Source organism: Labeo rohita, chromosome 4, assembly GCF_022985175.1.
Source record: "Labeo rohita strain BAU-BD-2019 chromosome 4, IGBB_LRoh.1.0, whole genome shotgun sequence".
Lineage (NCBI taxonomy): Eukaryota > Metazoa > Chordata > Actinopteri > Cypriniformes > Cyprinidae > Labeo > Labeo rohita.
The window spans coordinates 30,873,529-30,934,476 of NC_066872.1; the positions used below are offsets into that span (position 1 = coordinate 30,873,529).

The 60,948-nt window shown below is 36.7% G+C and overlaps 3 protein-coding genes across 4 annotated transcripts in view; 2 read left to right on the forward strand and 1 right to left on the reverse strand.

Moving 5' to 3' along the window:
* Positions 1-16,345, forward strand: part of def6c (DEF6 guanine nucleotide exchange factor c) — a 22,157-nt gene extending 5,812 nt beyond the window's left edge. Inside the window, exons 1-13 of one of the 2 annotated variants that reach the window (XM_051107547.1) lie at positions 951-1,132; positions 2,417-2,557; positions 3,742-3,924; positions 5,387-5,614; positions 7,568-7,714; positions 7,805-7,913; positions 7,998-8,215; positions 10,365-10,472; positions 12,776-12,942; positions 13,028-13,178; positions 14,788-14,871; positions 15,391-15,481; positions 15,626-16,345. In XM_051107547.1, coding sequence (XP_050963504.1) covers positions 1,037-1,132; positions 2,417-2,557; positions 3,742-3,924; positions 5,387-5,614; positions 7,568-7,714; positions 7,805-7,913; positions 7,998-8,215; positions 10,365-10,472; positions 12,776-12,942; positions 13,028-13,178; positions 14,788-14,871; positions 15,391-15,481; positions 15,626-15,786 — 1,884 coding nt within the window. In that variant the 5' untranslated portion in view covers positions 951-1,036 and the 3' untranslated portion in view covers positions 15,787-16,345. Of the gene's footprint in view, positions 1-950; positions 1,133-2,416; positions 2,558-3,741; positions 3,925-5,386; positions 5,615-7,567; positions 7,715-7,804; positions 7,914-7,997; positions 8,216-10,364; positions 10,473-12,775; positions 12,943-13,027; positions 13,179-14,787; positions 14,872-15,390; positions 15,482-15,625 lie in introns of those variants that run through there. The other variant, XM_051107548.1, reaches the window with a different exon arrangement.
* Positions 16,346-24,589: 8,244 nt separating this feature from the next.
* Positions 24,590-37,744, forward strand: atxn10 (ataxin 10). Its single transcript, XM_051107060.1, has 11 exons — positions 24,590-24,746; positions 25,020-25,217; positions 26,291-26,376; positions 26,451-26,547; positions 26,687-26,854; positions 26,947-27,027; positions 27,949-28,102; positions 29,364-29,472; positions 29,992-30,170; positions 33,538-33,601; positions 36,930-37,744. Exons 1-11 carry the CDS (start codon positions 24,601-24,603, stop codon positions 37,112-37,114), a joined length of 1,467 nt encoding a protein of 488 aa, XP_050963017.1. The 5' UTR covers positions 24,590-24,600; the 3' UTR covers positions 37,115-37,744.
* A 2,394-nt stretch (positions 37,745-40,138) lies between these two features.
* On the reverse strand, positions 40,139-53,166 carry wnt7ba (wingless-type MMTV integration site family, member 7Ba). Its single transcript, XM_051107053.1, has 4 exons — positions 52,955-53,166; positions 47,227-47,453; positions 42,968-43,239; positions 40,139-41,855 (listed from the first exon to the last, which is right to left on the reverse strand). Exons 1-4 carry the CDS (start codon positions 53,035-53,037, stop codon positions 41,376-41,378), a joined length of 1,062 nt encoding a protein of 353 aa, XP_050963010.1. The 5' UTR covers positions 53,038-53,166; the 3' UTR covers positions 40,139-41,375.
* Between the last annotated feature and the right edge of the window lie 7,782 nt (positions 53,167-60,948).

Genomic DNA, 60,948 nt, shown 5'->3' on the forward strand with positions numbered 1-60,948 from the left:
AAAGTTCAGAAGTGACTCTTCTGCAAGGTTTTGTATTCACCAAGAACATTTATCATTTTAACACGTGTGTGTGTTTGTCACACAAGCAGATCATTGAATCATTCACTCAGTCGATTCGTTAAACCCATAGTGAATCTTTAGCAAATATCACATTTTTAACACTTTCATGACGATATAGAAAAAAAAAAAAAAAAAAATGATAGCCTAAATAATTTAATAGTTTTAATTACATCGTTTTAATCATTCTTCGCCTTTTCTCTATTGGTTGTGAACCATACTGATTCACATGGTGCATTGAAGCGACAAGATGCTGTGATGGCTGATTTGTTCATTTCCTTTCAATACAATGTTCCAGTTCGTTCTTGCACTGAATTGTTCATTCAGGTACAGTAAATTATGTTTCTTTACAAGCCATTTGAATGATGTGCATTCGTATTATAGTTAGTCTTTGAAGGTAGAAAAACACTCAAGTCATTGAACAAAAAAATGAGTCATCTGAGAATGATTCACTTTCAAGATTCGTTCCAACTAAAGCAGTACTAAGCATCATTTTTTTCGTTTTAGTTTTGTATCCTGATCATGTAACCATTATCAATTAATAGAATCACATTAGGATTACTTAAGTTTCATTGCCTTCTAAACAAAAGCCTTTTAATAAGAATTCAGAAGTTGTGGCACTTTCAGTTTAAATGACACTGGCGTTATTAATTCTTTCACATTACTCGCGGTCCAAACTGAGGTTTTAAGTTCACCAGCAGTAACTGTCTCCTCCCAGCTTATGCATTTTAGTGCAGCTCAGGTTGTGTCTCAAAATCTAACGACCTGTCTGCCTAGACAGCATTTTGTGTCGCGTTTCTAGTCCTCGCGTCACAGGACGCGTTTACGACGCGCAGTATGTTGCAGACGCCCGTTGTTACTTATAGTGCTGCCTAGGTAGACAGCTCACAAGTTTTTTAGCCACAGCCAGCGTCTCAGTTCCGCAATGTAAAGCGGTATCTGTCTCAGAATGTGAGCAGGATGTGTCATTACTGGCGTTATGGATCTAAAAAGCGAGCTGCTGAAGTCTATCTGGTACGCGTTTACGTCTCTGGATGTAGAGCAGAGCGGAAAAGTGTCCAAGTCGCAACTAAAGGTCAGACCACCTGTGTACCTTTGCTTTGACGTCTTTCAATGCGTTCAAGAGTCGTTTTCTTTAACGCCACTAAATTAGTAACCTTTGTATTTTATATGTACAACGTAATACTTTTTTCTACTTGTGTGATACAGTAGGTAAATGTCACATTTTGTTATCAAGAGACTGATGTTGTTGGAAACAAAGAAACTAAAGTCCAAACCTTAACGCACACACATACAGTACACACACCTTTACTTAGTTATCTACATGGGGGCATTCCATAGAGAGAGATTGTTATTATACTGAACTAGTTATAAAATACTGCAACATAACCATGACCCACACCTTAACGCTAACAGAAACAAAATACAACATTTTTATCATTTATAAAAATACTTTATATTGTTTTTATCAGATTTAGCTCACTTTTGCTAGTTGTTTGTCAGGAAAATATGGTTTAAGTGAGTGCATACACACCCTAACAGAGTAATAAATGATCTCAGATAGTCTTAAAGCTTATTTCTTTGTGGCATTTGTTTTAATGGATATTGTTGGTGAGCTAAAAAATAAATACCAGAACACGCAGTCAGCGTGCAGACAGCTTTGACAGCCTTTCTCATGTTTAAACATGTCCCGGGTCAGGCCAAATTTCAGCATGAACATACATGCGTCCAGACTTGTTAGATGTTCCACAAAGCATTTTTGCAGTTGCCTGCATGTTTATGTATTTAAAACTATATTCAAAAGTCATTCTGCTGATTGTATGTTATATAATATCCGCACAGTGTCCTGTGATCATGTCAGTAAATTGGCTTTTAAACCCTATTTTATTTTTCACAGCTGAAGAGTGACTAAATGACATCAGGTTAGGTGTTTTCAAAGAGCTAACTTCACTTTTTTGGGTCGTTTTAGCACTTCTACCTAACTGGTTTCTAGGTGATTTTTAGTTGATGTATTGTATAAAGTCAGTTCCCCGGCAGTTCATGCAGATATCCTTGCGTAGTAACCACAAATTAACATTGAATATGGATGTTCTGTACTATAAATATTTAGCTTTAAATATGTGTTTATGCTGTCTTTAAAATAAATGCCATTTGGTCTGTTTTGTCAGTGCATTTTTGAGTGTGTAGATCATTTCAGGGTCGCTTTAGGTAACCAGTAGCACAATAGGCTGTAGTTACTCTTGCTTTTTTACCTCTTGTGCATGTGGTCTTGATTACAGTATCTGTCATTGTTGTTCCTGCGATATAAAATGTCACATGTGTGTGTGTGTGTGTGTGTGTGCGTGTGTTTTTCCATTAGGTTCTCTCACACAATCTTTATACGGCGCTGAATATTCCTCACGATCCTGTGGCGTTAGAGGAGCACTTTAAGGACAATAACAATGGGCCAGTGTCAAACCAGGGCTACATGCCCTACCTCAACCAATACATCCTGGCGAAGGTGTGATAACTCTTTAAAATTGCCAAAAATTGAAATTCTGTGATCATTTCACTTGTGAAAAAGAGGTATGCTTTTGCATACTTTTATACCGAGTGCTAATTGTATTACTGAAGCAATATACCTTATTATTATATACGAAATATTCTTTAATGTAATGAGTAAAATAAGTGTATATAAAAAACACTTTTGTTGAATTGAAGAGATTTTACATCATTTTTACAATTTTTACTTTTGTGTAATTTTATAATTGCCTATATTATCTTTAAAACATACATAAGCATTTATAGTGAACTAAAATATACTTTAATGTAATTTCTGTTAAACCGGTATGTGATGTATTTAAATAAATGCAATTGCACATTTGTAATGTTTTGGATATAGAACACATTCACTACTAGCTAAGTTTTCCCTCAATAAACCCTTAATTTGTCTGCTTATTAATAGTAAATTGATAAGATTAGGTATTGAGTTAAGTTATTGAATCTAAAATATGGTCATGCAGAATAAAACGTTCTTATGTGCCTAATAAGTACAAATAAATAGCCAATATGCTAATACGCAGCTAGTTTAACAGTGAGAATTGGTGCTAAAAAAAGTGTTACCATTAACTTTAAATTCAGTATTAAATAACACTAAAATTATAATCAAGTACTTTGCAAGTGCTTAGTAGATTAGTCAAAATCTCAAAATAATTGTATTTCCTTAAAGAAAGATTAAAAAAAAAACATGTAAAACCATTAATTTGACATTATTATTAAAGTGCACTATTTAAAAGTGTGCTAAGAATCTATTTTTATGTATTAAAGTCAATGGGATTTTATTTAATATTATATTCTCTGCAAGTGCAGTGATACACAAGTGGACATTCACTATAAATATCCACACTTTTTCTCATTTCTCATGCTTATTCATGTCATTCCAAATCCATATGACTTTCTTTCTGCCATGAAACACAAACTGAGAAACTTTGAAGAATGTTCTAGTTGTGCTTTTCCATGCATTTACTATGAACTGAGTTTTTGTGACGCAAACATTCCCTTAAAGTACAGTATTATCTTTAATATTTCTGCTTTTGTGTTCTGCACAAACCCATATATGTTTACTTGCCTGGTACCAAGTAAATAATGACTGAAACCGTTGGGTGATACTTTCTTGGCTGTTAATAGTGTTGTGTTAATTCACAGGCCACAGAAGGGACTTTCAATAAGGAAATCTTTGATGAGCTGTGCTGGACGATGACATCAAAGAAGAACTGCAAACCCAGCATTCAACAGGGCCTGTGTTCACAAAAGGACTGCTTCAAGCTCTTCTGTCTGTTCAACCTGCTTTCTGAAGACCGTTACCCATTAGTCATCATTCAGCCGGAGGTGAGTGAGAGAGAAAGAGGGGCTGATGCAGAGATAAGTCACAGTTGCAAAAAACATAGCTGAAGTGATACACATATAACCAGACTCTGGCTTAAATTAAAACATGTTGATATATAAATCTCCTGAAAATATGTATATAAAGGGTAAATAATATCAGACTAAAGCATTTAGAGACTGGACACCCCCTAATGCTGGTTAGACTTCCTCACTATTGGTTAGAGTCCACACTAATACGTTCAGGCTGTTCTTGCTTTTGTGAGCAAAGCGGTTTTATGGTGTTTAAGTGAGAGTTGAAACTTAAAGCAAGACTGTAAACTTAAGAATATAAAAGTTGGTTATTCAGACTAGGTTTTGAAGTGGTCTGAAGCCTACAGTATGCTGTTGCTTTCTTGTTTTAAGGAAGGAAGTGACAAGAGAAATGGAACTTCGTATAGATGGGGTGATTTCCTGATGATAACACTTGTAAAAGTAGATTTTAATCAAGTAACCAAATCCGAAGATGTTGTAACTTGCATTTCTTGCTGTTTTTTGTCATCTGTATTCTCTCATCTTGCCTCCATTCAGGTTTCCTTAACATATAACAAATGAAACCCCTTGTAAATAAGTTTTATGATCTCTTTGTTTAGGTGAATTTGTGATATGAATATGTCATATTTTATCTAAAATATGCTTTTTCTTAAAAAAAAATTAAACCTATTTTTGGTAATGAATAAAAAATTTTTTTTTTAAATGTAAAATGTATTTTATTTTACTCAAATGGTAAAATATTTTATTTCTTACTCCCACACTATATCCCTATTTTATTTTATTTTATTTTATTTGTGGAAGTAATGGTAATTTAATAATCATAATAATCATGTTTTTATAATAACAGTAATTCATAAGTTATCTTAGTATAGACTTTAGATTTTAAAAATCTTACATCATTGTTTTAACAGCTAATACGTTGCTAGCTCAGTGTTTGGGGTAATGCATTGTATCGCAAGTTGTGTAATCAGATTACTTTTTTTTAAGTAGCTAGTGAAGTAACACATTACTTTTAAATTTACAAGAAAATATCAAGTTACTTTTTCAAATTAGTAATGCATATTACTTTGTTTTCTCATTTATTTACTGATAGCTCTCCTGTCCCGTACTGAGACAAATCGTGAGTGAGATGCAGAGACAGAGGCGCTGCCTTTAGCGTGCATCTTATTAATTTCACTTTTGATGTGAAAGCGGAGGCCAGAAATAAACATTTTGCATTTTTTGTTATTAAAAAAACAATGAGAAAGGCCAGCTCAGGTGACAAAATGTAACTCAAAAGTAATGTAATGCATTACTTTCTATTATTCAAGTAACTTTTTTAATGGAGTAACGCAATATAGTAATGCATTGCTTTTAAAAGTAAATTTCCCCAACACTGCTGATGCTAATGTGCCAACCCAAAGTAATGAACGCTCTTTTGCCTCTGTTAATATAGTTAGAGTACCTGCTGAAGAAAATCTCCAGTGCAATGAGCCTGGATTGGGATGGGACAGTATTGGATGAACTTTTGTCCCAGGATGCTGCTCTTCAGGACGGCATGTCAGTGTGGGAGTTCCTGGAGCATTTGAGTGCTGGCCAGCTTTTGCGTGCCGAGAGCAAGGAGGCCTTCAGTCTCGCTTTGGATGATGTTTTCATGGAGATGTACCACAACATCATCAAGAAGGTGACTGATGTTTTTGCAGCACACTGTGCAGTATTACGTGTCAGCTCTCTATAGGAATCCTAATAAATGAATGACATAATTCTAACAAAAATAATGTGCAACGCAACCCAGCTATTTATACTTAAAGAATTACTTCACTTCCAGAATAAAAATAATTTCCTGATCATTTACTCACCCCCCCATGTCATCGAAATTCATATCTTTCTTTCTTCAGTCGCAAGGAAATGAAGATTTTTGAGGAAAACATTCCAGCGTTTTTCTCCATATAGTGGACTTATCCACGGGTTGAAGGTCCAAATTGCAGTTTTAATGCAGATTCGAAGGGCTCTACATAATCCCAGTTGAGAAATAAGGGTCTTATCTAGCAAAATGATTGGTTCTTTTCTAAAATAAAAAAATGTATATACTTTTTAATCACAAATGCTTATCATGCACTAGATTTACGATGTGTGCCTGTGACTTCATGCATTATGTAATCACGTTGGAAAGGTCACGCATGGTTAGTTCTCCGTCTGTGTATTTTGGTTCAAGAAGGCAGGGTGGGGTGAAAAACTCCATCTCATTTTCTCCTCCAACTTCAAAATCATCCAACATTGTTGTTTTACATTTTTTGGTAAAGGGTGTTGTACTTTCTTTTTGTGTTCGCTTTGTAAACACTGGGTCGGTACTTCTGCCTACGTCACGCGTGACCTTTCCAACGTGATTTTTATAGAAAATTACCAATTGTTTTGTTAGATAAGACTCTTATTCCTCATCTGGGACGATGTAGAGCCCATTTAATCTGCATTGAAACTGCAATTTGGACCTTCAACCCATTGTTTCCATTGGAAGTCCACTATATAGAGAAAAATTCTGGAATGTTTTCCACAAAAACCTTAATTTCTTTTTGACTGAAGAAAGAAAGACATAAACATCTTGGATGGCATGGGGGTGAATAAATTATCAGGATTTTTTTTATTTTAGAAGTAAACATCCTTTAACATCGGCCTACTGTATGATTCTTAGCAGCATTGTCCTTTACTTCCTGCATTGTTTAAAGGGGTCATCGGATGCTAAGTTCACTTTTCATGTTGTTTGAACATTAATGTGTGTTGGCAGTCTATGCACAAATATACCCTATAATGATAAAAATCCATGCAGTGGTTTTTAATTAATCTGTAAAAATAATATTCCCTTTTTTAAATCGAGCCATTCTCAGATGCCTGTCGGTGTGCTGTCACACTAACAGAGGGCGCTCCCACGGTAGTTGATTGACGTGAGCGTCTTACCTCAGATCAGCTATCTCAGTCCGACCTCCATTGTTTCAATGCCGGAGCACGGATGTAAGTTAGACAAGAATATCTCTGATTGAGGGATTGAAGTGTTGTGTTGCTGGATGTAATAATGAACATAGTAGTCGTCATTTACTCCCAACATCTGAGCCACTGAAGATGAAGTGGATTACGTTTGTTTGTGAATGAAATGCGCCTCCCGATCTACATATAGCCGTCTATGTTCGCACAAATCATTCGTGATCCAGCTTCACTTACAGCAGAAGTGAGTATAAGGTTTTTTTTAATTAATCTTTGCGATCGCCTTTCCTAATAATGAGCTAGTTAGCAAGTTTAGTGGCTAAACGCGCTAAATGCAGCTAAAGTAAACAGGCTCGTCACTCCTCAGAGAGAACAGAGGGGTGGGGCAAGCAGAGCTCATTTGCATTTAAAGGAGCAATCCCCTCAGAATGGGGTGATTTTTGCAGAGCTGATTTTGACAAGGTAAAAAGGGTGTTGTTTTACACAACCATTGAGAATTTTTAACCAAAGTATATTATAGACTTTTCATTGAGACCCTAAAGAATCATATCATCTTGTGGAAAATGGGCATCCGATGACCCCTTTAACAGATAACGTCATTGGCACAATCATATATAATGATTTCATCTATTCTATCTGTTTTTGTTGCTTTATTCATCAGGGCTACCTGTTAAAGAAAGGGCACGTTCGCAGGAACTGGCAGGAGCGCTGGTTTATTTTGAAGCCCAGTAGCCTGACATACTATGTCAACGAGGACCTAAAGGAAAAGAAAGGAGAGATCCTTCTGGAGGAGAGCAGTGTGGTGGAGGTTGATAAACATAACATTATTGCACTGTAAAATAAATATAAATGCATTAGCCCTCATATAACGTTCACATTTTTTCATCATCACACTCAGAATCTCCCTGATAAAGAAGGACGACGCTGCCTGTTCTGTGTGAAGACTGCCGTCAGGACCTACGAGATGAGTGCCTCAAATATGAAACAAAGAGTAGACTGGGTACAAGGTAAGGCCCGCACATACTACATAACACTGGTACTTTCTTATCAGAGCGCCTTGGTTTTCTAAACGATGATGTCTCGTTTTGTAGCCGTGCAGACAGCGTTGAGGTTAAGAGCAGAGGGGAAGAACTCCCTCCATCAGGAGCTGAAATTGAGCAGGCGCAAGCAGAGAGAAACCCTTCAGAGAAGCCAAAGCAACCAGAGCAGCCAGAATGAACCCAGTGCAGTTGAGGCGCTGCAGCAATCTTCTCCAGAGCAGCAGGGGGAGACGGAGAACTTGGAGCAACACATCGAAAGCATAATTCAAGTAAGTGATGGGGGAATAGTGGAAAAGGGAAATAGCATGCTACTATATTAATCTTGTTATGTTTACTGTGCACAATACGCAAATTTTGATCTATGTACATTTGAAGAGTTCAGATGCAAAACCAGCTAAGTCCATCTGACGTCTTTCTTTAAAAAATGCATTTTTATCAGCCTCAGATGTATAGGTTTCTATGTAAGTACCGGTACTTCTGATTGGGCTGAGGCTGGTATTTTAGCGAGTTTGAAGAAAAAGTATTTGATGGATGTATAATATGTGTCAAGAGCATTCACTCAGTATCATTATCTCATTTTTGACCGAGATGGCTTTTAGCTGGTTTTGCATCTGAACTCTTCATTTTCTAAAATGTAAATTTTGTATAATATAGCAGTGGTTCTCAACCAGGGTGCCTCAGCAAATATCTAAGGCTGAGGGTTGACTATTTCAATTAAAACATTAAGAAAAATGAAACCAGGCAGCCTTGTCAAAATTACAGCAGATTTTTTTTTAACCATCCTGTTTCATTAAAATGTGTTGTCACGCTATATCGCATTTTAACACATTCACTTTTAACACATGCAGTGACAAATTCATTGACTGAAAACAGTACTTGCACGTTGCATGACTTTGTGCTGTATTAATTCTGAATTTAGTATGTCATATCACAATGTAGTTAATTAACCATGTAAAATAAATCTGTATGTTAGTTTTAAAAAGTTTGAAAATACACAGGTTTGATCATTAAGGAGCCTTTGAATCAAAAAGGTATAAAACACTAAAATATAGCAGACAATTACACAATTATGCTTTGTAAGCTGAAAACGCACGTGGTCATGTTAACCCATTAACCCGTTTTCTTTATTGGCATATGGTCATAAACAGTAAACATAAACCAGTCAACACAGTTTTTTTTTTTTTGGCCTTTTAACCTGATGTAAACTGTTTTTGTCAGCTTTTTGAAATGCGCATATGTGACACATGACAGAACCGCATCCTTAGTGCAAATTTAAGCACTTCCAGACAGAGCAAACGTTTTGCAGTAAAGAAAAAAAACAAATATATCACAAACGCAGACTCTTTCATGACTCATGATGTATTATCATCTCATGCAGCAGAGGTACAAGTGGTTCAGTCAAAATGCTGCATCTGTAACTGCATGAGAGAATAATATAGTCAAACCAATATTCATTTAGACACCTTCAGCATTTCTCACATTATCAGTTTATTCGCTATCGTTTAGAAGATGGTAATAAAATAGGACAAGAACTCAGTTAAACTGTGTCAGAACAAATTCATCTTGATAAGATGTCAGATAACTTTGATAGAAAGGTATATAATGCATTACAATCAACCAAAAATTTAGGCAACTCTTAATATGACGGTATTTACACAGCTATCAATACTTTGTTGACCAATAACAAGCAATGTTTAATTTTGTACAGTCTGTGGTGTAAAAAGTTTACATTAGCAATTACAGAAAAAACACTTAAGCAAAACACGGTCGGGTCAAAGTGTCTGAATCGTTTTTAATCCCAAGTTTTTATAAATGTTACTGGTAGTCCGCTGTATGAAGGCTTTTTTGGGTATGTCACAGTTTAATTTGTTTTGCTATCCTCACTTAAATGAACAAATGAATAAATGAACTATAGTGTCCTGCACCCACTCGTAAAAAAATATCAAAAATTATATATGATGTCGGAATAATTTTGACAGTATGGGCTGTAAGTTTTATTTAATATCACATCTGACAACATATGGAATACTCAGTCAGATACATATGATTATGTTTTGACGTCAGTGCATGGAAATAACCTGATTTTTATAACATGCTCAGTAATGTGAGCTTGACTTTCCATTTCCAGTCAGATGAATAAACCTAAAGTAAACCCATGATCTTTTTCTTGGCTCAATACATGCTTACATTACACTTGGATTACTTGTACAAAACAGCCTTATTCTTAACTGAACAAAGGTTTCATAATAAACATGCCACATGGCAATCATAAACCAGGTCATGCTACTGTTTTATATTTGTGGTTACTTAATGTGTTCTGTTTCACGCACTATTTTTTAAAAGTATTATGTACTGTGCTGTATTTAGTAAATTTTTTCAATTAAAAATTCTGAGCATGTGTAATTGTTTGTTTTTCAGAAACAGAGAGAGGTGGAAGCAAAGCGTAAAGAAGAAGAGAAGCAGGAGCGAGAGAAACAGCAAGCAATACAGAGAGATCTGGAGAAACAGCTTGAAGAAGCTAAAGAGGTGAGACAGAGAGAAAACAGGTTTTTTTTTGTAAACCGTCCTATTCCGTTAAAATGTGTTGTCACACTATATTGGCTTGGGGTGCGTTCACACTTGTCATGTTTGTTTTGATTAAAACGAACTCTGGTTCGATTGCTCTGTTAGTGCGGTTCGTTAGAGTTAATGTTGAACGCTGCAATCTGAACCCTGGTGCGCACCATACAAGCGGATCGAGGCCGCTAAAAAGATGGGTCTCTGTCCGCTTCCAAACGAATTCTGGTGCGGTTCGAATTAAATATGAACACAACAAAATACTTCTAAAAGAAGCAAAAACAGTAAGTAATGACAAGATGCAACTATATGCGACATGATTTCACAAAGGGAAGAAGTGGTGTGTCCAAAACTAAATGAGCAGAGGGCAAACATCGAACCATGAGGAGGTAAAGTGCCTTTTATGAGCTCATTGTGAGTTCAGAGGTGGTGAAACCATAAACACGCAACAATGAGCATGCTTAGTCCAGCAAACGGCATTAGGTGTATTCGACTTAAAGGAGAACTCCACTTCCAGAACAACAATTTACAAATAATGTACTCACCTCCTTGTCATCCAAGATGTTCATGTCTTTCTGTCTTCAGTCGTAAAGAAATTATGGTTTTTGAGGAAAACATTTCAGGATTTTTCTGCATGTAATGGACTTCATTGGTGTCCCGAATTTGAACTTCCAAAATGCAGTTTAAATGCAGTTTCAAAGGGCTCTAAATGATCCCAGCTGAAGAAGAAGGGTCTCATCTAGTGAAACAATTGGTAATTGGTAATCGGAAATACTTTTTAAGCACAAAAGCTTATGTAGCACAGGCTCTGGGATGCGCGTTCTTGAACGATTCGTTCATTTTGAACGGATCATTAATGTGACTTGGGAAGAACGAGTCGTCTCGGGGAGTGTTTCGTTCAGGCGCGTATGCACAACATCCTATTAGGTTCTGTACAGGAATTAGTTCACCTGTTTCGAGTCGTTCGTTCATCTTTTGGGGCTGTCACGTGATGCTGATTTTGCTAAAATGAACGAAATGACTCGAAAAAAGATTTGTTTATTTTGCTGAACGAGACTCAAAGGTCTGAGTCGGTAAAATGATCCGAACTTCCCATCACTACTACGAATCACATCTTCAAATCACCACAAGTTCATCGTCTGTGTCCTCCAGCTCAAAAAGGTAGAGTATGTCGAAAAACTCCATGTTATTTTCTCCTACAACTCAGAATCGTCCGATATCGTTGTACCTTTTTGTTTGTAAACAGCAAAGTGGACTTCTGGAAGTGGACTTCTCCTTTAGGTCGCTTTAAGACAAACGCACCTTTTCCTTTTGTTTGGAGTGTTCTGTGAGTTCCGTCATCAAATATACGTCATTCGCAATGCCTGTAGTTTCGATATCTTTAGGTTCGCTGTCAAAAATCCCAGTGTAAACGCTAAGCGGACCAGGACCAAATGTATCATTTTCCTTTTTGGTCTGGACCACATGAACCAAACGAACCGAACTACAAGTGTGAACACATCCTTAAACACATTTTAACACTTTCATGCACTTGCATTACTATAACAAATCCATTTACTTAAAGGAGACTTCGGATGCAAAATTCTCTTTTACATGGTGTTTGCATATAAATGTGTCTTAGACGTGTGTGGACACAACCACCCTACAATGATAAAAGACCGTTCAGTCCTTTATTTAATCCCCAAAAAACTTAGTCTCAATTATCAAACCATTTTGATGATGATCATACTGCTCAGGCTCCGCCCACGTCCACTGACGGACTGTCCCGTATTAGCATATTTCCACCCTCAGCCAGTTGTATGCTGTTCGCCATTTTCTCCATGCTCGAGCAGCTGTAGTGACAACAATGTTTTGTAAGCAATGCAGGTGTTTTGTATTTGGATGTAAAAGTAAACTTAAGAGTCCTAATTTTTTTCTGACATCAGAGCCACTGTGGATGCAGTTAGTTTTGTTTTTCGTGGTATCGTGCTACCGAATACATTAAAAATGGAAGAGAGGGGGTGGAGTGAGCAGTGGCTCATTAGCATTTAAAGAGACACGCATCGCGTGAAATGCATCGCTGTGAACAGAGCTGTTTTTGACAAGGTAAAAAGGTGTTGTTATACACAACCATTGAGGAATTTTAACCAAAGTATGTTGCAGACATTTCATGAAGACCTTAAAAAAAATCATACCAACTTACGCTCAACATACACTAACGTTCAAAAGTTTGGAGTCAGTATGATTTTTTTAGAATTTAAGAAAAAATTGTGATTAAGTTGTTTATTATGTAGGCCAATGAGAAGTTGACAGCTACGTTGACTGAGATGGAGAAAGAGGTACAGCAGCAGAAGAAGAGGATCCATGAATTAGACCTCACACAAGTTAAACTAGAAGAGGCGCTCAATGCTCAGATTCACGCTCGTTTGGAAGAAGACCAAATCCGACACGAGCTGGAGAGGTACTGCAAATCTCATATTATTTCATTTTATTCACTGCTTTGCCAACACACAAGGACGATCCAGTTTCTTCATTTATACTTGCAGGCAACTTGCGGAAGAGCAGAAGAAGCTTGCAGAGCTTCTCCTCCATCAAAGTCAGCTGGAAACCCTTGTTTTGAGGAGTCAAGAGTACTCTACCACCGCAACACCTCCCATCAGTCACCAAACAGAAGAGAGCAGTCAACACATCACAGAGGTGAGAGACAAATGTAACGCCGGACCACAAAAGCAGTCTTAAGTAGCAATAGCCAAAAATACGTTGTATGGGTCAAAATTATAAATCTTTCTTTTATGCCAAAAATCATTAGGATATTAAGTAAGAATCATGTTCCATGAAGAAATATATCGAAACTTAATTTTTGATTAGTAATATGCATTGCCAAGAACTTCATTTGGACAACTTTAAAGGCGATTTTCTCAATATTTTGAATCTTTTGCATCCTCGGATTCCAGATTTCCAGTATCTAGGACAAATATTGTCCTTTCCTAACGAACCATACATCAACTGAAAGCTTATCTATGCAGCTTTCAGATGCAGCTTTCAAATTTACCATTATGACTGGTTTTGTGGTCCAGTGTCACACATGTGTGGAGTTGGTATGGAGAAATAAAGAAAGTAAAGAGACAGGATGTTTTGTAGGCATAGTTAAATCATAAAAAAAACATTTTGGTTTTTGTATCATTTAATATTTTATTTGGCAAGGTTATTACAGTACAGCAGTAAATCAAAGGATATTACTGTCAGTGAACTCCCCTGAGCTCGACAACTCTCTTAATCATGCTTATCGTCAAAACTGTCATCGCATAAAGTTTTATTCTTTCGTTTCTTTCATCTCTGTTTATTAACCATACCCTTGCACTATTTGAGGGCACAGCCATTTGTAGTGGTGTCTTAAACCAAAGTGGACATTATCAAGTGCACCTATTCGTTCCTGTGATACACAGTTGACTGTACAACCATTGTACACTCATGCATTGTGCATTAGTTTGCTCACTCATTTTTATTCACTTCTTCAAGTGGACTATATTAGTAAAGTAGGGAATAGTGAATCAGGGTATGGGGGTGATTGGGATACAGCCTTTGTATGAATGCTGTCAGGTTAGCATTGGTCACTGTTAATGCTAATGAAAATAATCAAGAAGGCTTCTGTTTGCTTTTTGTCCACATTAGTAGAATTAATGGTTCTGTTTGGACACAATGTTTATTTATCAAACTAAGTGGACTACTGATTTAAAAGAATATTGTTTTAGTACAAGTTAAAGGGATAGTTCACCCAAAAATGAAAATTCTGTCATTAATTACTCACCTTTGAGACCTTTGTTGATCTTTGGAACACAAATTAGGACATTTTTGATTAAATCCAAGAGCTTTTTGACCCTGTGTAGACAGCAACTGACACATTCAAGGCCCAGAAAGGTAGTAAGGACATTGTTAAAATAGTCCATGTGACGTCAGTGGTTCATCTGTAATGTTACGAAGCTACAAGAATACTTTTTGTGCACAAAGAAAACAAAAATAATGACTTTATTAAACAATGTCTTTTTTCTGTGTCAGTCTTCGTCGTGCATTCACGCCGAACGGAGAAGTGTAAATAAGATTTGGACCAAATTTTCCAGTTTTGCTACTGTATCTTTAAGATTTCTTTATGTAGATTCCTTTTTTATGATTGATTAAAGTCCATGTGCCTGTGTAGTTCACACAGTCATGAATTATGATTTAGCACACGCATTGCTTCCTTGGACAGCCCTTGTTCTAATTACAACCTGTTTAGTAGTACATTAACAAACACATTTTATTGTAAAAGGAGGTACCTGTCCATGAATCGACTTCTGCTGCAACACCGCCCAACATCCAGCAACCAGAGGAGAGCAGTCAATACATTACAGAGGTGAGAGACTAGAAAAAGGTCTTTTGTGCTACATTGACAAATGTAACCCTCGACCACAAAGCCAATCTTAAGTAGCATGGGTATGTTTGTAGCAATACCCAAAAATACACTGTGTGGGTCAAAATTATTGATTTTTCTGCCAAAAATCATTAGGATATTAAGTAAAGTTCATGCTCCATGAAGATATTTTGTAAATGTCCTACCGTAAATATATCAAAATGTAATGTTCGATTAGTAATATGCATTGCTCTCAATCTTTTGATTGTTTTGCACCCTCAGATTCCAGTTGTATTTCGGCCAAATATTGTCATATCCTAACAAACACCAATTGAAAGCTTATTTATTCAGCTTTCAGGTGTCTTTCAGATAAATCTCAATTTCAAAATTTGACCTTTATGACTGGTTTTGTGGTCCAGGGTCACAAATGACAGATTGGCAAATGACACCTCAAATCATGCCCTGTTACTTTAAACGATCAGACTTTTGACCCCATGTTGTATCCTACATATATCAATACAGAGAGAACTGGTGAATCAGTCTACTAACACTCAGATGCTGAAGCACTGGAAAATTCAGCTTAACCGCCTCATGAAGCCTATCACACCAGGAGGTAAGATGCACTCTTAATACCAGAATTTTTTCTGACCTGAGTACTTTGTGTCACATGAATATGAAATGAACAAGATATGTTCTGTTTGATCATTTCTAAACAATCATAAACAGCATTGTTCTTTATTTGTGTGTTCGTTTACAGACAAAGTTGAGCATTTGCCAGTAAAGCCCACCTGCCCCAGACAGGGCCAGGCCCTTACCAGCAGAGAGTTCATTACTAAGGTTCAAACAGGCATCTCTCCAGAAAAAGGAAATGGTTACAGTCCATCACCAACACCAGAAGAGGAAGAACAGAGTTCCTAAATCCATGCCCTAAATATACAATAGAGCAAACACATTTTGTACAGCTGGTTTGCCCTGTGTGTTTTAATGTGAAGCTGCAGGTCAAAGTCTTATATTATTATTTGTGTACATAGTAATCAGCTTTTTATTGTTTAATATTCACACAATGATTAGTATACATAGATTACAAGGCGTTGAACTTATTGTTGGCAGTAGTCAAGCAGATGCATTAACTCTTTAAAACAATGGTTCTCAATTTCAAGTTTCTCATTTGACAGAAAATATTGGAAGACTCCTCAAGATATTTCTGGTGCTTCTGCTTAAATGAAAAGTGTGTTTACAGAAACTAGGAGTGGCAATATATTAATATTATTAAGAGTTTTAATATCAGATTTACTATCTCAGTGTTCATCAGCATTTACATTACAAATAATGTTACGGGACTTTTGTGGTCATTTGTAATTACTTAATTGTAAATGTTTTGTTTGTTTTTTTTTTTTACATACTAATAGCATTATCTCTAGCAATTTTTACCCAATAAAATATTTTAAGCATGACATAACCAAGGGAACAGATTAAACTGAGAACTGCCTTGTCATCTTATTTGTTTACTATTAGTTGTTCTAGCTTATTTTACTGCTTTTTTGTCTCTGTTAAATGTTTGCTCCAGCCTCCCAGTTGAAAACCCACTGCTTTAGATAATGCACTTGATTCACAATTCATTTTGTTTTTATTACGGTGTGTAATTCTCTATGTGGTAGGTAGAGGGGGTGCTTGGTCTGGGCTGCAGTTTCACATTAACCAAGCCTAAAACCAACCGCACATACGTCTACTTTTTTCATCACTTTCCTGCCCCCCAGCCCTATAGATCAATTCATTTTGAGAATCCAGTCAACAAGCTTTTTATTTTGCTATTCACGTTTTTACCTTGGCTGACCAAGTCGAAACAATTGGGGCTCCCTCATTTTGTGCTAAAACGTGAAAGGAATCATGCAGTCTATTTATAGATTCAAAGAGGCCAGAAAGAAAGTACAGTTGAGTTTGTGGCTTTGAGGCTTCTGTTGAGAATGAATAATGGTTCTCTCTGTTAGTTTTGGGTGGTCATCAACAGACTGACTGTAAATGATCTTTGTGAAAAAAAAAAACGTTGTGGCCGTGATTTTTCCAGATACAGATCTTTTCCCCTTTTGGTTTGGAGGGTTTCTACCTGTGGGTCTGGAGATTTGAGGTTGTGACGAGACGAATTGTCAGGTCCAGAGATGAGGAAAGATAAAATGTGATACTTAAGTCTTGTTTTACTACTTCTGTAATAGCAAATTGTATCCGTATGCTTTTCACTAATTTAATCTGTACATTAACGTTATGTGTATTTCAATAGCAAGTTCACTGAAAAGTAAATAGCCTTTGCTTACGATTTAACAGAAGTTGCTACAGAGGAGCGGGCAAATGTGGCATCTACCTATGTAGATGTATGATATATGGGCCATTCTACAAAACGGGTTCCAAGTCAGTTGGAAACGTCTTGAAAAAAATGTCTTTTCCCACAAATTTTGTATGTATGCAAATTGTATAATATCCAAGGTACACCAAGGTATCCAAGGTATTTCTTGTACTTTCAGAAAGTCTCAAATTTGTCACTACCGAAACAGTAATATATATATATTTTCTATTTTATTAGAAAGTTATCAGAGGTAAATCAACATTTCAAGTGTAATTATTACTTTTGTTCTATTTTGAATCCAGTTTTTCTTCGAAAAGGTAAAAAGTTGATTTCAAAGTTAAGGATTCATTAGTTTGAATATTCTTTAAACCAAACATTATGATAACATCTTAGTTGATAATACAGTATACATTATTTTTGACAAAACATCCCATGTTTCGGCCATGACAACATTTTTGGTAGCGACCACATCACATTACAGAATTTTAACCCACATACTAAAATACTTCTAAAACATACTAAAATACAAAAAAAAAAAAATGTGCATAACTGTACTACAATTTTGTTTATTTCCCCCAAATAAAGGATTATGTGTTTCCTTTTGTCACTAGCAAAACAATGATGACATGTTTCGGTCGTGACTGTTATGGTAGTGACAATTTTATGGGATAACACCCTCCAAAAAAAATGAAGATGTCACTACCGAAACACCACCAAATGTTTTGGTCTTGACTGTTTCATAAGTGACAATTTTAGATACTTTTGAACCTAGCTCAAAGATGCTAATCTGCACATGGTTAGCTAGCACAGTTCTGAACAGTTATACACATAGAAGCTAAATGTTTTGGAATAACTCCCCCAAAAATATGTTTAATTATAGAAAAATGCTGTTCGGTAGTGACATTCTTTAAAGTTACATACAGATTTTTCATACTTTTGAACACATTTACCTCAAAATGATGAGAACTATCCACTTGCACTTTGTAGAGAGAGTGACGCATGAATATTTTCTGATCATAAATGTAGGGGTTTAGTTAAAATCAGTCTCAGCCAATGGATTAAACATACACTGTTTTGGTAGTGACATGAAAATGTGTGATATAGTTTTTTTCACGTAAAGTTTTATACTGTACAAAGAAAATATTTATATATATATTTTTTTAGCTTCATTTAAAAAAAAATAAAAAAATATATTTTTAAAAACAACAATATATTATAAAATGCAAAAATTATTTCTATATCATTTTCATTAGTTGAAATTTAGGGGTTAGGGTTCGGGACAGCCTCCTCCCAATTTCAAGTACCCACTTAATGATTTTATATATATTAAGCTTACTGATATTTTAAATATTATTGGGTGTATCAGTAGATAATAAAGGATCTTAGCATCTAAGATTTGTGTCACGAAACAGAAGGAGACCACAATGCGAGTAACGGGTAAGACATCTGGTGTTTGTTAGACAACAGGAATCGGGTGCAGAGGAATGGAGAGTCAGCAGGTAAGCATCAACTTTACTGGAGAACTAGTCAACTTAGCTTGGTAAGCTAACAAGCTCTTTTCTTCTTTTCAAAAGTGTCTTAGTATGAGGTTGGCAGCAGATGAAGGAGATCGGCATTGGCAGGTAAGTATCCAACAGAAGGTAAGTCAGGTACGTCTATGGTAGTGACTTGATGAGGAGTGAAATTGGCTTTATACTGGTCTTGATTACGTGGCGACAGGTGCTGGGAATCAGAACTCAGGTGACTGTGATCGTGCAAGATGCTGGGACCTGACGAGGCTGATGTTTCCCTGACAGTACCTCCCCTCCTCCACGACGGCTCCTTACGCCCGCTGCCAGCGACAAGGACGGCTGCGTCCTCTGGGTGGTGGCTTATCTGGATGGAGCTGATGGAAGTCAGACAGCAGAGAGAGGTCAAGTTTGGTGTAATACAGTAGGTGGGTGGTAGGTCCAGCTGGTATGTGACATCATTTATCTGCCTTCTGATGGTGAATGGACCAATGAAGCAGGGACTCAGCTTATGGCAGGGCAGCCGGAGATGGATGTCCCATGTTGACAGCCATACCTTATCACCAGAGTGGTAAGGCGGTGCAGGTAGGCAATGGGCATCAGCATGGATCTTATGTCTCCTGACTCCCTGCTGAAGATGGATGTGTGCTGAGTCCCAAACCCTCTCGCTCTCCCTGAACCAGTAGTCCACGACTGGAACTTCTGAGGGCTCTCCATCCCTTTAGCAGGTCAGTGATATAGTCGACTTCGATATGAGACCATGAGGTTGGTGAGGTAAGGATAGTGGAACCAGTTTACCATGAGGAAGATGACAGGGTGTTTTAGATGTGGAGAAGACTGAGCAACTCTTGATGAATTGGGAGACTTCTTGTGCCATGTTTGGCCACCAGTGCCTGTTTTGCTGCCTGGATGTCTAGAGCCCAGAGACAAATGGAGCGAGTACAGAAGGGTAAGGTGGAGAATAGATGGGACATATGTTTTCCCTTCTGGACCTCTGGAAAAAGAGTGCCCAACGGTCCTGTCGGGGATTCAGACGTTTCGCATCTCACAGGTACTCTAGGTTCTGATGGTCAGTAATGACCTGGGAAGGATGGATAACTCCCTCCAGCCAGCGTCTCCACTCTTCTAGAGCCAGCTTGATTACCAACAATTCACGGTTCCCGAGTAGATTGCTCCACTGGGGATAGCTTGCGGGAGAAATATGCACAGGGATGTACTTTAAGAGTCTCTCTGCTATATTGCGACAACACCGCTCCGACACCCAGGGTTGAGGTGCCAACCTCCACGATGAACGCCCTCTGAGGATTGGGATGTATCAAGCAGGTCAAAGCTTCTTGGGGCCTCCAGAAACCAGGACAGAGGCTTGGGTTTATTGCGGAGCAATGAGGTGAGTGGTGCTGTTATTATACTGCAGGACCGGATAAAACAGCAATAGAAGTTGGCAAAGCCTAGAAAAACGCTGTAATTCTTTCACTGATGAACATAAGGGCCAATCACAAATGGCTTGGAGCTTGTTGTCCATCTGTACTCCTTGAGGAGAGATGACGTACCCGAGGAACTGGATGGTAGTTTGGTATAGCTTGAGGTATAGGTGGTATTCTCTCAGCTGCTGAAGGCCAGGTTCCGGGAGTAGATGAGGATGTCATCGATATAAACAATGACGAATCGGTGGAGAAACTCCCGGAACACCTCATTCAGGAATCCCTGAAAGACAGATGGTGAGTTGGCTAGCCCATACGGCATCAGCCGACATTCATAGTGGCCAGTAGGTGTGATGAAGGCTGTCTTCCACTCGTCTCCAAGGCAGATTCAAATGAGGTTGTAGGTGCTTTGCAGGTCAGGTTTGGAGAACATGCAAGCTCCATGGAGTTCCTCAAGGGCAGCCAGAACCAGGGGTAACGGATAGGGATACTTGACGATTTGTGAATTCAGGGTCCGGTTATCGATGCATGGTCGTAAGCCACCATCTTTCTTGCTTGCAAAGAAAAAGCTTGACGCAGCTTGCGAAGTAGAAGGACGGATGAAGCCTTGTCAGAGAGTCTCCTTAATATATTCCTCCATAGCAGCTTGCTCCGGGATGGACAGTGGATAACACTCTACCTTTCGTGAGTTTCGCTCTAGGGAGCAGGTCGATAGCACAGTTCCAATGGACTATGCAGTGGTAACTTGGTGGCGGCCTGCTTACTGAAGACGTTCTGGAATGCCTGGTATTCTGGTGCAATAGAGGTTTTCTCTACTGGCTTGGGGCTCTCCACACTGGTAGAACAAATCGGGATCTGGGAACTGGTAGATGGAGAGATTCGGGGCAGGCAATGTTAAAGACAGTATTCACTCCACTGCAGGATCTCGTCGTTCTTCCAATCCAATTGAGGAGAATGTTGGGTGAGCCACGGACGTCCCAGGACTGCATCCATGGTGGATTGCTCCAGCACCAGGAATGAGAGGAGCTCCTTGTGTAGGCACCTAACACAGAGCGTGATGTTGGGGGAGTGGTACCTGACCTTGCCTTGGCCCAGCAGGGCTATTTTGGGTCAGAGTAGAACAAATTTTCCTTTAGGTATCAAAAATTAGAAGAAAAAATGATGTCAGAAGAAGTTCTCTTGATGTTTATTGTGCAATTAGAAACGGATTTCCTATGATTATTGCATTAAACCCAGCTAAGCTTCAAAGTGCTGTGCACTGTCATGTTGCGCTTTTGTTTTTTCCTCTTCCATGCAATAATGCGAGTGATATTTTCTATCCAACGCTCTCAATATTGCAACTATTGTAGAATGAGCCCCTTCCTGGAGTGAAAGTGTGTGTAGGACGTATTGTAATGTGTCTCCTGCTAGTCTGTCATTGTGAAAGCAATACTTCACTGCACCCAGCTGCTTCCCATGAGGAAGTGTTTTATGAGAACCATATTAGAGCAACACAGATCCCAACGTCTATAATATTTCTGCAAGCGTTTAGCTGCCGTGCAAAGTGATCATTGATTTAGCACATATTTATCTGCTCAATCTGCTCAAGGACACCAGATACATTTGGAGTGGTGGAGGGGAACATTTTCGGCTGGCCCTGTAAGCCATTAAGCACAGTAGATGTTTTCAGTTGGCTTCTGTCTCCATGATCGACGACTCTGTTTTAGGGTCTGGTAGCGGCGCTACCCCATTTATGTATTAGCTGTGGGTCCACCCTTAACCCTGAGGATATATGTCTGATACAAAACCACCTGTAATTATATTCTTCATGCAAGACCAACTTCCTTCAGTGCATTTCCCAAGCCAGAAAAAACACGAGATGAACCACAGAATGGAAAGCCAGTGACCCAAAATACTCTGGCACTTCTGAGGATTCAAAGGGGAACTCGGGCCTTTTGTTGTTTCAGCTGGAACACTTGTCCCCACATCTTGTTTATGAAAAAACTGGAGCGATTGATGTAGAAGTCCTTTGAACGCTTGATTCAGATGAATGGGTGTCAGATGGCCTGGCTTATAATGGTCTGGATGATTTCATGCTTGAATGAGGACATCAAGAAACTTGCATCATGTAATAATATTTAGGCATTGTCACAAGCATTCAGTCTGTCCTCTCAAAATCAGATTCAATCAGTGTAGCCTTCGCAGAGTGTTTCTCAGTAGAACATGAGTGATGGCATAAAATCAAAACTCTATGTTCTATAATGCAATGGTTGCTATTTGTTCTGTACCTTAGCAAAGTGATTATGTATTAATTAGAAGGTGATTTGTGCCTGTTCCACCTTATAGGCAGTGTCTGTGATTAACTAGTTACATTTAATGGAAATAATTTTAATTTAATTACAAAATAAATATAAATGCAATCTGTTAGTTACTGAGAAAAAATGTGTAATTAAATTATAGTTGCTTAAGAAAATGTTAATGATTACAAAGGGGGTTACATATGAATATTTTCACACAGATTTGATTGATTTCTTTCCCAAAATACATTGACTGCACTAAAATATGAGACAACAATTTTTCATTCTTTATATGCTTTATTCTTTAAGATTAACTGTTTCTTTTTCCAAAGCATTGTTAGATGCCAGTGATTTCACAAACTGTATCATTGCTATTAAACTATGTTTTTATGATTTAAAATCTGTATTTAACCGCAGAACTACGCTACCAGTCAAATGATTTTAAACAGTAAGATTTTTAATGTTTTTAAAGAAGTCTCTTCTGCTCACCAAGCTTGCATTAATTTGCTCCAAAGTACAGCAGAAACAGTAAAATTGTAAAATATTTTTTCAATTTAAGGAATCCTTGCTAAATAAAAGTATTAATTTCTATCATTTCTTTCAAAAAAAAAAAAAAAAAAAAAAAAAAACCCTCAAAACTACTGACTCCAAGCTTTTAAATGGTATAGTGTAAAATGTTACAAAAGCTTTTTATTTCACATAAATCTGATCTTTGGATCTTTCTTATCATTGAAGAATCCTGAAAAAAGTACTCAACTGTTTTAAATAGTGATAATAATAAAAAATGTGTCAGAATATTAGACTGATTTCTGAAGGATCATGTGACACCAACTATAATTTAGCTTTGATCACAGGAATAAATTACATTTTAAAATATATTCAAATAGAAAGCAGTTATTTTAAATAGTAAAAATATTTCACAACATTACTGCTTTTGCAGTATTTTGGATAAAAAAAATGCAGGCTTGGTGCGGAAAAGAGAATTCTTTAAAAAACATTAAAAATCTTATTGTTCAAAAACTTGATTGCTAACCTTTCTTGAAGTAAAAAGAGGTGCTAAAGTCTGCTTTTGTGGTGGCTGTGCTTAAAAAACATTTTTTTAATCATCTTAATAAGTCTGACAGTAATCAGTGTTGAGTACTACTGTAAGGTTAACCCTACCTGGGTTAAATGTTTCAAAATGATTTAGTCTAATAAAAAAAAAATAAAAATAAAGAATTTAGAAAAGTAATCAAGTTTAATCAGTTACATTAGTAACTTAAGGTACAAAAGCTTATAAATCATACAGAATGAGATTTTTTGAGAAAGTAAAAATGCAGAAAGTTTTCTGTAAGGGTTAGGTTTAGGGGTAGGGTTAGGGCAAGGGGATAGAAAATACAGTGTGGACAGTATACAAACCATTGCGCCTATGGAGAGCCCCCACAAAGATAATAAACCAGACGTGTGTGTGTGTGTGTGTGTGTGTGTGACCCTGGATCACAAAACCAGTCATAAGGGTAAATTTTTCAAAATTGAGATTTATACATCATCTGAAAACTGAATAAATAAGCTTTCCATTGATGTATGGTTTGTTAGGATAGAACAATATTTTTCTGAGATACAACTATTTGAAAATCTGGAATCTGAGGGTGCAAAAAAATCAAAATATTGAGAAAATCACCTTTAAAGTTGTCCAAATAAAGTTCTTTACAATGTATATTACTAATCAAAAAGTTGTCATATATTTACAGTAGGAATTTTCCAAAATATCTTCATGGAACATGATCTTTACTTAGTTTCCTAATGATTTTTGCCATAAAAGAAAAATCTATAATTTTGACCCATGCAATGTATTTTTGGCTATTGCTACAAATATACCCCAGCTACTTAAGACTGGTTTTGTGGTGCAGGGTTACATATATATATATATATATATATATATATATATATATATATATATACAGTAGTCAACATCTGAAGTGGATCAAAATAAAGTTCATCAAAGTTGTCCTAAGACAAGAACAGGTATTCTTTTTGGTTTTAGGACAAAATTAATGAAAGGTTTTGATCCACTTCAAATGTTGACTACTGTATATATATATATATATATATATATATATATATATATATATATGTAATGTTGTATATGACAGTTCACGGACTTTTATTTTGAAATGGTGTGGTAGGCGGAAGTAAAGGTCTATGTTTATATGCGGCATGTGTTGATGGCAGCCTCCAGTGACAGCATGGAGAACATGAACAGCGCTCTCTGTCAAATAGCCACAGAAAAACTTACAAACACGCATCTAACAACTTTGCAAACTGTGACGAAAGCTTTACGGGATGAGCAGTTCAGGTACTACTAATGCTGCACTTTACAAAATGAACGGAAATGTGTTTATGTGTCAGCAGAGTATGTTACAGATCTCTATACACATAAAAGAGCTGTTTAATACAAATGTTCAACGTTAATATAATAATTAGACATAATAACCTAGTCTCTGTATCATCACCAGTCACTTGCACATGCATTAATTGTTTATGAGAAAAATGACAGGATGCATGTACTCCCATAAACATTCATCTGACTGGAAATAAACTGACACAGTTTGATTCTGTTTTGTTTCAGAGCCAGTGTTGAGAGGGAGGTTCTTGGAAACCTCTTTGCAGTGCTGTCAAGACTTTCTGTGGATGTTGTGCATTTGATTGAGAAGATGGATTCACAAGAAGAAGCAGAACATTATCTGTGCCTTAAACTTACTGCAGAATGTTTCAGAGCGCACAGAAATGCCTGTGTGCAATGCACTCAAAACCAGTGCTGTCTAAGGTACAGGGTGAGATACAGTGTCTAAAAAGTCAGAGATGACTAAATACAAATGCCTGAAGTTTGCATTTTTAATTTGTTATAACATGTTTAATTTCAAAGTATATCCTTGGCATAAACGTGAGTAAAATGTTGAAAATGTAACAAATGTAATGCCTTTATATTTATATCATATCTATATCTATAATTATATATGACCCTTTATATGCAAAACCAGTCTTAAGTAGCACAGGTATATTTGTAGCTATAGCCAATACACTGTATGGGTCAAAATTATAGATTTTTCTTTAATGTCAAAAATCATTAGGAAATTAAACAAAGATCATGTTTCATTAAGATATTTTGTAAGTTTCCTGCCAATATATCAAAACTTCATTTTTGATTAGTAATATGCATTGCTAAAAACCTCAAAAGCCCTCAGATTTCATATTTGCAAATAGTTGTATCTCAGCCAAATATTGTCTTAACAAACCATACATCAATGGAAAGCTTATTTATTCAACTTTCAGGCAATGCATAATTCTCAGTTTTGAAAAACTGACACTTATGACTGATTTTGTGGTTCAGGGTCACATATTATTATATGATATTATATTATATAAACATTTAATCTGTTAGTATTTTAGTATGTTCCCCGTTTAATAGCAGCAGCACTCAAGCTGCATGAACTAAAGTTTGTGTAAAACCTGATGATTATGTTTTCCATCATAATTTGAGATGATCCTAGAAAAATAGTGGTTAGTGGCCTAGAAATAATGCGGAATCGTAACGAATTTCTGGTAGAACTTTATTATACAGTCTTGTTCTGCATGTGCTTATTATAGCAATTGCAATAACTCTGTAATTGCTGAGTACTAACCCTGAACCTGCCCCTAAACTTAACCTTAACCTCCCAGTTACCTTATACTACCCAGTACTTTTGTAAGTAAGTATAACGTAAATACAGTGCAACCAAATTTAAAGTGGTCTCAGACTTATGGACACTGTTTATAACATCATAATTATTATTAGTATATGAACATAACTGTGGACTGAGTTTTATATACCAGAAAATAAAAGGATTTATATCTTCACAGAGATCTAGGCTGTATCAAGCTATCCTTTGAGATTTTGGCCGGACTCCTCAAGATTTCATCAGGAGGTTCAAATGACATTTATGATGGTGAGTTTCAAGTCTTTCAGCTCTATGGAGGGTAACGGGTAGATAAATCAATATATGACTCTCTCCTTTGGCAGCACTTCGATGTGGGATTCAGTTTCTTGGTAACATTGCTGTTGGAAACCAGCTTTGCAAAGATGACATCTGGGAGCTTGGTTTCCCGCACATCTTTTGGTGAGTGAATTTATGGTTAGGCGCTGATGGTGTATTACTTACGTTGCCAGTCAAAAATGTGTTCACATTCTATAAAATGCCACTGATCTGTAAAGCCCTCTACTGGTGCGGTTTTGAAACCACTTCTGTCTCCTTCAAGGGATCTTTTGGTGCTCGCAGATGAGAAAGCCGTTTCATACACATGCATGGTGATCCACACTTGTCTGGATGAACACAAGACAGAGCGGCTGGCTAAAGACACACAGCAACTTAAATTGTCCCTGAAGATCATGGACTTGTGCAGGACGTTGCCTGATGTGGACTGGACGTAAGCTTTGTGATATCATTGAAACAAACACGAAACAAGCACATTTGTTACTTTAGGCCTGTTTTATACCCCATATATTACTCATCTTACAGGGTCTTTATTGTCACTCAACACTTCTTCAAGTCGTCAGAGCTCATTAGGAAGATGTACACTGAAATGACCAGTGAGGAAAGGTAAAAACTTACTAGAATCAATTATTGCACAAAGATGAGATGTACAGTTAAGGTCAAAATTTTACATACACCTTGCAGAATTTGCAAAATGTTAATTATTTTACCAAAATAAGAGGCATCATACAAAATGCATGATATTTTGTATTTACTACTGCCCTGAATAAGATACTTGACATAAAAGACATTTACATATAGTCCATAAGAAAAAATAATAGTTGAATTTATAAAAATGACCCCGTTCAAAAGTTTGCATACTCTTGATTCTTATTACTGTGTTGTTACCTGAATGATCCACAGCTGTGTTTTTTGTTTAATGATAGTTATTCATGAGTCCCTTGTTTGTCCAGAACAGTTAAACTGGCTGCAGTTAAATGCTTACTGATGGTCCAGAATGAAACAGAGTGCATTAAGTGCCGGGGTGTGAAAACTTTTGAACAGTATGAAGATGTGTACATTTTTCTTATTTTGCCTAAATATCATATTTTTTTCATTTAGCAGAAGCTTCAGAAGCTACAGAAGATACTTGCATGTTTCCTAGAAGACAAAATAAGTTAAATTTACCCTGATCTTCAAATTCAGAAATTTTTCATCCCCAGGCTCTTAATGCATTGTGTTTCCTTCTGAAGCATCAGTGAGCGTTTGAACCTTTTGTAATAGTTGCACACAAAAATGCTGAAAAACCAAATGATTTGTGGGACCTGAAGGATTTTTCTGAAGAACAGCGGCCAGTTTAACTGTTCAGGATAAACAAGGGACTCATGAACAACTATCACTAAACAAAAAAACACAGCTGTGGATCATTCAGGTAACACAGTATGTAAACTTTTGAAAAAAATGTTCGTAAGAATAAATGTGTCTTTCTAAAATACAATTTTATGTTTTAAAATAGATTATTGTGTGTATATAATTGTATACAAACAGGCTCACACTACTGGAGCTGATGTTAGCGCAGCTTGGTGTCGTTGAGGAGGAGAACTGTTTAATGCCCCTGAGTGTTGCTCAGTTCTTGGCTTCCTGTTTCACTGATCACTGCAAAGCTGTTCTCACTCTCAGCTCTGAATCATCAGACGACCAGGTCAGCAATGCTCATTCTACAACTCTTTATGTTAGTATGTAATAGGTATGTACTAAATATTGGGATCAAATTGAATAGTGGGCAATATTATGGATGCTTTTATCAGTGTCTGTTGATATTGGATATTAAGAAATTACTGGTAATACTTTTATTTAGCAAGGATGCATTAAGTTGATTGAAAGACATTTATAATATTAAAAAGCTATTTAAATAAATATAGTTTTTAAATAATTTATTCATTAAAGAATACTGAAAAAAATATGTATCATGGTTTCCATAAAAATATTTAGCAGCACAACTGTTTTCAACACTGATAATTCTAAGAAGTTTCTTGAGCACCAAATCACCATATTATAATGATTTCTGAAGGATCCTGTGACACTGAAGACTGGAGTAATGATGCTGAAAATTCAGCTTTGCCAGTACAGAAATAAATTACATTTTATAATATATTCAAATACAAAGCAGTAATTTGTAACTAATATTTCACAATATTACTGTTTTACTGTATTTTGGATCAAATAAATGGCAATGCCTTGGTGAGTACTGAAAAAAGAGACTTTCAAAAACAGTATAAAAAAAAACCCAAACCAAACCAAAACAAAAAAAACTTGAAAATGAAAATTCTGTCCTTACTCACCCTCATGTTGTTCCAAAAGACCTTTGTTTGTCTTTGGAACATAAATTAAGACATTTTTGATGAAATCCAAAAGCTTTCTGACCCTGCATAGACAGCAAAGTAACTGACACGTTCAAGGCCCAGAAAGGTAGTAAGGACGTTGTTGAAATAGTCCATGTGACATAAATTTTATAAAGCTACGAAAATACTTTTTTGCGCAAAGAAAACTAAAATAATGACTTTATTTAACCATTTCTTCTCTTCCGTGTCAGTCTTTGATGCATGTTCAAAAGAATAGTAGGACACATGCATGTATTACTTCTGTTTCTTTGCACATAAAAAGTATTCTTCATAAAATTACGGTTGAACCACTTATGTCACATGGACTATTTTAACAATATCCTTACTACCTTTCTGGGCCTTCAATGTGGTAGTTGTGTTGCTGTCTATGCAGGGTCAGAAAGCTTTTAGATTTCATTAAAATCTTAATATCTTAATTTGTGTTCTATAGATGAACGAAGACCTTACAGGTTTGGAATGACATGAGAGTGAGTAGTTAAATTTGAGGTGAAATATCCCTTCAAAGCTACTGTACATTTTATTGATGATGTGCTAAACCTGGAATTTTTCGTACATTTGTAGGAGGCTATGGTCGTCATCAGGCTCTTAGACATCCTTTGCGAGATGACGTCTGACTGCAAGGAGTTTATGGCCCTCCAGGATCACTCTGACCTTTTGAGCGCAACAGTCGGTAAATGTGGAGTACTGGCTTAATGCTTTTGCTTTTGTTGGAGATAAAAATCTTAATGCATTCTTAATGTGAACACACAAAAACATTAGGAAATGATCACGTCTTTGCCGTGAGTTAAAGATGCAAAATATTTGTTTTGGTCCAACTGCATAATAACACTGTAAAAAGCCTCTTGTTTTCAAAAAATGGCGGTGAGCTTGCTATCCCTCATTCTGTCCGTCTTGCGGATGTTAAAATTCCAACCACACACCCCTATGTGCCTTTTCTTACCTTTTCTATTTAAAACACAAGGCAGCTGTTTCAGTAGGGTGCTTTATGAAACCAACACCTCTGACAGGTCACAGCTCACTGCAGACAAACACAATCTTCACTCTTCCCAGACTTTCCTGTCATCTCCAGCTGTGATGTCACACATTAAACATCAGAGTTATGGCAGCATGCATTTCTTATTCTCAGTCTCTCACTCTCATCTTGTATGTAATGTGTAAATTCTCCATAGATATTCTTTGTCATCTCCAGATCTCTTGAAAGAGGTCCACTTACTGGGTAAAACTGGTGAAAATGTGTTCACCGCAGCACACGATTTCTCCTTGACAAGGCCAGGGGGCGCTGACACCCATCCTGCCCTCAGTTTCAAAGCTCATCTCATTCGACTCATTGGGAACCTGTGTCATGGCCACGTTGCCAATCAAGACAAGGTACTGCACAACATAGATCTTAGATGTTATTGCATGTGTGTGTGTAAACTTTTTTATGTGGATCAAAGATGAGATGTCCCATTTTGGTGTCTGCATTCAAATTAAATTTACAAAAGTGATTTTATATACATAGAAAGTATATTAAATGCAAGTGTCTGCTTTAATGTTGAACTTTTGTAAAAATAAAATGGTCATTCAGCGTAACACTCACTACCAGTCAGAGGTTTTTGAACATGTTTTTTTAATGTTTTTAAAGAAGCCTGCATTTATTTGATCCAAAGTACAGCAAAGCAGTAATATTTTGAAATATTATTACTATTTAAAATAACTGCTTTCTGTTGGAATATATTTTAAAATGTAATTTATTCCTGTGATTTCAAAGCTAAATTTTCAGCGTCATTACTCCAGTCTTCGGTGTCACATGATCTTTCAGAAATCATTCTAATATGCTGATTTTTCAGATCAGCATTTATCTGAAATAAAAAGCTTTTGTAACATTATACACTGTACCATTTAAAAGTTTGGAGTCAGTATATATTTATATTATATATATTTGGGAAAGAAGTTAATACTTTTATTTAGCAAGGATGCTTTAAATTGATCAAAAGTTATGATAAAGACATTTATAATGTTACAAAGGATTTCTATTTCAAATAAATTATGTTCTTCTGAAACATCAAAAAAAAAACCTGAAAAAAATTCTACTCTACTTCTACTCTAACATAATAATAATACAAATCAGAATATTAGACTGATTTCAGAAGGATCATGTATCTGGAGTGATGCTGCTAAATATTCAACTTTGAAATCACAGGAATAAATTACAATTTAAAATATATTCAAATTAAAAACAGTTTAAAAAAAATCTAAATTTTGCTATTTTTGCTGTACTCTGGATCCGATAAATCCAGGCTTGGTGAGCAGGAAGAGACTTTAAAAAACATTAAAAATATTACTATTCAAAAACTTTTGACTGGTAGTGTATATGTTCGTAAAAATCCTTAATACTTATTCTGATCTGTATTTATTAAAATATGTGAAATGAAAAGTGGTAATACTAAGTTGTACTATATTTTAAATGATTAAAAAATCTTGCTGACCAATGAGTAAAACCTTGTGTATTGAAGGATGGTGGCAAAGATTGGTAAAGTCATCTAATCTTTATTTTTCTAAATATGCCTGACAAAATATTTTGGTAAATCATTGTAAATCATTTTTAAAATGTTTCATAGTCGAGACCGGTTGAAAAATATGTCATTCTGCAGACTGCACCTTGCTTGAAATTCATCAATAAATTAGAACTGATTGATGGGTAAGAAGAACTGAAATAGTCAGTGCGATTGCCAAGGGAAGGAAGTAGTTAGCAAAATTCTTGGAAATCGTCTTTTAAACTTCCTCTCTTGCGATTTCTATGACTTGTTGGAATGCGAAGGAATGTGTTGGCAGTGAATGACGAAACTAACACCATAGAGTTTGCAGCCAACTCCAGTAATGTACTGATCAACGGACGGCACAACCCAGTCGTGGTAAACACATTATACACAATACTGTGGTTTAGAGCCTTTCTCTCTGTCCATCAACCCAGGCCTGGGCTTTTTGTTTGTGGAAGCTCCCTCCTTGAAAACTAATCAGGGGATTAACGCTGGTAGATAAAGGCTTGAGAACCATTCTGAATTTCATGCTTGTATCATCTCATTTCTTCCCCAGACCTTTTCCCACTTTGTTCCCTTTCTGCTTTTAATGAATTCTCTTGTAAGCAGCCTCCTGCGATGGAGGGATTTTCAGGCTTTCAGGTCTGTCCCCTTCAATCAGCACAGAGGAGAACCTAGTGCCGGCCTTCTTAAATAGGGTCAAGGCGCACAACTGAGAGGTCAAAGGTCAAAAAACAATAGCAAGTCTCCCCCAGCCCGCACCCTCACTTTTTGACCAAAACCCTGTTCCAAAAGCTGAGCGCACGGTTCCCGTTGCTGCTTTCTAGTGGGCCGCTCACTCAAAATGCATTTTTGCATTCCATTGCACTGCTTTTCTGTTACTTTTCCATTACTTTTCCATGTAAACCAGACAGGTGTTTGAATGTTGTGCTCGTGTCTCACGCATTAGTTAAAAAAGGTCAACTTTTTAAGTGATGTGCCTCTAGACCATAGTCTTTGTTAGAGGACCTAATTTACTCAGCTCTACATAAAAAGCAGCACCACACAATAGCACCTCAACAGTTTAGCATTGCATTGCCACTGCTAATTGCATACTCAAATAAGCATAACAATACATTAAACACAAATATATTACGAAATCATTCATGTTAATTAAACAAAACTTTTTATTGATACTCATGCTGTATTTAAAGAGGTATTCACTCAAAAATGAAAATTACCTTATGATTTACTCACCTTCAAGCCGTCCTAGGTGTTTATGACTTTATTCTTTCAGTCTAATATAATTGGAGTTCTATTAAAAACTGTCCTGGCTCTTCCAAGACAGGGTGTTGAAATTTTGAAATTCTATGAGGTGCATCCATCCATCATTAAAAGTACTCCACATGGCTCTGAGGGATTAACAAAGGCCTTCTGAAGTGAATCAATGCATTTGTGTAAGAAAAAACACATATTTAAAACCTAATATGCACTTTTTATGACTTTTTATTATGGATGGATGCACTTTATAGGACTTCAGAATCTCAACAGCCATTCACTGCCATTATAAAGCTTGGAAGAGGCAGGACATTTTTTAATAGAACTCCAATAGTATTTGTCTTAAAGAAGAAAGTCATATACGCCTGGGATGGCTTGAGGGTGAGTGAATTATTGGGTATTTATCATTTTTGATGTGAACTATCCCTTTAATGAAATATGTTTTTGAAGCACATTTCTCTTTTTTTCACAGTTAAGCCAGCTTTTGCGTCAGGAGTGCTGATGCCTTAAAATGCTGCCTTTGCAATAGTCTGCTACATGTGAGGATAGCCAAACAAAACTAATTTTGTGGCCGAAGCATATGGTTACATAAGATTCCCTTCGTTTTATTGCTAGCACTACTTTCTCAATCAAATGCCATGCTGGTCATTGGCAGGAGAAAATTGTGAGGACTCTATGGCTTTTGTCTCTTCTTTCTTATTCAGTTTTTTTAAAGGAACCAAGGTGGTTATAGGGCAACCGCTGTAGCTCTTGGGTTACGATACATACTCAGGGTAATGTACGGTATAGTTAGAGACTGCATGTGACGAAAACCAGCGCAAACTCGTATCACTGTGCCAAACCAGAGCTCAACCACATGGACTTTCCTTCATGGAAAGTAATTGTTTTCTGACCAGTCTGGCTCACGATGTTCCTGTTAAAGACCATTTTGCTTGTTTTTTTCCATTTGTCTCCTATAGGTAAGAGAACTGGACGGTATAGCTCTCATTTTGGACAACTGCAGCATCGACAGCAACAACCCTTGTATCCTTGGTCGTGACTCCATGCGCTCGTTTTTTGCTTTGTTCTTTTGTGGTGTATTTAATGAGGGTTTTCTGGATTAGTGAAAACTGGCCACAAAAAATGCAAAGATATTGGTATCTAAAGTGTGAGTAGCATTGTAATAACCGCTTAAATTCCATTACTAATGGAGGATTTACCACAATGTTTGATGTTTGAATAATTGGTGGCTTGTTCAGATTTGAAAACGCAGTTGAGATGTTATTAGAGCACAGCCAGCGTCTTGCCCAATGGTTTCATGTCCCTCCACCTAACAACGTCCCCTGTAGAGAGGTGGAACTTTTGGGCTGACTCACAATCATTTTGTAACCTTCACTCACCAGTCTCCTTGTGTGAAATGTCTAGTCATAATAGTCCATGAAGCTAAATGTAGGTATTGCATATATGAGTAATTTTGTGGTGTTGACAGAAGTCAGTTTTATAGATGTGCAACACTTTCTGGAAAACTTGATTGAAATTCTGTGTGGAAAATCACCACTTGAATAAAATGAAGTGACATTTTGTATTTTTATAGTGTTGACCTGCATCCTGCCAACTCTGTTTCATATGAAACGGTTCATTGATAACACGACAATCTGATGTATTGCAGCTGTGTTTCCAAAGGATCCTTGACTGATGCTGGCACTGTTGTTTAAAAAAAACGCTTTTATTCTCTAGCGACCACTGCCGGTCTGTATTAGAGAGAGCAGGGCACAGTGCCAGCTTCTCTTTCACTAGGGGATGAGCCGCTAAGCTGAGCTTGTGTCCTCCTGGACACTGCTTCCTGACCGCTTCAGGAAGCTGTCGTTGTTGCTTACCGTTTAGTGTGGTTGCTGGACCTGTGCATTTACTCTGTATTCCTATAAACTTGGATATTAATTCGGGAGTGATTACTTTTGAAAGTGATCAAATTTGCATCCTGGGCAAAATTATGTTGAAGGTAGTTCCTGAACCATATCTAGATAACAGAATATTATGGACACTTTTTGGTAAGCTTTAAGGGATAGTTCACCCAAAAATGAAAATTAGCCCATGATTTGCTCACACTCAAGCCATCCTAGGTGTATATGAGTTTCGTCTTTCAGACGAACACAGTTGGATTTATATTAAAAAATGTCCTGGCTCTTCCAAGCTTTATAATGTTAGTGAATGGGTGTTGAGATTTTGAAGTCCAATAAAGTGCATCCATCCATCATTAAAAGTGCTCCACACGGCTCTGGGACGTTAATAAAAGCCTTCTGAAGCGAACCGATGCGTTTGTGTAAGAAAAATAACTTACAACTTTTTTAACCATAGCATCTAGCATCTGCTAGCTGTCGTACCTGTGTTCACGAGAAAGTGGCATCCAGTGAATGAGGTTAGGACGTAGGCGTAGCGCAAGTTTTATCTACAGCAAAGAAAAACTTGTCTCCTCTTGTCTTATATGAAAACATTGTTTTGTACTTTGTCAACGTGTTTGCCCAAGTCATCCACTGGAATGCTACTCTCTCATGAATGTGTGTACGACAGTGGAAGCTACACTCTACAAAATGCTGGGTTAAAAACAACCCAACTTGGGTTATTTGGCAACCCAGCGCTGGGTTAAAATTGGACAGAACACATGCTGGGTTATTTTGACTCAGCTGGTTGGGTTAAATGTTTTTACCCAACATGGTGGGTTGTTTATTTAACTCAATTATTGTTTAAAATGATTATATTGCTGACCTAAATTGGGCTGAAAATTAAAAATCACACAGAATTATAGGGGCAACAGCAATAATTAAAAGATGAACATTTATTATTAAGCAAGAACACCCATGGACAGAAATATAAGACAAATTTATTTGAGTGAATACGGCATACACTGTAAAAAACAATTTGTTGAGTCAACTTAAAATAATTTGTAACCTGGCTGCCTTACAATTTTAAGTTCAGTCAACTCAAAAAAAGTTTATTTAACTTGAAATGTTAAATTATACTAAGTGACAACTTAGATATTTGAGTTGAATCAATCTAAAATTTTAAGGCAGCTGGGTTACTTACCCATCTGTTAAGTTTAACAAACACAAATATCTAAATTGTTACTTAGTACAACTTAACATTTCAAGTTGAATAAACTTATTTTAGTTGACTGAACTTAAAATTTTAAGGCAGCGGGGTAACACATTATTTTAAGCTGACTCAACAAATTGTGTTTTTTATTTTTTACAGTATAGTTTATACTCGTTTAAAAAGCATTTTGATATAAAAATTAGAACATTTAAAAAGTAGCATTTTAATTTGTATATTCAACCCTTCTCTGTAATCACTTTTCACCGAAATAGCACTAATTTCAGAGAAATCTAAGCCGGTGATGGGCTGCTGTTTTCCTGGGGGAATATGAACTGAAAGATGTTGTGACTGACTTCATAACCTGCCCATAAAATCAGTACTGAGATTAGTGAACATATTTTGATATCAAATTAAATTAAATTCTGTATTATGACGAATAAAATCAATTTGTTGTGCAAGGCAAAAGGCGTTTCCATCATGCGAAACCACTGCTGCTAACACAGCTGACATCTCGTCCTTGCGTGTTTTGTCGTGTAAAATAAAATAATTTACAGAACAGTAAAGACTTTATAAATGAAATAAAATCTACACAAATCTTTATTTTGCTGAAGAAGTGCACCAAATCGGTGGTGCTGAGAACCGCTCTCTCATGTAGAGGACTCAAAAAGGCCACGCTCTGACTGTAACTCAGCAGCTGGGTTGTTTCGTTGGAGACGGCTCAACTTAGCGGTTGGGTAGAAAAAAATAACCCAATATTTAATATCCCATTAAAAATGACCCAGCAGCTTAGATACAGAAAAACTACCCAGCACCTGGGTAAAAAATACTAAAAATAACCCAATAAAATTACCCAACAAGCTGAACCCAGCATTTTTAGAGTGCAGGAAAACTATTATTTAGATAGATTATGGTTTATAAAGTTTGAAATATGAATATTTTTAATGCACAAATGCATCGATTCACCTCCTGGAGCCATGTTGAGCACTTTTTATGATGGATGGATGCACTTTATTGGACTTCAAAATCTCAACAGCCATTCACTGCCATTATAAAGCTTGGAAGAGCCAGGGTGTTTTTTTTTTTTTTACAAATACAAAACTCTGATCGTATTCATCCGAAAGAAGAAAGTCATATACACCTAGGATGGCTTGAGGGTTGAGTATATTTATCCTTAACTATCCCTTTAAGCCTGCATGAAATCTATTTAAACACCCTGACAACCACAAAGCAATGCAAAGCAAGACCGCTGAAAACAGTAACTTTCCTTAATATTTTTTTCCAGTCATAAGCCAGTGGGCTGTGTTTGCCATCCGGAACATCCTGGAACACAACCTAGAGAATCAGAAGCTGATACAAGGTCTTCGGAGACAAGGTGTGGCAGACGACACAATGCTCAGAGAAATGGGCTTCAGAGTGGAAGAAAGGGATGGCAGTCTACTGCTCAGGCCCCTAAAGAAGGACCCTTAGTTGATTAAGTAGAGCTGGGAGACTGCTATCCCGGGACGCCCATCCCCATGCTATATTACACTCTGGAGATGACTTAAAACGCCCACAACACACTGGGGTCATTAAATATCCAATCAGTAGTTGGGAGCACAAGGGGGTGGTCTGGGCTTTGTGTTCTCCACACAAGAGGAAATCAATCAGAGGAGCTTATCTGAGAGGACTCATGCTGATGTCTGTGATGCATTTAGTGGTCTTTGATTCCAACCCCCCCAAAGTGGGATTCAAATCCTATGAAACAAGGAGAACCGTGTCTTCCTGGCTTTTCAGCTACTAAAGAGACTCTGCTGACCAACAGGGAGTAGAGGTTAATCCTTAATTCAGTGCATTTTATAGAGACCAGCCCGCCTCTTGATCTGTACACATAAAGTTCGTCTCTGAATAGCCGTGAGACTCGGAACCTTCTTTTTGTAAGCTGACTTAAGATTTTGTGCTTTAAAATCGTGTTTGTTTACAAAGCCATGCCATTTCAACAATTCCCCTATTATTTGAACAAGCTTCCAGTGTAGCTTGGTAGATGAAGATTACTGTATGGTAAGGCTGTCTATTTAACTGTAGTGCATTTATTATAATAAAATAACACAATGCAGTTACCTGTGTGTACATTGCATAATATCAGATTTTTATTGTAATTTTTATCCTCATATGTGTGTGAATGTGCAGTCAGCACAACGCTAGATCCTATTACAGGCAACAAGCTTTGACAAACAGCGCTTACCAAGAACACGGAAAAAAAAAGTGTTCAAAATTGCTAGATCGGTTTTGAAAATTAGAAAATGTATTTTAAAAGTATGCACAATTACTCAAACATTTGGGTTCAGTTTGACTGTTTTGATGTTTTTAAGGCTGCATTTAAAACTGTAATATGTTGAAATATGCAATTTAAAATAACTGTTCTATTTTAATATATTTTAAAATGCAATTTATCCTTTTAAAAGTGAAAATGAATTTTTCAGCATCATTACTCCAGTCTACAGTGTCACATGATCCTTCAGAAATCTTTTTAATATGCTGATTTGCTGCTCTAGAAACATTTCTTATTATAAACAGCTGTGCTGCTTAATATTTTTGCGGATACATATTTTTTCAGGATTCTTTGTTGAATAGGAAGTTCAAAAGAAATAACATTTATTATATTAATATATATTTTTTTTTTGTATCAGTGTCTTGTCTTTTTTGTTGTACTAAAAATAGTTTTTTTTTTTTTAAGAAATCTTACTGACCCAAAAGTTTGAATGGTGTGTGTGTGTGTTTGTATTTATGTAGATAGATGATACTGTATATATACATAGACAGACACTACCAGTCTAAAGTTTTTGAACAGTAAGATTTTTTTTAAGAAGTCTCTTCTGCTCACCAAGCCTGCATTTATTTGATCCAAAGTACAGCAAAAACAAAAAAACTTGAAATATTTTTACTATTTAAAATAACATTTTTTTATTTTAATATATTAAAAAAAATATTTAAAAAATGAATTTGAATTTGAATTTTTAACATGACTACAGTCACATGATTCTTCAGAAATCATCCTAATTTCTTCTATGAATAGGAAGTTCAGAAGAACAGCATTTATCTGAAGTAGAAATCTTTTGTGACATTATAAATGTCTTTATTATCACTTTTGATCAATTTAAGCATCCTTGCTAAATAAAAGTATTAATTTCTATGATTTCTTAATTAAAAAATACTAACTCTAAAGTTTTGAATAGTATAGTGTAAAAATTACAAAAGCTTTTTATTTCAGATAAATGCTGATATTTGGATCTTTCTAGTCATCAAAGAATTCTGAAAAAATGTACTCAACTGTTTTAAATATTAATAATAATAATAATATTAAATGTTTTTTGAACAGCAAATCTGCATATTGATTTCTGAAGGATCATGTGACACTAAAGACTGGAGTAATGATGCTAAAAATGTAGCTTTGATCACAGGAATAAATTACTTTTGTAAATATTTAAATAGAAAGCACTTGTTTTAAATAGTAAAAATATTTTACAGTATTACTGCTTTGGATCTGTATTTTATCAAATAAATGCAGGCTTGGTGAGCAGAAGAGAATTCTTTAAAAAAACATTAAAAATCTTGATTATATATCAAGTTTAATACATACATCAATAACTTGATACAAAGTAATATTTTCATAATAATTTAATTTAGTAAACAACCTGTTTTCTTTATAATAGATTGTGTACTCTGCAGACTTAAAAACAGTATAAATCTTTACACATAAAAATAGCTGCTTTTCTGTTTTTATTGATTGTTTTATTAATTGTGATGCTTGTTTACTGTCCAGGCCTGTCTAACCCACACCACTTCTTTGCTCTCGTGGTCATCTAGTTCTGCCCTTAGCTTGTCCTAAGTAAATCAGACCATAAGTATTAGCTTGCAGAATCACATCTCGCCCTGTCCCGTTCTGGAATGAGCTGAGTGGTCCACACACACACACATACACCCCCATAGCATTAATACCCCCTCTGTGGAGGCCTCTGCTCTCCCCACCACACCCTGTTTTTTCTGCCTCAAATTTTTTAATGACAAAATGTTTGTGCGAAACAATCGGGGTTGACTTTTCTCTCAATCCGGGGTATAGTGTTGGGAGCTTACGCGGTTCCGGTACCCAGCAGTTCAGACGGCTAACAAAACAGGCCAGATTTACTTCTGCTTCGGTGGCTGCCTGCAATGCTTTTCACCCACAGGAAAAAGACCAGAGGGGCAGAGAGCATACGGCGGGTGAATGAATGAGCCAGGTCGGACGCCTATTCAAACCCAGGCGGGAATGGGTCCGCGTCACTCCGAGATCAGCGTTTCGCAGTATCTACACCCACAATTGTAAGCCGCTCGGGGCTTCTGGGAAGAAACTTTCTGTTTGTTGACGTGCGTTTAACAACAAGGCGTCATTTTGCGCAGTTATGAGATGAATCTAAATGACCACAGTTTGATGCGTTCGATTCAAACCGTTCGATTCATTTATTTATCTAGCGATTTTACTGTAAATCTGTGCCAAAAAAAGTATAAATACATCTAGGCAACAAAAAGATGAGATGCTTATGGGAAAAGCTTACATAATTAAACCGGGACAAATATTGTAGAACTAATTAAACAATAAAAACATGACAAAGAAAACAGTTTCAATAATTACTCTGACATAAAGTGCCATATTCTCTACATAAAAAAATATATTTTAACAAATTTGCCAGCCGTATAACTCGTATAAACAATTTTAGAAACAAAAACTGCTACTCAAAATATTTCCAGTGACCTTTTAACCGTTTTCAGACCCATAGCTGTATGGTCCATTGGCTCAGGCGGAATATAACTAGACCTTGTGCACGCCGGAGCAGTGATGTGGAATCCCATGTCTCTGGCATTCGTGGGAATGGTTCGGTCACTCAAACGGTCACATGGGTCGCATTTCTGTGAAGTATCTCTTGCGTTCCCACACGTTTACACGCTCACGTTTAAAGCATTGCAGCATACATGGCCAAGTCTTCATATGACTAGCTTCTCTCTCAATAAAAAAAACACAAATGGTTTTTGTTTACATAAAGCCCACAGTGCACACCATAACCGCCAGTGCAGCAGTTGGCAACGTTTTCACCAAAATGATGGTTTCTTAAGTGTAGAAATGAGTTGACCACTTTTCTTGACCACTTTTCTTCATCGGTAAACTGCATAAGAATGCTGAAAAAAGAAGGTTTTTTTTTTTTACATAATGTCTTGTACTGTTTCGGGTTGGGTTTTGGAAGCAAAAGATCAGTAGCAATGATATTAGAAGTTCATACTTCTGTGAGACGTCTACAGTATGAACATCAGTCTTTTTTCAGTGTTCAAACAGATACAGTGTGACTGAAGCTTTCCAGCATTTCCAGAGTTGCAGCACGTCTTGAACTCCCATAGGGGCTCAGCTGGTGGGACATTGTACAAGTTCTTCCTGTCTTAATTTGATCACTTTTGTCCGCAGTTTACACTGTCCAATATGAGTTTTGAATCAATATCAGGTCCTCAGAGAATCTGAGATCTACAAAAGCCTTGCACTGCGTATGTAGCATCCATGTTTGCATGAAATCACAAAAAGTCTGAGCTCAGTGCAGTTCTGACATCTTCATTATTCATCCTGGTTTCCTTCAGCAAGGCCTTTCTTGCATAAAGACTGCCTCATGTGCAAAACGAAGCTGTCTAATTTGAGACTTCCTGCTTTTTTCCATTAAACTCTTACGCTCGCTCATTTACAGGTAAACACCTCTGTCTTTTCACTGCAGGTGTTGCATTTAACAAAGCAGCACCACTGGAACTTGCAGTTGCACTGCCATACGCGTGTATATTGATGGGTGTTGTGGCCCCGGCCGCAGCACATCAGATTGCAGCCGTCCGTGTGAGGGGACGTGTGGTTACACAGCCGCCCTCTCGTTCCCGCGCTCCCCGTCGCAGCATCCTCCTCGCAATAGTTAGGCGAGCGCTCCAAGTAAACCAAGTCTGTGTCGGTGGGCTTTATGTACCCACGGGACTGCTTGAGACGGAGGAAAGAGGGTTGGCGAAAACGCGTGGCTCTCACGGCCTCCACCTCGACCGCAGTGGAGTAACGCTCCTTAAGGACGTAGCCGATCTCTCGGAATTTCGGTAGAGTCGTCCAACAGGTTTTTGTGGTACATGAGCCGGAGACGCCATGACATTTACATTCCAGCTTCATCCTTTCTTCGAGAACCTGCAACAGTAGGGAAAAACCCAGTGTTACCAAATGTTTTTGTAAATGAGCTAATGTACAGTGGACATCAAAATTAGAGAACCTGCAATTTCCTAGATTTCAAGGTTACTGCTTAGTCCTTTTTGAAGTTATCCAAACAGTGAAAAGAATTAAAATTAGAGAACACCTTACAGATACCTCAAAGTAATGGTGTTAACTTAGCACCTAGTGCTATTTTTTTAAATTGCATGTCAAAAATATATTGGAAAAAATATACTGGAAAATGCAATTACATGTATAATTCTAAATATAATGTAAAAAATCTTAAAATAAAAATTGCAACCAATTTATATTGCTATATTACTTAAATTTATCTACTATCTTTATTTATGATATTCTGACATTATATTGATTTACAATGCTCAGACCTCTACTAAAGCATTAAGAAATATTTATACACATTTTTTAACTTTTTTTTACATTTTAACAATCTTGAATTAATATTATATTTCGCATTTTTATAAAACGTGGTTTATCTGGTTTTTATTTCCTAGTCAGATTCCCCTAGTATTTTACAGCGGGCATGACTTCATCAGAGGCCTCTGAAGCTGTGGTGCGAGCGAATTCATGCAGCTGACGGGTAAGGGAAATTCTTGACATTTTATTTTGACTGTTTTCAGCAATTTGAACCAAAACCCCATTATTCAATACGTCCTGAGCAATGTTTCAACGTGCGATGCCAGATATCTGTCAAAACTGAGAGGAAAAAATATGTTTTAGCCAAATCATACCCTGTAATTTTCTCTACCTTCCGAAGGGCCACATCAAAGGATGGGAGAAATGTCCATAATTCTCAAGTCCCCATTTATGTATATGGTTACATTTGAGTTAAAAGCAGAACTATTTGGCTGTTTGATGTGTTACTGATATGTTCAACAGACAGCGGTACGTGATAGTTGACTTTTACCCGTTTAGTTAAAGGTTAATATTCCCCTTCAGTGATCCAGTGCTGTTCCTATGTAAGTTTTAATCCCTCTGTGTATCACAAATCATGGTTTCCATGAACGAAATCACGTGAAAACATTGTAATTCTTTAGTTACATTTTGTATGTGCATGTGTATATACAACTTGCCTTTCTTCCCGCTTCGTTATTGTGCAGGTTCATTAGTCTCCGTGCGTTTTTTTTAATCTCTCGGGCGTCCACGAAGCGTCTGGAGAACTCCACTCCGTATTTGACGTCTGCCGAGCAGCCGCCCCATTTCCAGCCCTCCTCCTGGTCGTGATAGCCCTGCTTTTCTCTGTCGCAGCCGCAGTGGCTGAGATTGCCCTGACTGCAGGCTGCTGTCACAGCGTGGGCAACGCCTGCTGCCGTGATGGCGTAGGTAAATGCAGCCTCCTTGCTACCTAGGAAGAAAAGAGCAGGACCTCTGAGACTGTTTGACACCATTGACATCCCAAACCAGTGATGTTTAATCTTTGTTAGATTTCCCACTCAATGGTGTAGCTACTGCATTTACTAGCAGGGTCTAACTTCTGATGTGAAGAAGCAAAACACACCTGACTGTAACTTTTAACCTTGAGAAATGATTAACTGGTTCACATTTGTTTGATTAGTGATGGAACTAAACTCTGCAGGGAGGTAAATCTCCAGGAGCATGACTGAGCACTCTTGATCTCAAGATTGATGGAAGGAGACTAAACTGACCCCTGCTGGTCGGCCTTTATGAAAAGAGGTTAGTGAGAATGGACTGACCGCTATAAAGATGTCTATACTAATGCATTAATGACCTAATGTAAGTGCAACTGTTGCACTGGTTTGTCCAATATGAAGGAATGGGAAGGTGAATTGTTCAAATGTATTTCTGAACTGTTTGGGTTAGTAGCTGATGGTTTTGCATTGATCTTTTTGTGCTTTGTGTTAAACCTTTCATAAAACATAAAAAAAAATTTAGTTATTTTTTAAAAATTTTCCTACTTTTTCCTACTCTTTTATTTTTATTCCCCAAAAATGTTGGTTATTCCATTGTACATGGGCGCCATGTTGTGAAGAGTTGGAACTCATCACGTTCGCAATTACAATCGGACCTTGTTGCCAGATTTTAGATGAAGATTATTCATCGAGGTCTACCAATAATACAGTATTATTTTATTATACATCAGTTTGTGTTTATGGTATAAGCAGGAAAAAAATATGAAATGGCTGTTGTTGTCTTTTTTAGGGTAGTATCCCTCACCAATGATTTTTATTTTATTATTTTTCCCTCAAAATGTTGGTTATTCCAATGTACATGGGCGCCATGTTGTCAAGAGTTGGAACTCTGGTCGTCACGTTTGCAATTGTAGTCAGACTTTGTTGCCAGATTTTAGATGAAGATTATTCATTAAGGTCTGCCAATAATATATATAGATTTGCGTTTACAGTATAAGCAGGAGGTAAATATGAAATTGCTGTTGTTCTCTTTTATAGGGTAATATCCCCCCTCATCAAGATTTTTTATTTTATTTTATTTTCCCGCAAAATGTTAGTTATTCTATTGTACATGGGCGCCATGTTGTGAAGAGTTGGAACTCTGGTTACAGTCAGACCTTGTTGCCAGATGTTAGCTGAAGATTATTCATCAAGCTCTGCTAATAATACCGCAATATTTTTATATACACAAATTTGTGTTTACAGTACAAGCAGAAAATTTAAAAAATAAATTTCTGTTGTTCTCTTTTTTAGGGTGATATTCTTATCAAGATTTTTTTTTTATTTTATTTTATTTTATTTTATTTTATTTTGTTTTGTTTTGTTTTATTTTGTTTTATTTTATTTTAGATGAAGATTAGTCATCAAGGTTAGCCAATAATACTGCCATATTTTAGTGTACACCGATTTACTTTTACAGTATATGCAGGAAATAAATAATAAATTGTTGTTGTTCTCTTTTTAGGGTACTATCCCTCATCAAGATAATTTAATTTAATTTAATTTTATTTTATTTTATTTAATTTTATTTTCCCCAAAAATATTGTTTATTCCATTGTACATGGGCACCATGTTGTGAAGAGTTAGAAATCTGGTCATCATGTTCACAATTATAGTCAGTTTATAGTCATTTAGTTGCCAGATTTTATCTGAAGATTATTCAATCGAAGTCTGCCAATAATACCGCAATATTTTAGTATACACCGATTTGTGTTTACAGTATTAGCAGGAAATAAATATTGCAGGAAATAAAATATTTTATTTTATTTTAGTTTAGTGTAGTTTATTATTTTCCCCAAAAAATGTTAGATATTGAATTGTAATGCAGGAAGTAAATAAGAAATTGCTGTTCTCTTTTTTAGGGTTATATCCCTCATCAAGATATTTTTATGTTATTTTATTTTATTTTCCCCCAAAAATGTTAATTATTACAATGTACATGGGTGCTATGTTGTGAAGTGTTAAAACTCTGGTCCTCTTCACACTGATGTCATAGAAGAACCATTTTTGGTTCCACAAAGAAACATTCGGTAAATGTTTCATTAAAGCATCATCTCTTTCTTACCTTTTAATGATCTAAAGAACCTTCATTTGCCACAAAGAACCTTTGTGAAACAGAAAGGTTCTTCAGATGTTAAAGGTTTTTTATAGAACCGTTTAAACAAAAAAGGTTCTTCTATGGCATTGTGAAGCACCTTTAATTTTAAGAGTGTATTCAGACCTTGTTGCCAGACTTTAGATTAATATTATTCATCAAGGTTAGCCAGTGATACTGCATTATTTTAGTGTACACCGATTTGCTTTTACAGTATATGCAGGAAATAAATATGAAAGTGCTGTTGTTCTCTTTTTAGGTAATATCCCTCGTCAAGATATTTTTATTTAATTTTCTTCACCCAAAATGTTGTTTATTCCATTGTACATGGGCACCATGTTGTGAAGAGTTAGAACTCTAATCATCATGTTCACAATTATAGTCAAACCATGTTGCCAGATTTTATCTGAAGATTATTCAATCAAAGTCTGCCAGTAATACCGCAATATTTTAGTATACACAAATTTGTGTTTACAGTATAAGCAGGAAATAAATATGAAGTTGCTGTTCTCTTTTTTTAAGGTAATAACCCTCATAAAGATATTTATTTTATTTTATTTTATTTTATTTTATTTTTCCTCCCAAAATATTAGTTATTCCATTGTACATGGGCGCCATGTGAAGAGTTGGAAGTCTGTTCATCACGTTTGCAATTACAGTCAGACCTTGTTGCCAGATGTTAGCTGAAGATTATTCATCAAGTTCTGCCAATAATACCACAATAGTTTAGTATACACCGATTTGCGTTTACAGTATAAGCAGAAAATAAATATGAAATTGCAGTTGCTTTCTTTTTTAGGATAATATCCCTCATCAAGATATGCTGGCAGTGAATCTCATAAAGGCAACAGTGATTACCCTCTCCATCCTGCAAAATGGAAAGAGACCATTAGCATTGTGGTTTTCCTCATAGCTAAAGCCGACGTCCTATAACTGATCACCGGTGCAGGATAATTCCCTTATCCAGCCAAGAGATCTGAATGCTACAAAGTCATTGTATAATTTGACAAGCAATGCGTGCCTGGATCTCCTGGTGAATTTTAACTACTGTTATTCTAATGGATTTTGTGGGAAAACCTACTGGCCTTTCAGTAAAGTTCACAATGGCTAATAAATAACCTACAGTTTATCCGAAAATCCCCATTCGAACAATTTTGAGAATTATGACATTTTTTCTATACTGTAGGTACAGCGTGTCCTTTATGTTTGTTTGTTAAACATTTTAGTTACACTTTTAGCTACTAATAAAAGTCTAGCACATTCAGCTCTTTCAGAGTCAAAATTGGTACAGACTTTGAGTAAACAGTTTGTAGATTTCATCAATTTCTAGACATCTTTCTCTCACACAAGCAGTTTGCACAAGAGAACATAAAAAGCTTTGTACACATTAGGACCCACATAAGCAACATACATTTCCTTGAACAAAAGAAATAACATTATGTTGTGTGGAGCCAACTAACCCCCAAAAGAGTGATTGTTACCAGGACCATTGGATTAAACACAGCCTCGCACCGCACCCTGACCGTAACAAAACATTTCTGACTGAAAGGCAATTTATATGTGAGTGCTATATTAAAAAAACGTATTACAGTGTGTTCTCCTGGTTGAGGTTCTCACAGTTACTGGTGCCATTTGTGTGTGTATAACTCTGCAAATGTTTTGTTGAAATAAAAGTAATTGCAGACAGATTGCATCCACTTTAACCTCTTTTCTTCTCGCTTGTTTCGCAGGGCCACAGTATCACGGAAACAAATCGCACCTAAAGCAACACGTGCACACACACACACACACACACACGAGTACAGCTCACGGGGCTGCACCTACTGACCTACTCTCAGCTCTTGCCCAAAGACGGTCCTCTCGCCAAGGGCAGAGCAGTTCCACCGGCCGTAGCGAAACTGATACTGGCACTCATTGATGCCCAGCTGAGCGCCCTCCCCAATGACGATGATGGCATCTGGGCGGCTCTGGCAGATGGCGCGCTGTCGGGGGGCCAAGCCGGGGATCTTGTTGCAGATGATGTTCGCGCCCAAAGCCACGACTGAAGACAAAGCCCTTTGGAGGAGACCAGATACACTGATGTCAACATCTGATGTAAACCAGGTATACAAGATATGAGGACAGTTCACCCAAAAATGGAAATTCTGTCATTATTTGCTGTCGTTGCAAATGCTTTGAACCCATTGACTTTCACTGCATGAATAATAACAGAACATTCTTTAAAGAAATAATCTTTTGTGTTCTGCAGAAAAAAGAACACAATGAGGGTGAGTAAATGATAGAATTCTCATTTTTGGCTGAACTATCTCTCCAGCATTTCCTTTTGTTGGTTAGTAGACTGCACAAAACTATTTAAAGGGATAGATCACTTAAAAATGAAAATTCTGTGATTAATTACACACCCTGATGTCGTTCCAAACCCGTAAGACCTTCGTTCATCTCAGAACACAAATTAAGATGTTTTTGATGACATCACAAAGCTTTCTGACCCTGCATAGACAGCAATGCAACTGACACATTCAAGGCCCAAAAAGGTGGTACTCTTGCCAATGCATGTCAAAGACTAAAAGGGAAAAGAGGGAATCATTGAATAAAGTCTTGTAGCTTCATAAAATTAAGGTTGAACCACTGATGGGTTGAATCACATGGGCTATTTTAAAGATGTCCTTACTGCCTTTCTGGGCCTTGAAAGTGTCAGTTGCATTACTGTCTACGCATGGTCAGAAAGCTTTCATTCTTAATTTGTGTTCTGAAGATGAACGAAGGTCTTACGGGTTTGGAACGACGTGAGTGTGAATAATTAATGACGTATACATTTTCATTTTTGGGTGAACTATCCCTTTAAGATGAAAAAGGCATATTTATAGTTCTCCTAAAAGATTTGGATAAACCCTTCAAATGCCCTCATGATTTAACTGCACTCACACTTACAGTTTTCTCACAGACGTTTCCATTTTTTTCAATACACCACAGGAAACATTTTAAGAATTGCCTTTTACTATAATGAAAGAATTTAAGAGCATCTCATGACTCATTTAAAACAGAACAACAAACAACTCAAAGTTCATGATTCAGAGCTTTTACATGCAAGCGTTGGACTGAACTTGATTTAAAATGGGAAGGGGGTCCCAAATAATGTCTAAACAGATTAGCAGACCAGCGGTACACTGTTCTACAGACAAAGACCATATACAACAATGCGACTGCACAATATACAGCCCAATTAAAGTGAAACTACACATATAAAGTGGATTACTCTTGTAAATCAAGCCGTGTGTTCGGTTGTTCTGTAACAAAACGAACCCTGGTGTTAGTCTATTGACTAACAATCAACTTAACAGGATCCATAAATATATTAACCTCTTTAAATGGATTAAACATCTCCCAAGTGACACAGTGGGAGATGTTGCCATTGATGAAAGTCCCATTTTAGAGCAGTCCTGATGAGCCAAGAAAGCCATGCTTGAGAGGGGCTACCAAAATGTCCATTCATCAGTCATTTTAATAATATTCAGCAGATTTCTTCGATTAAATGCAGTACTTTTACATAGGTCTTGTCTGAGGATAGTTCATATGAAGAACATTGTAGGCTCTAATTACTCTACAGGCTACCAAATGAACTACGAATCAGAGAACAAAGTGTCAGTTTGACAAGACTCTTAACTCAAAGCTTTAAATAATGATGACCACTTCTGAAAGAGTGACCAGAATCTATTTAAAGTATATTTTTATGGTCTGCACATACGTTTGAAATGTGTGGCTCAGTCATTTCTCCACAGTCTGAACTTTAGTGCAAATAAAAGGTTTGCTCTTTTCCAGCCACATCTCGCACATCTCGCCCTCTGTTTTTTCCAAATGCGGTTTTCCAATTACAAGCATTTGAGATCAGAAACATGATGTTGTAATGAGTAAAACATTGTCTTCACACTCTCACGGCAAGTGAATGAAAGGTAATCACATCTGCTTTGACTGAATAAACTGGTTTGTACTGGCATGACAAGTCTAGCCTATAAGTGGGTGGTATGATTCTTATATAATTGGAGATCTGCTCATTTGAATGATTAATTGCAGTATGAATTTCACTGTAAAACATACTGTAACATTTGCTACCTGTATAGTTTAAAGTTTATAACTATTAATGTTGTGGGTAACAAGCATGCGAGTTATGTAATCAGATTACTTTTTCAAGTAACTAGTAAAGTAATGCATTACTATTTAATTTTCAAGAAGTTACATTTTTAAATAAGTAATGCCAGTTACTTTGTTTTCCTATTTAACTGACAGCTCTTCCGTCCCCATGTTGAGAGAACTTTGGCGTAATGATGATTAATGAAGATTACAGTGGTTCTAGACTAAATGTAAACATGCACTGATTCATCTCACTTACTCAAAAACAGGTTCAGTATTCCTCAAAATGAATACAAACAGTGAAATGCAAACTCGAAATATGATGTAAACCGGCAATAAGTAAATATGTTAGATAACACAAATATCCTTTATGTATTTAATCCCTTTTTATTTGCTGCTGGCCTTCGATGATCCAATTCAGCCATACTAATAAGCAAAAATTACTTTAGATAAACTAACATTTGTGCTTCATTTTTTTTTTTTTTTTAATTACTGAAGAGTGTTGAACTTTCTTTGCCTGTGATTTACTGCACAGACGTAAATTACTTTTCCTTCAGCCTGAGGCTTATTCTATTCACTTTTGGTGTGAAAGCGTTTTTACTTTTGACAAAAATATATTTTTTTTCAATAATAAAAAACAATCAAGCAAGTCCTGCCTAAATTTAAGAAGTAATGCAAAAGTAACGTAATGCGTTGCTTTCCATAAAAAGTAACTAATGTAATTAGTTACTTTTTTTAGGGAGTAACGCAATATTGTAATGCATTACTTTTAAAAGTAACTTTCCCCAACACTGATAACTATTGTGTAATTAACTGATATAACCTACTTGAACTACTAAGATCTGCTTTGTATAAACTAACATTTGTGCTTCATTTTTTTTTTTTTTTATTATTAAAGAGTGTTCAACTTTCTTCACCTGCGATTTACTGCACAGACGTAAATTACGTTTCCTTCAGCCTGAGGCTTATTCTGTTTGCTTTAGGTGTAAAAGGGCTTTTACTTTTGACAAAAATGTATATATATTTTTTAAAATAAAAAAACAAACAAACAAGCAAGTCCTGCCCAGATTTAAAAAGTAACGCACAATGCATTTCTTTCCATAAAAAGCAACTAAGTAATGGAATTAGTTACTTTTTTAGGGAATAACGCAATATTGTAATGCATTACTTTTAAAAGTAACTTTCCTCAACATTGATAACTATTGTGTAATTAACTGATATAACCTACTTGAACTACTAAAATCTGCTTTGTATAAACTAACAATGGAGCTTCATTTTTCTTATTACTGAAGTGTTAAACTTTCTTCGCCTGCGATTTACTGCACAGACGTACATTACGTTTCCTTCAGCCTGAGGCTTATTCTGTTCGCTTTAGGTGTGAAAGGGCTTTTACTTTTGACAAAAACGAATATATATATTTTAAGATAAAAAAACAAACAAACAAGCAAGTCCTGCCCAGATTTAAAAAGTAACACAAAAGTTACGCACAATGCATTTCTTTCCATAAAAAGCAACTAAGTAATGGAATTAGTTACTTTTTTAGGGAATAACGCAATATTGTAATGCATTACTTTTAAAAGTAACTTTCCTCAACATTGATATCTATTGTGTAATTAACTGATATAACCTACTTGAACTACTAAAATAAGCATTGTATCTCAAAATACACTGATAAACACCATAATGATGCAGATGATAACCCAGAAGACACATAATAAGTAAAAATAATTAAAATGTGACTTTCCACCACAATGGCTAATAAACATGCAGCGCACGTGCAGTGTTGCCCACACAAACACCATCAGTGCAACACACAACACTTGGTAATTAATGGTAATTAATACTTTTTATGTCTTAAAACCACAATTGTGCAGTATTTTTTTAGGGAGTAACGCAATATTGTAATGCATTACTTTTAAAAGTAACTTTCCCCAACACTGATAACTATCGTGTAATTAACTGATATAACCTACTTGAACTACTAAAATCTGCTTTGTATAAACTAACATTTGTGCTTCTTTTTTTTTTTTTTATTATTGAAGAGTGTTGAACTTTCTTCGCCTGCGATTTACTACACAGATGTACATTACTTTTCCTTCAGCCTGAGACTTATTCTATTCGCTTTAGGTGTGAAAGGGCTTTTACTTTTGACAAAAACATATATATATTTTTTTAAATAAAAAAACAAACAAACAAGCAAGTCCTTCCCAGTAAAAAGTAACATAAAAGTAACGCACAATGCATTTCTTTCCATAAAAAGCAACTAAGTAAAGGAATTTGTTACTTTTTTAGGGAGTAACGTAATATTGTAATGCATTACTTTTAAAAGTAACTTTCCTCAACATTGATAACTATTGTGTAATTAACTGATATAACCTACTTGAACTACTAAAATCTGCTTTGTATAAACTAACAATGGAGCTTCATTTTTCTTATTACTGAAGTGTTAAACTTTCTTCGCTTGCGATTTACTGCACAGACGTACATTACGTTTCCTTCAGCCTGAGACTTATTCTATTCGCTTTAGGTGTGAAAGGGCTTTTACTTTTGACAAAAACATATATATATAAATTTTTTAAAATAAAAAAAACAAACAAACAAGCAAGTCCTTCCCAGTAAAAAGTAACATAAAAGTAACATAAAAGTAAAGCACAATGCATTTCTTTCCATAAAAAGCAACTAAGTAATGGAATTAGTTACTTTTTTAGGGAGTAACACAATATTGTAATGCATTACTTTTAAAAGTAACTTTTCTCAACATTGATAACTATTGTGTAATTAACTGATATAACCTACTTGAACTACTAAAATATGCGTTGTATCTCAGAATACACTGATAAGCACCATAATAATGCAGATGATAAACCAGAAGGCACGTAATAAGTAAAAAATTTTCCACCACAATGGCTAATAAACATGCAGCGCACATGCAGTGTTACCCACACAAACACCATCAGTGCAGCACTTGGTAATTAATAGTAATTAATACTTTTTATGTCTTAAAACCACAACTGTGCAGTATTTAACACTTACATTTATTGTGTTAATTAAACTGTTTTTTTTTTTAATTAGTACATTTTACAGTGACTGGTATATATATATATATATATATATATATATAAACAAGCCATTCAGCATTTATTTCTCAAGCACAAAATGTCTAAAGTATAATTGAAGTACATGCACATGCTCAGTCTGATTGTGTAATACAGCAGGTGCACTAAATAATGCAATTTCCAACATGTGGAAATGATGATTTGTTTGCACTCTTAAAAGCAATTCCTAATAAGATGACTGTCTAATCTTGCAATGCAATAACGATAAACCCCTTTAACCTCACTTTAATTGTCTCCAGCTGTTAACTGTTGTGCCAAAAACGACAAAAGGATATTAAAGGTCAGAAAAAGAAAGCAGTTATTCAAACCTACAGGTAGCTGCCGCTGGTGAGGATGAGGAAGATCTGTGGGTAGTAGATTGACAGCAGTGCACCGCAGGATGAGATGCTGCGCATGGTGACATTGAAGAGAACGCGTGGAGAAAGCGAACTTCTTAATAAGTTTAGTCGTGACGTTACGCTGCTGCTCTGCGCGCCGCGTTCCGTGCGTGAGCTGCGGGCGCGGAGACACGATCCGTCATCTCTTGCGCGCTACGGGCTAATTCAGAGTGTGCTCCCCGCCGCGGGCTGACGGCTGATTTTAGGGATTTCGGGTCTTGTGTCGGTGCTTTGCCATTGGCAGAGGGGGGGACACTCCAGTCCGCCCACCTTTACGGGCACGGTTGAGTGACATCTCCGCCTTTTTGTAATATATTGCGCTTAATGTCAGAGAGATTGATGAGACATCTGATTCGAAACCGTTTCTTTTAATAATAATAGTCGCACGGTCTATTGGGAAGCCCTTGTTTACTTTCTGCAAGATACAAAAAGTGAAAGCTCTTCTTCTTTGACAGACTACAATTCCTTTCAGTAAATGATGCATGCAGCTTCTCTCATCACTGTCGATGGCAGGCATGGCGGTGCGAATCATGAGGGGGTTTGGGAAGGTCGGAGACCCCTAATTAAGGCTTGAACCTTCTCTGAATTCAGCATTCACATGTATAGATCTATTCTTTTTACATAGTATACGTTAAATAGGTCCAGCAGCCACAAAAGTAGCTTACAAGTACAAAGTCGCGGTAATAGGCGATGGAGAAAAGAAAAGGTCGCGTTATTAAGTCTGACGCGGTAACCATAGCAACAGTAGGCGGCTCTCCATTAGGATCCGTATCAAACGGTATATATCGACAAAACGTGATAATAATAATAAGTATGTGATTATTTATTATAACATTTAGCTGTCACACGTATATCAAGACAGTGTTTTGTTGAAAAATTCCAAAAGACATGTCCGTGTGGCGCCAAAACAGCTCTGTTTCGTGAGGCGAAACTTTCCTGACGAGAAATGACCTTAAAACGTCGACTCTCCTATACATAACTGAGTGTTTTAAAGACTGTATACAACTAAGCAATGATTGGCAAGTGTTGGAAAATCCAGCTTAAGATGGTAACGTGGTTTCTAGCTGGGTTTAGCTGCTCTTCAGGTAGGTAACTTAGCTGGAGTGTTGTTGGTCCAAGATTGTTTACCAGCGAAATAGTATTTTGAAAGTCAGCAAAGTTTAAACAGCTTTTTTTCAGTGTTTTCCTTTGTGTTTCACAGAACAAAGAACTACATATCGGTTTGGAGCTGTTTGAAGGCAAGTAAATTATGAAAAAACAATTACCCATAGTCTAAACCCTGGTGGAAAAACCAGCATATGCTGGTAGGTATGTTTTGATGCTGGTTTAAGCTGGTCCTTTGCTGGTTTATGCTGGTCCTTAGCTGGTTTATGCTGGTCCTTTGCTGGTTTATGCTGGTCCTTGACCAGCAACATGACCAGCAAAAACCAGCAAAGGACCATCTTAAACCAGCATCAGAACATACCTAACCAGCATTCCAGCATCAAAACATGCCTACCAGCATATGCTGTTTTTTTCACCAGGGAAAACAAAATGCTGGGTTGTTTCAACCCAACTTTGGATCAAATATGGACAAACCTAATTGTTGGATTACATTTTTAACCCAAAAGTTGAATTAGTCCATTTTTTAAATAATTGTATTATGACAGTCACTACTTTAGTGCCATTTGTACACAGTGCAACCTTTCTTTCACATACAAGCAAACCTACAACCAGATATTCAGAATGTGCAAACAACAATAACAACACAAACTCGTTATTTATACAAAAATATTTGGATTCCCCACCATACACCTTTCTTTCAGAATGAAAGCTTGCTCCCTCTAGTGACAACTGCTAAAAGTGCTTTCTGTTTTCATGTTATAGACAAATATAATCACACATATAACACACAAGTATATAATCAGTCATGTGCAAAAAATAACTAAGATAATTTCATGTAAAAACAACAAATGTAGTCTCATAATGGAAAACGCTGTTGTCAGTGCTGTTGGGTGATGGGAGTTGAATGGTAAAGCAAAGCAAACAAATGTACCGTCTCTTGTAAAGATGCTTTCTGCAAACAACAGCTTGTTTGCTCTAAGGCAGGGAACGTTGGACAGGATAGAAGGTGGAGAATTAGCTGTGCAATATCATAAGCTTCAAAGGGTGGACATGTTTATGAGCCTGTGTCTTGAGATCAAAGTGCACAGCCTATTCAGAGTTTCTGCTTCTGTTTGTATTTGATGCTTACAACGGATCCCAGGTTTTGCTAATGGGATGGAAACTTGAACCAGAAAGCTATGGGTTTGGATTCATGTTATTAATTTGGCATCCGTTACCATTTTGTATGTCGCTATGCATTTCAGTCCTGACGTGAACAGTGCTGCTGGGGAGCAAGATGGTTGCAATTGACCTTCTTGATAATTTGCAAGACCTTGTTATGTGTGTTTCATTCAGTATAGCCAACCATTCAATCTAACGTTGTGTTTGATGAAGCAAATCCAGCTTTATTTTGGGAAAATAGATGCATTATACGAGTATACCTCCCTTTCTTCCACTCTTACAGAAAATGTAAATCCTTTCCTGATGATGTATTGAGTTTTTATTGTGTTGTTTTTTGCTGATATGTACATGCACAAGCCAAAAGAATGGCTGACATATTTGAAATCTTCATATTTAAATCCATGTTCCAAGCCACTTGTAGATAAAGGCCATGTCCCTATACAAATTTGCAGCCAAGATAAAATTATGGATGATATTCAAAGAATGGAAGGGAGGAACCCAAAGGGAAGAGAAAAAAAAACACCCCATCAGATGCTTTTGTTAGTGTTTTTGACCACAGAGCTTTCTAGCCAAAACTGCACTTTAGCTGCGCTCTCATAGTTTAGAAGGTTGCACAATGGAATCTGTTTCTTTTCATTTGCTTCATCAAGATTGTAGAGGAAAAGAGGACAATTTTCCTTGTCTTGGGGGAATATCATTGTCTCATTGCATTTTGTCAGTGATCCGTTTGCTCGAGAGCCCCTTAAAAATGCCAGCAGAGACGGAAAAGGCTTGTTTAGCACTCTTGTTGTGTTGTACGAGGAATGGAAAGTGGACATCAATACACCCCACCTCCCTTCGGGGCTGTTGGTTTCAATTCTTCATCTGCAATTACTTTCTGGATTTTTTTTTTCTCTCTTGCACCCTGTGACACGGTCCAAGTGCGTGCGATCAACAAGTTGGTAAATCACAGTTGATTTTGACCACATGATGCTCTATCGCAGTTGAATTTGATCACATGATTATGATACTCGGCTAAATCCTCAGAGCTGACAAAAGAAAATTGTAAACACGTGTACAGAAATGTTTTCGAGACATGTCTTCCCAATTACAGTCCATTTACACAAAAAAATAGATGCACGCAAAAGATGAAAAAACGACATACTTTCATTAATGTGTTGCTTATAAATGTCTCTGTAAATCACACAGTTTCCTATAAGTTATTCCAGAATTTATTCTTTTTTTTATTGTTCTCTCTCACTCAAAACATAAACCAGATGCTGGTACGTCTACCCACAAACAGATGCAGAAACAGCTGGAGTAGTGACAGTGTGGTTTGATATTTACCAACTGGCAGCATATCGAGTTTCGTTCATTAATAAATAAAAAACTGCTTTCTTTTTTACATTATGTACTTTATAATATCCCTAAATTGTACTAGTTGCTCATATTATATTATATTATATGCATGCATTTAAAATGCTTTATTTGTTTGGAAAAAAAAAGCTTTAAAAATCTTTAAAAAGGCCCAAGTTTGCAACAGTGAGGATTAAATTAAAGTGCAATATTCAAACACACCAGTAGAGGGAGGCAGAGCTCCACAAAATGCTACCACCCTACCAGTATTCATACCAGGCTTCCACCCGTGACTGGTGTAAGGATATCCACTTTATCTGTCCCTCCATCAAAGTAAAGTCCCCACCTCAGGTTTAGCATATGCTAAAGCTTCCCAGCTCCCCCCACATCCTCTGGCCTGAGCAGTTTGGATGAATGTCCACAAGGGGGCTCTACTCGACTGCCTATTTGTAAAAAAATCGAAGAACTGTGTTGCCGCCCCAAATGAGAACTGCACCTCACTGCTCCCGCCATCTTGTATCCCGCCCTCTGAAGTATAAACTTATCCACTGTCGATTAAAGCTGAATCAAGACCGCCTGGCTCGGACCCAAAGCCCGCCATTTTTTAGAATACGAGGCAGAAAAATCACATTCGAACAGCATTCGTTGTCTGCACGTGGAAAGATCGTTTATAGATCGAGTAAACAAACATTTAAGATTCTAGGATAGTATTATTTAAAAAGATGTTGGTGATACATACCGTAGTTTGTGATACAAAATAATGTAATGCGTAAATATTTCATGAACCTCTAGTTTGAGGGTCAAAGGGCAAAAAGTTTGACCTTTTATGTTATTGTTATTTACAACATAAAACGAAATATACAAAATGAAGAACGAGATCAAGCTAAAAAGAAACCAAGCGCTGGTATTTTCCAGTGAGTCTGTCTTTCATGCCATTTTTTTTTTACAACAGCCTCGCTTTGTTAGTGCTGACCTGGTTGATGGGGTCTGTGTGTAATCACACGGGTGGACTGAAGGGTCACCGAAATGGCTAATTGACTTCTAATGAAAGTTCTTTCTCCATTCGGCTCCATGTGCTTGTGAATGCAGGATGAGGTAGAGAAGGAATCCACAGGTCAGTGCAGAGAAGGATGGAAAGACTAAGATGGGTAAAAAAAAAAAAGCGAGGCTTGTCGTTTTGGTGCCCATGTGATGAATGCCTGTTGGGACAACAGATGTGTGGTGATGTCATTTAGTGTGCGAGTGAGTGTATGGGGAGGAGCAATAGCAAAGTGCACTCAATTCTCTGGTCTGTAGTGTAATCCTCAATCATTCCTGTTAAAAAGACTACTACCATGCTGGTCAAAGCTGGTTTATGCTAATTTGGTGGGATTTTAACCTATTGCTGACCTCTGGTTTTCAAGGGTTCAAGGTCTCTGCTTGAGACTAGACACTAAAGGCCTCTTATAGTTGAAAAAGGTCATTTCTAGAGGCTTTTACCTTTCAGAATCCTGCCGCCACTGACCAGCCACCTTTCGCAAAACCCTGTCTTGCTATAATGGGCCACTGAGCGAAAGGTTTCTGATTTAATTGTGGTTGCAATGTTAAACTTTTGCCTCTGTCTTCTGACTCTCTGTGAGAGGCATAAGAAGTCAATTGTTCTTGCGGTATGCCGTGACAATAGCTGTTTGTCATCATGTGGAGCCAGAGAGAGACGGGGCAGCGTACACAGTAACTTCACTACACCGCTGCCAGCGCTAGGCTTCCAGGCAGGGTCATACCAAGGTCAAAGTACTCTCGATCACACCATGTTGTGTGCCAGTTACGCCAGTAAGATCACCTTTTTCTCGCTGCACTTTTTAACCCATTCAGTTCTTTCGGTTTAATAATTCCAAGTGATTTTTGTCTTGAGTTTTATTATATTAAAGGGATAGTTTACCCCAAAATTAAAAGGAGAACTCCACTTCCAGAACAACAATTCACAAATAATTTACTCATTCCCTTGTCATCGAAGATATTCATTCATGTCTTTCTCCCTTCAGTCATGGTTTTTGAGGAAAGTATTTCAGGATTTTTCTTCATATAATGGACTTCATTGGTGGCCCGATTTTGAACTTCCAAAATGTAGTTTAAATGCAGCTTCAAAGGACTCTAAACAATTCCAGTCTTATCTAGTCTTATCTAGCGAAACGATCTGTCAATTTGTTTCGGAAAAAAAATAAACATTTGTATACATTTTAACTACAAAAGCTCGTGTAGCACAGGTTCTGGGATGCGCGTTTACAACGCTATGTACTATTGAATGACGTCGAAAGGTCACGCAGAACGTAGGCGGAACTACAGACCCAGTGTTTACAAAGCGAACGTGCAAAGACTAAGAAAGCGTAAACGCTGTTTACAAACAAAAAGGTACAACAATGTCCTCCTCTCAAGTTGTAGGACAAAATAAGATGGAGTTTTTCGCCATACTCAGTACACAGATGATGAACTTACACATGATTTGTAGTAGTGATGGGAAGTTTGGATCATTTTACAGACTCTGACCTTTGAGTCTCGTTCAGCAAAAGGAAAGAATTGTTCAAGAACGACGCATTACTAATTCGTAGCATCATGGACGCGCATCCCAGAGCCTGTACTACACTAGCTTTTGTGCTTAAAAAGTATACAAATTTTTATTTTACAAAAAAAAAATGACGTCGTTTTGCTAGATAAGACCCTTCTTCCTCGGCTGGGATCGTTTAGAGCCCTTTGAAGCTGCATTTAAACTGCATTTTGGAAGTTCAAAATCGGGGCACCAATGAAGTCCATTATATGGAGAAAAATCCTGAAATGCTTTCCTCAAAAACCATAATTTCTTTATGACCGAAGACAGAAAGACATTAACATCTGGAATGACAAGGGGATGAGTAATTCATTTGTGAATTGTTGTTCTGGAAGCGGAGTTCTCCTTTAATTACTCACCCTTACGTCATTCCAAACCCATAAGACCTTAGTTGATCTTCAGAACTTAAATTAAGATACTTTCAATGAAATCTGAGAGCTTTTTGACACTGTATGGACAGCAATGCAACTGAATCGTTCACATGGCCCAGAAAGGTAGTAATTCAATCTTTAAAATAGTCCATGTGACATCAGTGGTTCAACCGTAATGTTATAAAGCTACGCATACGCCGTGGTTCCTTTTGTGAAAGCACGTCGAATACTGACATGGAAAAGAAGACTGTTGAATAAAGTTGGTAATTTTGTTTTCTTTGTGCACAAAAAATATTCTCGTAGCTTCACGGTTGAACCACTGATGTCACATGAACAATTTTAACAGTGTCCTTACTACCTTTCTGGGCCTTGAACCTGTCAGTTGCATTGCTGTCGATTCGATTTCATCATCTTAATTTGTTTTCTGAAGATAAACAAAGGTCTTACGGGTTTGGAACGACATGAGGGTGAGTAATTAATGACAGAATTTTCATTTTTGGGTGAACTATCCTTTTAATATTGAAGCCGAAGACCAGCTGTCAGCTGGCTGACTGTTGGGGTTGAACCTGTTATGGTTATTATTTAAAACTTAATATTTGGACCAAAATGGTGTTTTTAATTTACAGATTTCTAATGGGTTTGAAGTGAAGGTCTCTAGGGGAATCGTACACATAAAATGGCTTGCTTTCAGAGCCTCAAAGCTTACGTTTTAGTGATGTATATTTTAAATGTGTGATTTCTCGGCCACAGATTAAGCCAAATCTCAGAATAAAAGGGATTTTTCAATGGAGAGTCACTGTTGATAATGCAGTTTAGTATAGGACTAAGGTTAATCTGTTTCTGGGAATGGGACCAAGATGATGCAAATATGAACAAATTCTTAACTGTATTGCATGATGTGCAAAATAAGCAGTTGTAAAAGAAACATCTTTGGAGCACTTGTCAAATCAAAGAGAGGCTGAGAGATTCCATACTTTTTAAGAGCCGAACCGACAGCATATCAAAGCGCCAACACCAGAAGAAATCACTCTTAATGTAAAGTGATACACACAGCTGTCGGCCTTAACTGGGCTCACCGTTTTTCACTTCAGCTCAGACAAAGAGGCCATGCAGAGCCAATAGTCACATTTTTCACCTTGGGCACTTGATTTACTGTGAAGAAATAGGTGTCAGGACTGAGAATATGTTATGGATGTTATCTGGTTTTGTGATAAAGTCATAGGTGCGCTCTGGGTTTTATCGTTCTCGCGTTGCCTTGAGCCTGTGACCCCTGTCTGAGGACACGGCTCGTTTCTCGGTAATCATTCACTTGTAGCCTTGGGTTGCAGGGCTGTGACAGGCATTGTCTTGGCTCTTGAAAACAAAGTAAAGATATCT

What these genes read in the sequence shown, in the direction of transcription:
- atxn10 (XM_051107060.1), top strand. Translation starts at nt 24,601, where the DNA reads ATGCGGCATGTGTTGATGGCAGCCTCCAGTGACAGCATGGAGAACATG. An exon ending in TTGCCTGATGTGGACTGGAC is followed by an intron (nt 26,855 to 26,946) that starts GTAAGCTTTGTG and finishes CTCATCTTACAG; the next exon opens with GGTCTTTATTGTCACTCAAC. An exon ending in CTGAATCATCAGACGACCAG is followed by an intron (nt 28,103 to 29,363) that starts GTCAGCAATGCT and finishes GTACATTTGTAG; the next exon opens with GAGGCTATGGTCGTCATCAG.
- wnt7ba (XM_051107053.1), bottom strand. Translation starts at nt 53,037, where the DNA reads ATGCGCAGCATCTCATCCTGCGGTGCACTGCTGTCAATCTACTACCCA. An exon ending in CTCACCAGCGGCAGCTACCT is followed by an intron (nt 47,454 to 52,954) that starts GTAGGTTTGAAT and finishes TCTCCTCCAAAG; the next exon opens with GGCTTTGTCTTCAGTCGTGG. An exon ending in ATAACGAAGCGGGAAGAAAG is followed by an intron (nt 41,856 to 42,967) that starts GCAAGTTGTATA and finishes CTACTGTTGCAG; the next exon opens with GTTCTCGAAGAAAGGATGAA.